At 37.9% G+C, this 72,089-nt stretch overlaps 2 protein-coding genes across 2 annotated transcripts; one reads left to right on the top strand and one right to left on the bottom strand.

Moving 5' to 3' along the window:
• Positions 1-58,252: 58,252 nt before the first annotated feature.
• On the top strand, positions 58,253-62,219 carry LOC111921671 (type I inositol polyphosphate 5-phosphatase 4). Its single transcript, XM_023917253.3, has 11 exons — positions 58,253-58,746; positions 58,835-58,919; positions 59,170-59,238; positions 59,548-59,740; positions 59,825-60,428; positions 60,508-60,701; positions 60,900-61,008; positions 61,111-61,259; positions 61,352-61,639; positions 61,741-61,808; positions 61,935-62,219. The coding sequence occupies exons 1-9, from the start codon at positions 58,717-58,719 to the stop codon at positions 61,578-61,580; spliced, it is 1,662 nt and encodes a 553-aa protein (XP_023773021.1). The 5' UTR covers positions 58,253-58,716; the 3' UTR covers positions 61,581-61,639; positions 61,741-61,808; positions 61,935-62,219.
• A 682-nt stretch (positions 62,220-62,901) lies between these two features.
• Positions 62,902-65,185, bottom strand: LOC111921670 (vicilin Cor a 11.0101). The gene is made up of 6 exons (XM_023917252.2): positions 64,800-65,185; positions 64,334-64,703; positions 64,066-64,244; positions 63,894-63,977; positions 63,550-63,819; positions 62,902-63,469 (listed from the first exon to the last, which is right to left on the bottom strand). The coding sequence occupies exons 1-6, from the start codon at positions 65,148-65,150 to the stop codon at positions 63,035-63,037; spliced, it is 1,689 nt and encodes a 562-aa protein (XP_023773020.1). The 5' UTR covers positions 65,151-65,185; the 3' UTR covers positions 62,902-63,034.
• Between the last annotated feature and the right edge of the window lie 6,904 nt (positions 65,186-72,089).

The raw sequence follows: 72,089 nt of genomic DNA, 5'->3' as shown, positions 1-72,089 counted from the left end.
TCTACCATTAGACCTCGTCACGAATATCACACTAGCATACTGTGCCTAGGGCTAACCCCCGGGTCTTCTACTCATAACTACATGGGCTGGCATTGTGGCCGTAGACCCATTCATACAAAGGGAAACTCACCTGATACTGCTGAACTGCTGCTGCTAATCCCTTTGACCGCTACCTGACCACTGACTCCGAACTGCTGCTCCACTAGCTCCCCGAGCTACCAATATCAATACAACACTGAGTCAAACTGACCCCTGACAGACAACCAAGTCAACTCTGGTCAAGTCAAAGTCTTGGTCGAAGTCAACCTTTCCAGGTCAACCCTACTCGTCGAGTCCACTTACTGACTCGCCGAGTTCACATACTTAGGGTCCTTCCATTCGCGACATGACTCGCCGAGTCCAACGATTTCCGAGTCCTGACCTGACCAACTTGTTGGGTCTCCACCCGACTCACTGATTCGAATCTCAACTCGAAGGGTTTGGGGCTACGCGACCTTACTCGCCAAGTCCAAGAACAGACTCGCCGAGTGCTACGCAATCTTCATCCAACTCGCCGAGTTGTTCCTCCAACTCGCCGAGTTCATGCACATCATCAACCGACTCGACGAGCCGTTCATCCCACTCGTCGAGTTCCTCCTCATCTTCATGCTACTCGCCGAGTCCACTCGAAGGACTCGCCGAGTTCATTCAGATCTACATACATGCAGAGGACTTTTGAGTCATGCATGGACTCCAAACTGTAGATCTACCCTTCCCAAGCATATTCCCCACGTAAAGTTGCAAACTTTATGTGTAAAGATGGAGATCTAGGCAAAAAGCACCATAAACTAGGGTTTAAGGCCAAGGGGCTTCAAAATCGACTCAAGGGCTAATACTTTATGCTTCTCCAGTCCATAACACACTTGGATCTGAAGTAGCAGCTCCAGATCCGGCTTCTAACTCAAAATAATATCATTATGGCTAAAGAGCCCCAACAACCACACATAGATCTAGGTGCAAAAAGGGTCCAGGAACTAGTTTATTACATCCAAGTGCTCAGAATGAACTCACAATCCCAGATCTATAGCCCCTTCTTGCTCCTCCAAGTTCCTTCTTCCTTTTTCCAAGCTTTAATGCACCTTCCCAGGCTCAAATAGGGGATATGGCGGCTAGGGTTTGGTATCCAGGGCTAAAGAGGCAGTAAGGAACCCTAGGAAGGAGATTAAGATGTTTATATAGGCTCCAAGTCCCGAATTTAGGGTTTTCCACGCACAGACCAGACTCGCCGAGTCACCTTGGCCAACTCGCCGAGTCGGTTACTTACTCCTCGACTCGAATCCCGCTCTGACTCGCCGAGTTCCTCCTTGGACTCGCCGAGTCACCCCTTAACATTAAGGTTTTCTTTCCTTTCTTGGCCTTCAAAACTTTGGGTGCTACATTTATACTCATAATAGTCCATAAATGTAGTGCCTTTGATGGATCCAAACTCGAAACATCATTCCTTGCAACCAAAAGAACCTTCTTGATCTTTAAGCTTCATCAAAATATCATAAAAAGCATTCAAAAAATGAGAGAGGAGAGGGGTGAGGGGAGGAGCTTAAATCTTGAAGATGGATGCTAGGGTTTCTCCCAAGGGGTTCTAGATATGATGGAGGCTAAGAAAATACCCTAAAACATGAATCCTTACCTTTAAATACCTTGAAAACCCTAAAAATTCGTGGGCTTGGGCTGCACAGTTTGCACCTCGTGACAACCTGCTTGTCACCTCGTGACGGCTCTTACATCCTGACAACATTCTTGTCACCTCGTGACAACGGGTTTTCACCCAATTTCACTCCAACTTCAAACAGTCACAACTTCTTCGTTTCAATTTTGTTTTCAGCGATCTTTATATGCATGGAGATGTATTGACAAGCCCCAAAACCCTATCTAATTGCTTTTAACTTAAAACATACCGAACTAAAATCATTAATTCGTGCAAGAAGTTTGAAGCATTACTTTTCCCATTTTACCCTTGGCTCCAAAACACAAATCATGGGTTTAGATCACTTAACCAACATTATCAACATTTGGTAGGGTCTAAACTCTATTTCCTTGAAGCCCAAGGCCTTCACATGATCAAATTACGGTTCACAATCCCGAAATAAGAAACATCCAGAAACTAGATGTTACACTTACTCTCAAAGTCTGAAAATCACAACCTTTCTCCTAGGGTTGGTGATTTTCGAATATACCCTAATTTATGGGTTCTTCCTTTTGCTATTTGGTATTTGGGTCTGATTCCATTAGAGGGGTTCTCCTTTGGATCCTTCATCTTGTAACAAAATGGCACACACATAATCATAAACAAGAGAATATGAGGTTAGTAATCTTTTCTCTGTTGTTTTTCAAAGTTCGATGCTATAATAGTAAAACATAGATTCTTGGTTGCATGTGTAGTTAGGTATATCAAGTTTTGATTTTTCCGTTACCTATGATTTGTGTACTTGATGCTAATAATCCCCAACATAAGGTGCCACACTTGCTATCTTGTAGATAATTTTAATGTAATAGTAAATAAAAAGAACGTTCACTCCAAATTTGTTCTTCCTAGAGCTCTAGCTTCGAGGATAGTGACTCACGCAATAAACTAAAATAGAACTTTAGTTTTCCTAACCTACACATTGTATCTCTTCACAAAACCAAGTTAATTAACCTCATAAATAATGATCATTTCATTTCTAAGTGTTAACCAGATTATCCATATATAATTATAATATATCATAGTAAATCAAGAGATACTTATGTCTCACATGTTTTATAATACTGAACCAGATTCACCAACCAAAACACTATATGTATGCACCTTTGCCTTAATCATGGCTCTTTTGTCTACTAGCATTTTTATTATATATGCATATATACCCGTGTTTGTTTGAATATTTAAACCATTTGTAGTTAGTCTAAGAAAAGTTAAAGACAATGATAGCTTATGTTGAGTTTGTTATATGGACGAAAATTGGATTAAATAAAAGTTAAAGACAATGATAACTTATGTTGGGTTTGTTATATGGACAAAAATTGGATAAAATTGAGTGACTGTTTTGAACACTCTGATAGTGTAACTTTTTAAGTAAAATGGAGCAAGACTCTTCTGAACTCGCTGCTAGTGCAACTTTTTAGGACTAATTTTGATAATGAAAATGATGATGACATTTGTTTTTTGCACATACAATAGATTATCTAATAGTGATTTATTGTTTCATCTTCTTCGCCATGACAAATTTTTAACTACCATTCTATTGACATTAGTCTTAACCATTCAATGCAAGCCAACAATACAAAACCGACATGTTAATTATGTTATATCGTCTTATGCATTTGATAATTTTATTAAAATGTGCTCTTTTCTTTATTATATGAAATATATATGTATAGAATATGACACGTCTTAACTGTCACGCATATAAATATTTGCATTATGGTAACACCATTTATTCTATATAATAAAAAACTCATAAATTCGTGACAAAATGCCAAATAACACGAATAACTATGATTTATTATTATTATTATTATTATTATAGTCACTTTTTAATCTTGGGACAACTAAGATAGAATGGAACATGTCTTAAACAACACATAATAGCTTTTTTGTAATGCTAGTGGAAGCTTCAGTCGGGAAGTAGTAGAGGAGTAGTGGGCTACATGGGAGGGTTTGTTGGAGGATTTCCATTTATTTTAGAAAATCATAGTTGAGTTTAATTTTTAAACAAAATAAAAATAATGTTTGAAACTACGGGTTATAAGGTTTTTTTTTTTCGGAACGGCATGTGTATAAAAGATGAAAACATATGCATGTAAACATTGATTCTAAAAGTATATTTTTTAAAATTAGAAACTTATTAAAAATATATTATTTTAAACATATATCATTTTAAAGTTTTAACACTTATCACGTTAAAAGAAAATTAGGAAGCTACATTCAAAGAATCAATAATCTATATTAAAATATTAAGTATGAAGTTTAGACAGTTTTTTTTTCTATAATTATTTACTTTAGAAGATATACTTAAATATGTTTAGAGGGGACATAACACAATCTCTCACGTGCACAATAAGCTGAAACATTCCATTAGCTTAATCCCAAATTCAGCTTTGGTCTAACCTAGTAAGCTTAGGTAAAACAAAAAGAGGTAAAGAGCATAAACAAATATCAATGACACGAAACCCTAGGATGGGTCATTTGTTGCATATCAAGCATAATGAATAATTTGTTAAACGTTTATCGAGTACTTATACATATGAGTTATATGCGCACCCACAACAAAAACTCATACATGATACAGAATAAAAATTACATTTATTTATTTATTATTATGTTTTTTAAACAGCCGAGTAATTGTTTAGAAGTTAATATCATAAAATCGTCAACGTTTATATTAGAACTCAAGACCTTAAATCTAAGAAGCAAAACCTCTACTAAGTGGCTAGTCCCACAAGCAGGGTTAGGGTCAGGGAAGTTACATTATTTTGATTTTTTTAAAATAATTACACTAACAATAGACAATTTATGGGTTACCCGTGCTTACCCTATGCATTATAATAAGTCAATCTTTGCATAACTTGCGATTAACTTACGAAAATGACTAGACTGCCAATATATATTATCTTCGGTTTCAAAATATTTCGATTTTCATAAATTATTGTTTTCATTGTAATTATATTTTAGGTCGGATTTTTTTCATTATTTTATGATTAATGTTAAAGCTTTGATTGGATTTGTCACAATAACACTCTTTTGTAATGTTAACGGATATTATGACCATGGTTACGATGTTGGTTGGGACCAAACATTGGTTTTGGTACTTTGAAGACAAAATTCTTGAACAAATGGTAAGTGGTAAGCAAGATGCATGAATTCTTGCATTCTTTAATTAGAAAGTGATGGCTTTGAAGAAAATCCTTTAATAATACCAAATCTTTCTAAACCCCAAAACTATACTCAATTTTCATGCATGAACTTTATAAAGAAATATGAGTTTCCATAAAATTGGACCCTTTAAGAAGGGCATGCAATGTAATGCTCACAACCCGATATATTAACACACTTAACTTCCCAATAACCATTCCAAGTCCAAATGCATCCATCTCAAAAGTATAATCTTGAACTTGTCAACTCGTTCAATCTTTTTTTCCAAAGAAAATTGTTGTGTAATTTGAAAAGAATGTGATCTCCACAATCAAAATTTAGTAATTAAAAGGAGTTTATTGATAATTAAAAATGATAATATAAGATTTTTTTAATTATATTTTGTGTTAAAAGGTTTGTATTGTATTTGTCGCTAGTAATTCACTATTAAAATTCATATATAACTATGAAATTCTAATTCCAATATGTCACCTTTGTGGTGAAATAGGACATTACAAGAGGGACTGTCCAACAGAGAAGAACGACGGGGGAGCAGGAGGAGTTTGACCCCAATGCATGGGAAGGTATCAAAGAACCCTGCTATATTTTTGGTACGCTCCCAAACCTCAATAATTATCTATAATTATGATTACTCTCCCGTTCAAATTAAATCACAGCATTCATATAAAATTTGAAACCCTAACAGGTAAGCTATGATGACTTAGTGTATACATAAGGGTCATTTATAATTAAGTTTTGTAGACTTAGAGTGAGTAATCCAGCCTCATTTCCTGTCCTTGTTCGGTTGTGGATTTAAAGCAGGGTTGCTCAATCAAAGGTCTTACCAATCTTAAATATACATGATTTGTATACACCAAGCGATTATAGAAAGACCTAGTAAGGATCATTCATGAAAGTTCATAATTTCAAATTATCAGAATCCTCGTATTGGTAGTACCCGCCAATTTTGAATCAAAAAGGGGATTCGTAACAGTAATAACAAAATAAAATCGGAAACGTTGAAAATTTAGGTGCATATGATGGTTCATCATCCTAGTAATCATTCCTCTCATAACGACTTAATATCTATTTCGTCGAGAAAATTCCGACATTCTCATTCGACATGGTTTGGTCTGGCCCTTACCATGTGAAAATTCTTATGTTGTGTAAGAGAACTTTTTCCTTAATCAACCATAAGATGAAAATTTTCCAATCCATAACGCAAACTCTTAGGTTGTCTTTCATTCCAAAACTTCAGAAGTACCCATGCGAAGGGTACCACACCCTTCTAGCCTACTCAGTAGACAGGAAATTTCAAACGAAAAGCACCGAAGTAGTCTTAGAAGTCAGTAACCACCGAAGTACCCCCAATAGATCTCATAGGAAAATCATTCTACCGTAGGTCAAGTTCAAGAATAAAGACCAAGAACTCATTAGGTTAATCTATCGCTGCTAAGTGTATACACGAGAGTGGTGTATAATTTAGACTTAACAAGATTTAGGATGTGTAATTCCGCCCTATCTCCTGTTTCTTGTTTGGTTGTGGACCTAGGGTAGAGTCACCCATCCGAACATTTTGTGAAATCTAAATTATATACGACTTGTATACACGAGGTGATGGTGGATGAGCCAAGTATGAGTCTTATCATGAACTACGAAGCAAAAGCCGCAGGCTTATTACAACAACCGGCGATACCTAAGTGGAAGTGGTAGCAGATTACAATGGGATTTATAATCAAGTTACCAAGATAACAGGTGGACTTGATGCCATTTTGGGTGATCGTCGACGGATTAGCCAGGTCCACGCGCTTACTACAATTTTGAGGAAACATGCAAATAGAGAAGATAACTAAAACGAGTGTTAGAGAGATTAGTCAGAGTGCACGGTGTTCCAATATCTGTTATCTCCATCGAGATAACAGAATCATCTCCCAGTTCAGGCAGTCACTGTAGAAATCTATGGGAACTAGAGTAGTCCTGAGCATATGTGATTGACTATGGTAAAGTATGGGATACCCATTTACCAATTAGTTGAGTCCTTTACCATGCTAGCATTAAAGTTGCTCGATTCGAAACCTTCTATGGTCACAAGTGCAGATCCTATCTGCACTGGACTACAGTTGGTGACACGCAACTAGATAGAGGTTAAATTTCCACACAACACCTTCGCTCGACCAGAATTATTCCAAGAGACTACCAAAAAGAGAAAACCCTTGGAATTCTAGGCTGATGACCTTGTCATATGAAAGTCTCACCCTGGAAGAGCAAGATATGCTTGAGAAAGCGTGGAATACTAACTCCAAGGTACATAGCACCATTCGATATTCTTACCAGAACCGGTCTTATAGCTTATAAACTTAAACTACCACAAAAACTTAATAACATTCATCCCACCTTTCACATATCGAATCTAAAGAGGTGTCTACCCGATGAAACACTTGTTATTTCACTCGATGAAATCAAGTTAAATAAAAGTATACATTTGTAGAAGAACCAATGAAAATCATGGATAGGGAAATCAAAAGAACCAAGCAAAGTCTTATCCCGTTAGTGAAGGTTCGCTGGATTGCAAACCGGGGACCTGAATTCACTTGGGAAACGGAAGATTAGATGAAACGAAAATATCCACATCTTTTCCCTAGTCCATGAGTATCACTTTAGACTTAATTTCGGGACGAAATTCCCTCTAACGGGGGGATAATGTAACACCAGTCAAATTTAGGTCAAAAATAAATTGATCAACAATCGTAATTGGGATGAACAAAGTGGTAGAGATTGTAACAAGGTTTCCAAAAATATAAAGAACACTGGAATCCGAGTTATAACGAAGAAGTTATGACCAATCGAAGATCTGCGACAAAACCGGTAAAACGATGTTTAGTGTAAAAACTGAATTTTCAATAAAAGGCTTTTTAGCCTTAACAATCTAAATGAAAGTTGTAGTTTATGTTAAACCGTGAACTTTCATAAAAAGAACGCCAAAATTTGACTTTGTATGAAGAAGTTATGATTTTTCTAAGTTTCAGTATAGCAGTGTACAACTAAAAACTCGAAATAAAGATCGAGTGGTTTTTAGCCGACACAACCTAAACGAGAATTGAAGGTCTCGTCAATAGTAGTACAACGGTAAAAAGACAGACAAAAACGAACGTCGGATGAAGAAGTTATGAATTTTTAATGGATTTTCCTGTCCCGATCTGTTAAAAATAACAATATTAACAATAAATTCAAAATTAGCCGACAAAGTCTAAACAAAAATCGTAGAGTATAATTTTACCTACGCGTGAATATAAATAACGTCAAAAACGGAGTTCATATGCGAAAGTTATGAATTTCGCAAGTTTTGGCACAAAAATCGAAAAATGTTGAAAACCGGGAAAAATTGCATGGTCACCCTTCTGCCACGTCACCTCGCATGCGAGGCCTCCCCGTGTCAGACACGTGTTTGCTGCTGATTGGACCGAAGCTGCGCGTGGCGCCTCCTGATTGGACCAAAGTTCGGCCCACTCCTGATCCGACATGCGCCTTGCACCGTGGCTTCTGACTCCTCCTCCCCGTTGCATGCGAAGCTGCCACCTGCCTTCTCCCTCGCCATCTGTCCGAACACGCGTCACACCCTCCTTGCTGCGGACTACATATAGGGTGCGAGACTCTCCGGTTCTTAACTCATTTTTACCCCAAATTTCACCCTTTTCACATTTTTCACCCCTTTAAACTTCCTAACAACCCCCCGAAGCCCCAATATCATATTTAACACTCGAAGCAAGCCCTGAAGCCCCAAAATTCTCGAGAATCTAACCTCTTTTCAATTGAAGAGTTGCCTGCATAAAGCCCATTTTTTACTAAAAAACTCGCGGTTTCTTCGAGAAAGATCGTCTATAGAAACGAAACGCTGCCCAAATCACCACTTATCAAGTGAGTTCATACCCCTATAATTTACCTTTTTAATGGTTTTTAAATTCTTTTTAGGGGGGAATACAAGTTTAACACAATATAAATCGTGTTAATAATTGTATGTGATAATAATCACACAAAGGGTTTCCTTATGTTTTTAGGTATTACCAAATACTTCCAAAATGACTTAAAGTCATGTTAAATCTTTATAGTCATGTAAACTCCGTTAAATTATTTGAAAAAGTTTTTATAAACTATTCAAATTATAATTGCCAAAATCATGTTTATATATGTATAAATATATAAATAAGATTTGAGGGGCTTAGGACTAATGAATTATCTTATTTCCTTTTCCTTGTTTGGATGTGGAATTAAGGCGGTGGTATTTGTCCGAAGGTCGTTTCCTTCTTAATTATATGTATATATATATATATATATATATATATATATATATATATATATATATATATATATATATATATATATATATATATATATTATACATATATGAATATAAAAGGTTACTTCATTCGGTATCATTACCTTTGTATCATGCTGAGCAAAGGTGTTCATCCATGAGAAATCATGTTAATTAGATAGAACATATAAATTATAATAGGTATAATTTATGATTCAAAACTAAATATACAAGTATGATTCACGATTCTATACTTTTCAAGGAAATTATCAAAATTCATTTATCTATACTAGGATATGTATAATACTTTTAATATATGGATAACATATTAAAGAGGTAATAATACATCATACCGGGTTTGCATTAACAAAGGTACAATATAACGTACCAGGGTTAGAAATCATGGGATAATAATACATCATAACGGGTTTGCATTAACAAAGGTACAATACAACATACTAGGGTTTGCAATCAGGGGGTAATAATACATCATACCGGGTTTGCATCAACAGGGGTACAAATACAACGTACCAGGGTTAGCAATCACGGGGTAATAATACATCATATCGGGTTTGCATTAACAAAGGTACAATACAATGTACCAGGGTTAGCAATCACGAGGTAATAATACATCATACCGGGTTTGCATTAACAGGGGTACAAATACAACATACCAGGGTTAGCAATCACGGGGTAATAATACATCAAAAGTCTCGTTGAAATAATAAATTTGTGAGACTCTTCATGGTGTACTTATCTAAGTACGACCTTAAGTCCTGACTTATTAATCAGAATCTCCTATAGGGAGGGCGTGAATTTGTGTATAGATCTATATGGGATTGACAATCCCACAGTAGCAATGGCAAGGAGACTAATCCCGATATTCTTTCCCGGAGGATTCTATTGATCCAAGACTTGTATGTAGACCTGGGCCTCCCCCGCTTTCAGTTAAGGCCAGAAAGAATTATCTTACCTTTATCTTCTGTCAGTCTTTGAAGTTTCCTTTCTTTGAAAACCAAGGATGAAGCTAGAATGTGGAGTACGGACTTATCATGCTTCCCAATTCCACTAGCATAAAAGAGTTTATTCAACTCCTGAGAGATTCTAGAGTTCCTGAGCTACCCCAATTTGATGAGAATGAGGGAAGAAGTCCTTAGCTATTCCTTTGGCCTATAATAAGAAAGGTCCATCAAGACTCAGAAATTACCCTCGATCTTTTCAATCCCCAGGACTGCTATAACTATAGGGGGAGAAGTGAGAACTAGCTAGACCATATTGACTTTTATATAGGCTCGACCTTCAAAGAGGGAGTAAAAACTGACTTATAGGGGTTGCCAGTCATAGCTATAGGAAGAGGGAATCCAACTATCGCAATTCAATCATAGGGCTAAACTGTGCTTGATTAGTACCGGCTTTCGTTGAACTGAACAAGCGAAATGAGAATGTCAGTCTAGTGCTAAAAAGGGCGAATAGCAATCGGGCTAAATGCATGGCTTCTACTCCTAATTCTACCTTGAAAGGGCTTCGTTTCGGCCTATGGAATCTCAGTTCTGTAAAAGCCGGTCTTTGAGAGCATAAAGAGGGCCTTATAATTCATAAAGAGGGTCTTAGAATTCAAACTAGATATCGGATGAAAGTGGTATGACAACCTCAAACCCCGGTCCCATGGGGAGAGTTTTCTATTTGAGTTTCGGAAAAGAAAGGAGAAAGGACTTTTGAAGCTTGCTGACTAGGGTTGGAAGCTAAATTCAGTCTTATAATAACATAAGAAAGTCGTGGAGTGCATAAGCCCCTTTAGAGATAGGGGCTACTTTCTTGTGGTAGTCATTGCGAATGAGCAAGTAGGGGGCGGCAACTAAAGAGGTAGCGAGATTGACCGCAATTGCATGAATAGGTTGACTTTCTTTCATTTTGGTTATGGAAAGTGAAAGTTCTTTCGTTTAGTACGAGATCGCTTCACACCTCGCGGTGCTTACACCTCTCGCCTATCGAAGTTCTGTTCAAAAACCTCGTCCGAGAACTTGTATAGAGAAGGATTTCCCGCGGCGCAGCAGTTCTTCCATACCAACTTAGCTGCCCGGCGCTGCTATTGGCATAACAACCGGTACACCATAGGTTGGCCCAACCCAGTCCTCTCGTACTAGGGTTGGCTCCTCGCAGTTCTCCCTTTAACATCAATCAGATAGATTCGTTTTTTGAAAGAACTGTTCAAGGAAAAAGCAACCCCCTCGCCCACTACCGGTTGATCCTCAGGCCTGCCCCCCCCCCCCCCCCCCTCTTCTTCCATCAACTAAATGGATTCTTAGATCTTGTTCATGAGATTAAGAAAAAGAACTCTCTTTCTAAATTCTTCTAATTTTTATGTTATGTATAGTAAATTACTAATCTTTTTCTATTTCTTTTTCTCTGTTAGAAAAGAGAGAGTTTCCAATTTTTTACTTCACTTCAATACTCAATACAATAACAATATTCAATAAAATAAATAGGAAACTGGGAATGAGAGTCTTTTTCTCGCATCCATTCTTCATACGATTGTCAGAACAAAAATCTTGGATGCAACGAAATGGAAATTTTTATCAAGCCGCGATCTCATAGCTATAAATCTAAATATAGAAATATTATATAGATATAAATTAATCTTGATCCTGTAATCAAAGAAAGATAGTGAAAATTTTTCTTATCTTTTGACTTAGAATAAAAGGTTCTCCATGAAGGAACCAAATGACAATTTATTCCTATAGAACATCTAGGAACAAGACGATTGAATTGGAAATATCGACAAATTCTTGCGGAGTCCAAAGAAATGAAAATAAATAAAAGGTCAACTTGTTCCAATTTCATCTCTATTGAATTTGAATATCAGAATAGCGGATATAGTAATGATTTAATGGGTCAGGTCCACTTATTTTTCTTTGATTGATCTATAATCTTTACAATGGATTTCATTGGCCTAATTGAAAATAGGAAGATTTGATGATTCAACAGATGACTTATCATTATTCGTGATAACTATAACTAATATACTCTAACAACTAATATACTATAACTCATTAGACGATAATATTATACAGTTGGTTACTTTTTTATTACTATTTTTTTTATTACTATTAATAATATCGCTATTCTTCTTTCAAATATGAATACTATGACTGAAAAAAATACAAAGCCCCTTATCGGATTTGTACCGAGGGCTTACGCCTTACCATGTCATTACTCTACCACTGAGTTAAAAGAAAAGGGCTTGGTTCATGGAATTCCTAAACGGGTCATTTTACTATCTAGGTAAAATATATCTATATAACAAGATATATACCTACTTCTTATATAAGTATAAGAAGTCCATCTACACATAGACAGAAGCGCCTCGACAAAAGGTCCATTTATATATAATAATTTGCACTGTAGCGGGTATAGTTTAGTGGTAAAAGTGTGATTCGTTCTATTAACCCCCTTAATAGTTAAAGGGTCTTTCGGTTTGATTCATATTCCGATCAAAAACTTTATTTCATTAAAAGGATTCAATCCTTTACCTTTCAATGACACTGTTCGCTACAGTTTGGCCGGCAGGCCTAGGGTGTCAAATGTCATATCGTTTCCAGCGCCTGAAGAACGTCGCATCAGGCACATCATTCATATTAGTATGGTTAATAGAACTCACATGGATAAAACAACAAGTAAATTACTTAGTAATATACTTCTCTTAAAACAGTAAGAAATGATAATTACATCCTGACCAAATATACCTTTTGTTAGTTTTTACTTACAGTAAAAACTACATATCATGAAATCAAGTATGGCAAATATACTTGTACTTCTGGTTTTGGAACATTTAAAACCACAAAGCAGTATTATGGATAATATAATATTTTCCAGGATTAATACTAATGTTTTACTGTAGAACAGATATAACTAAGAATACTTTTACAAATGAAATGGTTTATGGGATTAAACTACTTTTACAAATGAAACGGTTTATGGGATTAAACTACTTTTACAAATGAAATGGTTTATGGGATTAAACTACTTTTACAAATGAAACGGTTGATGGGATTAAACTACTTTTACAAATGAAATGATTTATGGGATTAAACTACTTTTACAAATGAAACGATTTATGGGATTAAACTACTTTTACAATTGAAAATTAGTCATTCACTCTCTGTAAACTACTATAACATAAAGGACATTTAGTGGTTAATTCTATAGTTCCTTAGTTTTTACATCAGAGTTATACATAAGTAATATCCGATTGACAGTGAAATGTGTGACTTTCGCCTTACTTCTTGTTCCTTGTTTGGTTGTGAGCTTAGGGCAGATACACCCATTTAACTGTCCATTCGATATTAGGTTATATATAATTAATATAAACTAAGTAATTGCATAGGGAACTATTGAGGTTATCAGTTTATCACCTCAAGAAATATAGGATTTTCTGGAGGAACCAACGAACTTTTCCAAGAACTTAGAGTATACTTTATAGAACTAAAATACTTATGAACTCACCAGCTTAAATGCTGATTTACTCTTTCAAAATAACTTGTATTCTCAGGAATCCGGTAGACAGGTACACTCCCGAAGCTTTTGAGAAGATTACCTAATACCGTACTGCGACTCTTGTCTTGTACTGTACCTACTTTGGTGTTTGAATATGTAATGTTTAAAAACTTATGTAAAACATATACTTATTAACGCAATGGTTGTTTGTACTTTGATTACCATATTGCATGTGTTGTGATACTTACATGAAGTCCTCCGCCCCCGAACGTCTCCGACATTCTGGTTTGGGGTGTGACAGGGGTTGTGGAACTTTCATTAGATGAGAGACTCAATGACAAGTTAGAAGTCATATGTAAGAGATGTATTTTTCATTGGCTAACCACAAAAGGCTTTTGGATATTTGTTCTACATGCCTAGTGAAAACGTTGTCTTTGTAGAACGAAGAGGAGTCTTTCACGAGAGAGAGCTCATATGCAAAGAGGACAGTGGGAGCACAATTGAACTTGAAGAGATTCAAGAGTCAAACAATAAATGAACCTTTGAAGACACTACCACTCAACCAAAGGAAGAAATTCCAATTGTTCTAGTCGACAATTCATTACCTCTTCGTCGTTCCAGTAGAGTTAGCATGCTACCTGAGTTCTATGGTTTCCATCTAACTTTATATGGTGATACTTTCATAAGTGATCAAACACAAATAAATTTGTATGAGCCAGCTAACTACAAGGAAGCAATGGCAGACCCTGAGGCTACTAAATGGAAAAAAGGAAATGTACAACAAGATCAAGTCCATGTATGACAAATAGGTTTGGAACTTGTTGTGTTGAATCATGAGAAATAAACCTCTAGAAATCACAAGCAATCAAGTTTCGATGTCAGCAGAGTCTGAAACATGGTGAAGTTTCGAGACCGAAGACCTAGTCCGAGATCAAGACATTCCTAGATCCGAAGTCTGTTCATGCATCTAATGCATTTTGTCTTATTGTTGATGTAACAGTTCATAGGACTTACTTTTGGGTATCTTTTAGATACCAATAGGTCAAATACTGATTATTTTCTAGTCATAAGAATGTTCCTCGGTTTGTATTATGTTCCTCCTCCACTATATAAGGAGTTAACATCCTAGTACATAAACACATAAGTCATATACTGCCTATCTTATCAGGGTGCTCGCATACCTATTCTGTCCTTTCGACCGGTACCGGGGCCTATCCTACCCCTCCTACAACTATCACATAATATCATAGCATACTAGAACATAAAGCATAACAGATAGTGGCCTTCCAAATAATTATCACAAAGAAAAGCATCTGTACTATAACTCTTACTAGTGTGTTGGCATTGGTGCCTTCGACCAACTTCAACTGGAAGGTAACTCACCTCAAATTGTGTGTAGTAGATGACCTGCCCTCGGCTCTGGAATCAAATCCTCTCGAACTCCTACACATAAAAGTCTCCTTTAATTACTCTTTCATACCCATAACCTTATTAAGGGTCAACTCTGGTCAAAGTCAACATCTTGGTTGACTCAACTTGCTGAGTTGGTCCATCAACTCATCGAGTTCCATGATCCATAACACCTTGGAATTCTTGATCCAACTCATTGAGTTCTTTTATAAAATCGTTGAGTTCCACCTCATAACAGAGTCGGGACATTTCACTTACAACTCGCTGAGTTCCTCCTTGAACTCATCGATCTCTTCAATCTCCAAAACCCAAAACCCATGGCCAACTCGCCGAGTCATCTCCTAGACTCGAAGAGTTTGCCAATAACAAAAAAGGTTGGGGGACCACGACCCAACTCGCCGAGTTGGATGAACAACTCGTCGAGTCCCCCTTAGTCTAAATCCATTCAGTCACTTCCAATCAAGTTCAATGCTTCCAAACCATAGATCTGGTCCCCTAGGACTAAGCTACCATGTAAAGTTGCTAACTTTACGTTCATGCATGGTGTCATGAAGCTAGAAACACCAAAAATAAGTTATATAAGAAGTCTAGGGAATGGGGAAGGGGAAGGGCCAAGGCTGGATAAAGCTGGCAAATTTAAGCCTCATAAGTTCATGAGTGCCTAGATCTGAAGTCACAACTTCATGATGCACTCAAATCCCGAAAATGACTTCAATATGGCCCAAAAGTGACAACATACTACCCTAAATGAAGATCTAAGTAATAGAAAGCCAAGGTATCAACTTTAAACCTCAAATGAGTTGGAAAAACAGCTCAAACTACGGATCTACTATCTTCCTCTTGAATCCCCAAGCTTCTCCTTCCTTCTCAATCTTCAAAATCACAAAGAACACACAACAATGGCTCAAAAACACTCAAAAGTGGATTAGGTTTTCGTGGATAGGGTTTAGGGAGATGGAGAATACAAATGAGGCCAACCTGTTGAGTCGAAGATTCGTTTGAAGATTGCGTCATTGGGCTCGGCTGTTAGTCAACTTATTTTGTGCTCCGGTTTTGGGCCTGTCCAACCGTGAGCTTGCTAGGTTTATTATATAAAGATATGCTTGCATGCATATTAGGTAAACGTTTTAGAAAATAACGATAGTATTTACAGATTTCTTTATCGTTCTTGTAAACCTCTAACCCTCTACAGTTGACGTTCTTGATCGAGCTCTTCTGAGGGTTTATTTTATAATCATTCGACTTGTTTGATTCATCCTTGAGTTGTTCTTTATTTTGCGTTCATTCTTGTTGTTTAATATTTATTTACCTGTTTAAGATCTAATCGATCTTCCAGATTAAGTTTTAATCTCATCAATTGGTATCAGAGCAGGAGGCTGTGTAATTGATACACTTTTTTTCTGTGAAAAGGTTTCAATTAGGGTTTTTCCGCAATTACTGATATTTATTGAGTCGTCATCTCATTATTGACGTATCTTGATATTTATTGTTTTGCCCTAATCTGATTTATTACAAGTCTGATCTTTAAACAGGTTATTTGATCATTATGGACGAGACACAATCAAATCCCATCAATATTTCCAACAGCATCGGTTCAACCACGAAGATTCCCATCCTATATACTCATGATTATGAAGTCTGGGCGCATCACTTCGAAGACTACGTTATAGGATCTGAGGATAATGGATACCTCATATGGGAAGCAATCATTAATGGACCTTTTTCTCACTCTACAACGTCAAGGATTATTAAAACTCAAAAGGAGTATAATGATCTGCTGAAGGATGTCAAAGATATTGCGCAAGATGAAAAGGATAAATTCCAGTGCAATATCAAGGCGTTGAGGTTGATCAGATTCGCCCTTCAGTCCGACACCTTTAGGTTGGTAAGCTCATGCACGACGGCAAAGGAAGTTTGGGATAGACTTCGTGAACTGTACTCTATAGACGAGGATCTTGAACATTCTATCCAAACCTTGCTCTTATCTGAGTTTGGAGAATTCAGGCAAGGAGCCGAAGAAACTGTGACCCAGACGTTCGATCGCTTCAATCATCTTCTCAGCAAGATGATCAAACATGATATCGAAAGGAAGCTTATCGAGCAGAAGGTTACGTTCTTAAATGGTCTTAGGTCAGAGTGGAGAGCAGTGGTGTCAACTGTTAAAGCCCATGAGCAGTTTAAATCATATTCTTTGGCGAAACTGGTGGGTATTCTCAAGTCCCAGGAGAAGATTGTGCTGCAGGAAAAGAATGTTGTCTCAAGCCTAGGTTCGCTGGCCCTCCTGTCAAAAAGTAAAGCTGTGATGGAGGATGAAGACCTCAACCTGGAGGAGTATGACCTCACGTCTGAGGATTATGCTATGATGGTGTCTAACCCCAAGAGGTTCATTAAGAAGAGATTCCCCAACAACAAAAATCGAAACTGGCAGGGGAGTTATAGTTCTGAAAAGATTAACAATGAACCGAAGGTTGAAGAGCCCAAGAAGGAACCGAAGGCAGATGGTGATTCTGGAGTAAGCTGTTACTACTGTGGTGGGAAAAACCACTATGCTAAGGATTGTGTCCTCAAAAAGATGGCTGAAAAAGATGAGGAAAAGGATGAGGAAGCTGTGTTGCAGAAAAAGCTTGATGAGATGAGGAAGAAGAAATCTACCGCTAACCCTTCCATGAATGCTCTAATTGTGCAGGGTTCGGTTGCCGATGACGAGTTTGGTGGAGTGGAAGTGTGGTCAACCGACTCAGAAGACGATGAAGTGAGGAAGCCTTCCCATGGAAAGGCTTATGTGGAAAAAGAGGAGAGCAGTGGAGGACGGTGCTTCATGGTGTCCGATGTATCTCAGATGAGAGGATACAACACTGATGGTGGAAGCAATGAACCGAAGGAGCAGCAGGATATGTGCTTTACGGCCAAACCGCTCAGCGTGCAGTTCAATGAGCTCGATGAACTGATCAAGAAGGTACAATCGGTTTTTGTTTCATTTAAAGTACCACAATCCTCATATGAGAAAGAACTAAAAAATGTTAATTCACGAATTTCTCATCTAGATAGTAGTTTAACTCAAACTCAAGTCACCAATTCTAACCTAACTGATCAATTAAGCAGGGCGTCTTCGAAGAGTGAGGAGCGGCGCATGTGGATCGAGTTGAAGGAGTCTGAATTAGTTAAAATAAAAGACGAAAACATTTATTTACAGAGAGACAATTTAAAGTTGTTAAAACAGCGTAATGTTTTTTGTTTGATTGCAAAACGTCTTTACACTAATATTACTCAGCTTTACTTGGATTGTGAAATAGGACAAAAGATCCATCGCATGATTTTGCCCTTCCTTGAGTTTAAGGAGGATGAAATCGATGCTGAAGCTTATAATTGTGAGAGTGTGATATCATCTGATGACGTCAATCCGACCTATATGTATGGACTGGACAAAATAGAATCTTTCATTAAATCCAAGGACCATAAGGACATGCTTAAAAACCTTTTGGATGAAAATGATAGACTTAAACTGAGAACCGAAACCATACAAAAATTTGACTCTTTAAACGCCAACTTGAGCTCAGAAAACAAAATTGATGTTGAAAATGCATCTGAGCATAATGAGGATGACAACATGAGTGAAATTTCTGTAGAGGACATGGTTGACTGCTCAAAATTTGTAAAAAGCAAACCTGAAAATCACAAGAATCTAATTTCTGAAAATTCAGTGGAGTTCGCTCGATTGTCCCAACAAAAGTCCCCGATCTTAGCAGAGAAAGCAGTTGTATATCAAAAGGTCAGGACCACTCCAAATCAAGTATACAAGGTCACTGGAGTAACCGAACATCAGACCGCTGAACTCACAGCTATTGTAAACGAAGACAATGTTGATGGCTGCGATGAGTACTTCTGGTCAGCTCCAATCGATAACGCAAATGAAACGGTAGGCTTATCAGAAAGAACCTCATGGATGAGTAAAGGTAGATACATACCAGAACCCTTGAACAAGCCAGATAATTTCGATGAGCCAAGCACCAGTGGTACGAAAGATATTCCTCAAGAAAATGGAAGTTCGGCAAAAGAAGATACTCCCTCTAGTTCCTCAGTTCAAAGTGAAACTCCCACAATTCAAAATGAACCAGCTAAGGAGAAACCGAAAACGAAAGCCAATATCCATCATCAACCAAAGCAGATGAGGAATCTGAAACGTGAAAGGAACCAGAGATACAGGAAGAATTTCTCTGAAAGGAAACAATTCTGGCAATCCCAGAATGCATATTTCTCACATCAAAACAAAAATCTGAAGTTTGAGAACAATCCTGTCAAAAAGGATGAGAGCCACAACAACCGAAAGCCAAGGTTCGGTTCGAAAGAGAATACCAACCGAAAGCAAAGATTCGGTTCTGAGGATGACTCTAACCGAAGGCATAGGTTCGGTTTAGAGAACTACTCCAACCGAAAGCAAAGGTTCGGTTCTGAAGTCAAAAGAGATCAGAACTCTAAGGTCAGTCCCACCCATGATCAGAAGCAAAAGGGTCACCTAGAGTCTCCAGCCAAGAAGTCATCTCAATCTAAGCCTACTCCTTCTCGTTCATCTAATTCATCTAATTCTTCCAATTCATCTCCATCTTGCTCTAAAGCTCATTCTGTTCGTTCTCAAAAATCTCATTCGTCAGCTGAACAAAAGGGCAAACAGAAGGTTTCTGCATCCAATCCAGAGTCTAAACCGAATGCACCTAATAATAATAAAATCAAAGTCTTTACCATCAAAAAGAAAGATGAAACAACACTTATAAAACGAACATATCTTGTTGACATCTCTCTTACTATTCTTGTTCCTATGAAAGGCTCACGTGGACCCAAGAAACTTTGGGTTCCTAAATCTGCTTAATTTTTGCAGGTTATAAGTGACGAGCAGTTCGACGAAGAATGGTACATCGATAGTGGCTGCTCGCGTCACATGACAGGAAGGAAAGAAGAGCTCAGGGAATACAGGTCTCTTTCAAATGGTGGCAACGTCAAGTTTGGAAACAACTCTTTCGGCACCATAAAGGGATACAGAATGATAACTAATGGGGATTTTTCTATAAGGAAGGTGGCATATGTGGAAGGACTCCAACACAACCTCATCAGTGTATCTCAGCTTGTTGGAGGTACAGGTCTCAAAGTCTCATTCGACGATGAAGGTTCTGAAAGTTATTCTCAAATCTGAACGTAAGGGTGAAATGTTTCCTCTGAACCTCAAACCCATCGAAGGAAACCCAGCTATATGCTTGTTATCAAAAGCACAATCTGACGAAAGCTGGTTGTGGCACCGAAGACTCTCTCATCTCAACTTTAAAGATATCAACAAACTTGTCACTGGAGGTCATGTTCAAGGCCTTCCATTGCTCAAGTACGACAGAGATCATTTGTGTGCTGCATGCGAAATGGGGAAGCAGAGTCGTCAAAGTCATCCATCTATAATTAACACAAAAGTTATTGAACCACTCGAATTACTTCATATTGATTTGTGTGGTCCATCATCTATCGAAAGCATCGGTGGTAGCAAGTATATTCTTGTTATTGTTGATGACTTTTCACGATTTACATGGGTGTTCTTTCTAAAGCTCAAATCTGAAGCGACTCATAAGCTGAAAGTGTTCATCAAGCAGATTGCAGTACAACTCAAGAAGGTCGTTCGCAACATCAGGAGCGACAATGGTTTAGAATTCAAGAACAGGTAATTTGAAGAATTTCTAGCAGAAAAGGGAATAAGTCACAACTTCTCAGCTCCCTACACACCTCAACAGAACGGGATTGTCGAAAGACGAAACCGATCTTTGTGTGAAGCTGCCCGAACAATGCTAAGTTTTGCTTCCTTACCTCTTTATTTTTGGGCTGATGCAATTTCTGTTGCTTGTTTTACACAGAACAGGTCCTATCTCAACAAGCGATTCACACTCACACCTTATGAGATTCTCAACAACAGGAAGCCCAATGTGGAATTTTTCCACGTGTTCGGCTTACGGTGTTTCATCTTTAACTCTAAAGAACACCGCAACAAGTTCGATGTCAAAGCCGACGAGGGAATCTTTCTGGGCTACTCTCTCACTTCCAAAGCATACAGAATCCTAAACAAGCGTTCGAGAAAAATCGAAGAGACCTATTACGTGACATTTGATGATAGCTATGTCAAAAAGCTACAGGCCAAAGAAGACACCGCTGGGGAAATCTTTCCTCAAACTGGCCAGGTCACAGTCTCGATCGCTAATCTATTCGAGAAGTTTATGGAACTATTTGACGAACCAGAGAAAGCTACTCTCTCAGAAGCAGGCGTAGCAGACAACAAGGTAGACCATATGAACCAAATTGTAGAAGAAGCTGCCAGGAGAATGAACAAAGGAGGATTGAATTCTGATGAATCTCCATCCAATGATGCTTCAGTCGAGGGGGAGCCAAGCTCAAATGTTGAGGGGGAGCCAAGCTCTACAACTGCTACCGAAAGTCCAACTCCAACCGAAAGTACTTCTCCAACCGAAGGTGCATCAACGCCTGAATACCAAGCACCACAAGAAACCTCTGGACCTCAAGTTTCTCCAAACATTCCAGAAAGCTCATCTATCGAGGGGGAGCAAGCTGATATGACGCTCAACTACGAAAGCCAATCCGAGCCAGAAGAAATGATCAACGCTGAATTGGACCCCACCTTTGATCCAAACTACCCTCCTCTCACCAAATGGACCAGAGATCATCCTATCTCTCAAGTGGTTGGTGATATCTCTGAAAAGGTTCTGACTCGATCACAACTGAAGGCAAAACAGACATCCTTATTTTCCAAAGTTGAGTTTTGTATGTTTAACTCATTCGTATCAAAAGTTGAACCAAAGACAGTTAACACTGCTCTCGATCACTCTGATTGGGTTCAAGCAATGCAAGACGAACTGAACGAATTTGAAAGGAATAAAGTCTGGCGCCTCATTCCAACTCCTCCAGATGCCTCGGTTGTTGGTCTCAAATGGGTCTTTAGGAATAAAATGGACAAGGAAGGGAATGTTATAAGGAACAAAGCTCGTCTGGTAGTAAAGGGATATTGTCAGGAGGAAGGGATTGATTATGAAGAGACTTTCGCTCCTGTAGCTAGGCTAGAATCTGTAAGAATATTTCTTGCTTACGCTGCCCACAAAAACTTTGAAGTTTTCCAAATGGACGTCAAGTGTGCATTTCTTAATGGAGAACTCGAAGAAACCGTGTATGTGGAGCAACCTCCGGGGTTCGTGAATGAAAGATATCCAAATCATTGCTACATTCTGGATAAAGCTGTGTATGGCCTTAAACAAGCTCCGATAGCCTGGTATGAAACGCTAACTAAATTCTTAAAGATGTCTAAATTCAAACAAGGTTCGGTTGACCCAACCTTCTTTCGCAAAAAGGAAGGTAACCACCTTATGATAGTTCAAATTTATGTCGATGACATTATCTTTGGCTCAACGAATCCCAGCCTAACAGCTGAATTCAGAATGTTAATGGAGACTAAATTTGAAATGAGCTCAATGGGTCCTATTAACTTTTTCCTTGGTTTAAATATTAGACAGGGACCCGAAGGCATCTTTATCAATCAGGAAGCTTACACGAAGACTCTCCTAGCGAAGTTTGGGATGATGGGAGACTCCAAATTCAAAGTCCCAATGGCATTCGGCACCAAGCTAACTCCATCCATAGACAAACCGGCTGTTGATATCATGCTCTATCGTCAAATGATAGGCTCACTAATGTATCTTACTGCTAGCAGGCCTGGCATCATGTTTTCTGTGTGTTATTGTGCTCGATTTCAGGCAAACCCACGCGAACCTCACATGCTTGCAGTGAAGAACATTTTACGCTATCTCAAGCGAACCACCTCCTTAGGTCTATGGTATCCTTCCAACTCAGGCTTCTTCGTTCAAGCCTATTCAGATGCTGACCTTGGAGGATGTGGACTCGACAGAAAAAGCACCACTGGTGGCTGTCAATTCCTTGACGGGAAGTTGGTTAGCTGGCAATCCAAGAAACAAACGTGCGTGTCGTTGTCTACTGCCGAAGCGGAATACATAGCCGCTGCATCCTGCACCTCTCAAGTGATTTGGATCCAAAGTCAACTTCGAGACTATGGACTCAATATGAAGAAGATTCCACTATATTGTGACTCTGAAAGTGCAATTAGGATCTGTCATAACCCAGTGCAACACTCTAAAACTAAACACATAGCACTGAGGTATCACTTTATCAAAGATCACGTGGAAGATGGAAACGTCGAAGTACACTTTGTAAGAACCACTGATCAACTGGCTGACGTCTTTACCAAAGCTCTTCCTGAAGCATCATTCAACAGAATATTGCAAGGGCTAGGTATGATGGAATCAGAGTCAGTACCTCACACTACCTCTCAACCTCAAACGTAAGAAGCGAAATTGACCGAACGTTCAGGTTCAGTTAAATCATCTGACTCGCTCATCACCACAAAGGTAGTTTTCTTGGTTGTATATTTCTTGTACAAAGTTGTTTATCTTATTGTTAATAGTATTTTCTGATTCCATGTCTAAATTCCTTGGTTTTCTAAAATTTTCTTGAACCGAAACCAACCGAACGCTCGGGTTCGGTTTTTCAAAATTTTCTTGAACCGAAACCAACCGAACGCTCGGGTTCGGTTTTTCAAAATTTTCTTGAACCGAAACCAACCGAATGCTCGGGTTCGGTTTTTCAAAATTTTTCTTGAACCGAAACCAACCGAACGCTCGGGTTCGGTTTTTCAAAATTTTCTTCAACCAAAACCAACCGAACGCTCCCGTTCGGTTACCAAATTTTTCCAAAGTTTTTTTTACTCTTTCTAAGTCAATTTTTTTCTTGCTTATTTTTTTAATTTTATTTTTTCTCTATTTCAAAAACTCCAAAAATATTTTTCTCTTTTAATTATGTTTGTGTGTGTTCGTTTATGGGGATATAATTGTTGGATTATTTAAGTGTCCCTAGAAGCATGCTGCTGTATGTGTCTCAAGCCTCATAAGATTCTGAATAAAAGCCTTAATGACTTGGTAAATACAAACCTTGTCTTCCCAATGAGGCTGTCATATTTATTCTAATCAAGAGCTACCTCACTCTCTTCTCACATGAGATAAGAGTTTTCTGATTGGTCCTTATTTTCGCAGCAGAGGTACTTTACTTTCTTACACCATCTCCATTACATTTCTCCATTACATTCGTTTCATCAAGGTAACCCTTGAGACTCTCAGAAATTACCACTGAGGTTTATGGTTACACAACATCTGTGTTTATGATCTTAGTTTCGTGCCACTACGAGCTGAGTGAAACCCACAATTCAACACCTAAAGAATTGACGGTGAACAATTAATTTGCTCAAGTTTTCACCAAATGAATTGACGGATGTACCTAGCTGAAATCTCAAATTTTTATTTTTGTGATTCCTATGAAATTGTTAAACACCATAACATTTCTTCCCTTGGGATCCAGTTTTTAATTTTTTCTGAGATTTTATATTTTCCAAGCCAATTTAAAATTAATTTCTACCTACTTGTTCAACAGACTACACCGGTCTCACAAATACTTTGTTCACTTTATTTCTTATTTCAAGATTAGAATTGTTGAATCAAAGCGAAAGCCAACCTTACGTAGCCTTATTAAAAGAAACCTTTCAACATTTATCAATAAATGTTTGATCGTCATTCAACGGGAATCCACATAAACACTTTAAGGTCTCTCTTGATCTTGAAGGAAGAGATTCGTGCCCGGGATCATTTGTTTCATGTCATTATTGACATCACATTTATTCCTAAAAATAGTTGCTTTATTTCTTATTTTTTTTACACTCTTCGCACGAAAATCTTTGATTTTCCAAAATTCCGTTACTAATAATTACAGGCTGTATTATTGCTTCGGTGGTTAATTATGAAGTTGTGGTCACAAATCATCCACATGGGCAATTAATTCAAAAGATGCCATTTCGAAGATAAGACGAAGGGTTGCTGACTCAGGCGGGAGTTAAAAGGATTGAATTTCAAACGACGGTAAAAAGGGAATGCGTGTGCATTTGGAACGTCCATACTTTTACTGACATCATGGACGCGTGTGCGAATTTCAAGCGACACCCCTCTGGCACTTAAAGGCGTGTGAGGATTTGAAACGGTATGTTCTGAAACGGCGCTTATTGGGCGGCGTGATCCTAGGAATCTGACACTCTCTCTCCTACGTGATCATCGCATGCCTTAACTGTCACGCATCTGTCATTCCGGAAACCTTTTCGTATTTCCATAGAAGATTTGAAACGATTTTTCTCTCTCCTTTCACCCACTATAAAAGGCAGTCAATACTTCCATTTACCTCTTTACTGCATCAGAATTTACAAGAGAGCAAAAACTCCCAAAAGCTTTACCGTTCATCTTCTTCCTACTTTCAACAATGGCGGAATCATCCCCAGTCCATGCTACCTCACACATACTACCCATACGTCCTCACCAATGCTTGGTGATCGACCTCAACCCTCTAGCGTACGACTCTTATATGTCGCCGATCATCGAGTGCCTGAAGTACTCACAAATCGCTCCAGCTCTCTCTAGGGTTGAGTCTGTGCCCATGGAGATTCTATCGCAAGTGTATGCGACTGCACATTACGACAAAGCAGTCGAGCGGGTATTCTTCGAGGTTGCTTATCACAAGACCTCCATTTCTCGACAACGTTTCTGCACACTGCTAGGGTTGGCTGCTGATCCTACAAGAATCAATCCGGAGACTATTCCGATTGGGTATCTTTACAACATGTTTTATAACATGGGGTACACGGAGGCGCTCACCTCCGTCACGAAGTTCAAGAAATCCTGCTTGCCGCCACAGTGGAACGGCATGTTTACGGTCCTCTTCAAGGGCTTATCTGAACGAAGCTCAGGATCCGACGGTTCTAGTCGACTGTTCTTGTCGATTATGTATGCTATCTACCACGGAGTCAATCTTGACTTTGGGTTGGTCCTCTAGCAAGAGCTCATCCAGAGCCTTTCTTCTTCATCCCGACATTCTGAGGTGTCGTATGCCCGATTCTGGATTCTTATCACAAAATGGGCAATGGATAAGCTTGATGTCCCAACTGCTGCTGGTGCATCGATGTCTTCGATCGGTACTTTTCATACCACGAAGATCATCGTCTCTGATGCATCTAAGTTTTTGTTCATTGGCTCTATTCCGGAGACGATGTATGGCGCTGTTCCTTCTGACAACAGGCTCATCCGGACGATTAAGGAGTTCAGGGCAACTGGACCTAGGGAACTTACACCGGAAATGCTAAAGTCCATCCACGATGCTGACAAACCGGTGAACAGGGGCAAAAAGGCGGAAAAAGGGAAGCAAGTGACCAAAGCTCCTAAAGGTCCTTCTCCCAGGAAGAGGAAACAAACGAAACCTGCCCAGTCACCGGAACCGAAGAGAAGGAAAACTCAACCGAAGCGAAAGCTTCTTATCGCTTCCTCTTCGAGTGACTCAGAAGGCGAGCGTTCGGGTTCGGACGGCTCTCAACGAGGCGAAACCCCTCAAAGAGGCAACACCCCACCCCGATCACCTACCCCAGACATGGACATTCATGTTTCACCAGTTCCTTCACCTCCTCAAACCATCCCTACTTCCATTCCCACCATAACCCCCACTACCACCATTCCACCAACCTCTTTCTCTATACCACCACCCATTTTCACAGATACAACCACAACCACTACAAAGGTTACAACCAACGTATCTGATACGGGGGTTTTTACTAGTACAACCGAAACACCACCCGTAACCGAACCACCTCAAACCGAAACCCAGCATACAACCGAACCTACCCACACTCAACCACCACCCGAAACTACCCCAACCAACACTCAACCTGAACCTACAAAAACCACCACACCCCAGCTTCACCACCCCCACCATCTCCAGATCATGCCTCTGATGGAGATAACTCGTTTCTTGGCGGTGAAAACTTGACCTTCGATTCGGTCTACTTTAGTCCATTTCAGGTTCAAAGCGATGAAGACGACGATGCTCCAGTGACAAAGAAGCATCTTAAGGAGCTAAACGAGAAGGTTGACTTACTTCTTGCTTCATCTTCCAACAACCAGTCCTCTCTCTCTGAAGCCGCTCTTCAGAAGATTGTTGATGCCTTCTCCAGGGCTCAGCATGATTCTGTAGCTTCAGCCATAGCCGCCATAGACGCCTCTACCAAAGCCTGTGAGGCTGCGACCGCAAAAGTCGATAAACTATTCTCAGATGCCTCTTCCCTGTTGAAGTCCTTACAGGAGAGCGCTGATGCCACCAAGACAACTTTGGAACCAATCGTTCAACAATTGGCCAAGTTCGTCTCAACGGAGTTACAGTCATTCGCTACATTTCGCCAATCAATCAGCGATGACAACTCGGCCCTTCGTGCCTCCATTGACGAGCGCCTCGCTAAGCTACAAGAGGATATCGCAGCTGAAAATTCGTTAATGGACGTTCTGGCAAGCAAAACCACCGCCCTTAAGGTCAAGAGCACTCAGCTTTCAAACTCTCAACAACAGCTTGAAGCTGTTCGATCCGAACGGGAGGTGATCAAAACTTGTGTTTCGGATGTACACGCTGCCCTATCCAACATCCTAGAAGCACATGATCCGATTCTCAATCATTCGGTGAGGCGAACCCTTGCTGAAAAACTTGCTCCTGCCCTGGACCTTCTCAGCAAAATTGAGGGCTTACCTAGTTTCGTGTCCGATCCAAAACAAGGGGGAGAAGTGAAGTCCGGATCGAAACCACCTCCTTCCTCAACCGCTACTCACACAACCGAACCACCTCCGACTGGTCAAGCTTTGGGTTCGGGTGTGAAGGATAAAGGGAAAAACATAGCTGAGGAAGAAGATGAAGATGAAGATAAAGAAACCATTGCGGACATGTTGAAACGCAAAAACAGTCGCAATGTTGATGATGATATCAATCGTGTGGCGCGAGAGGCTGAAGAAGCCGAACGCAAGAAGAAAGAAGCCCACGATCTCCTTGAGAGCAGGAAGACTCTCTTCCCTTCCTGGACTCGGGAGCGAATGATTAAGGAGGCCATAGATACTCCTAGCATCCTATTGCTCGAGCCGGTGATTTCCTTCGACTGCTATAATTCTGTCGATTCGCAGTTCGACATGCCGTTGACTCGAAAGGCGTTTATCTTCCACACCTTCTCCAATATTTTTGAAGTCCCTCATCCTAATCCAGAGGTTGATAGGGAGCTGATCGAATTCTATCTGAAGGCTGCTCGTCCTCAATATCAAACATGGAGCGCCCAGAAGATAGTGAACGTTCGGGTCTTAAAGCCTTATACCGAAGGAAGATTCATCAACGTTCGGTTCAAGGTGATTCGAGGGTCTGCAAGAACTGAACATCTTATATCCCTGGCAGATCTACCGAATCTAAATCCTCATGATTGGATTCTCTTGCATAACATCCTTTTGACAGATGAAGCCGAATATGGTCCAATCATAAACCATCTCAAAAGAATGTTAGTCTGTTACATCATGGAGGTTGCCATAATGGATCAGGAGGTAGCCACAGTCTTCAAGAAGAAACCGAAGATTGCTCCTGTGGGATCGGCCAGTGATCTCAATCAAATGAAGATGGGCAAGATCGACCCGAGACGCAATTCGGTCATGTTCACTAGAGCAGAAGGACAGAAATGTCTCTTTGCTTTAGCTGACAAACATCTTTACACCACTGTTTGCCTAGAGCACGTGCTGTCGATCATCCGAAGGTGTAAAGAGAATGCAGCAGACGATGTCAAGTACTTCAACGACATGATCCAATGGTACATCAGATTCAGGCAGACGATACTTGCTCTGATCTCTCGTCTGTTTCAGACCGTGAAGAAGAAGGTACCTGCTGCTGCTGCTGGCCCAAGTAACAAGTGAAGATCTCGCTCCAATTGACGCAAAGGGGGAGATTGTTGAGTCGAAGATTCGTTTGAAGATTGCGTCATTGGGCTCGGCTGTTAGTCAATTTATTTTGTGCTCCGGTTTTGGGCCTGTCCAACCGTGAGCTTGCTAGGTTTATTATATAAAGATATGCTTGCATGCATATTAGGTAAACGTTTTAGAAAATAACGATAGTATTTACAGATTTCTTTATCGTTCTTGTAAACCTCTAACCCTCTACAGTTGACGTTCTTGATCGAGCTCTTCTGAGGGTTTATTTTATAATCATTCGACTTGTTTGATTCATCCTTGAGTTGTTCTTTATTTTTCGTTCATTCTTGCTGTTTAATATTTATTTACCTGTTTAAGATCTAATCGATCTTCCAGATTAAGTTTTAATCTCATCAAAACCTTTGGAGGTTAAGGTGTTTAAATAGGGTGCAAAACCCATAAAATTAGGGTTTCTGTAACGACCAAAAAATCAAGGGTAAAAATTTCATTTTTAATATAGCTAAAATATTGATACCATTTAGTTCAAACATCTCAAATCATCATTAAGTAAAGCATTTATCAGAGTTCATCCCAAAATCATTCATTGCGGAAATCATAGGTGTGTGCACTGTGATCAATCCGAGCCCTTCTTTTCCAAATCGATGATACCTGAAACCAAAACTGTAAATCGTAAGCATAAAGCTTAGTGAGTCCCCTAGAGCATACCCCACACACAGCCCACATAACACATACCATATTAGCAATAAAAGGTACATATATCACATAATCCATGCATACTAACATATAAGGATGTCGTGGGTTCCCCCCAGGGTCTTATACCTTCATGCCATGGGCTCCCCCCATGGTCTTTACCTAGGAATGCCATGGGCTCCCCCACATGGTCTTATATCCAACTGCCATGGGCTCCCCCGAGGTCTTCCATGCAATGACCACATAATCAACTAGCATATCATATATCACAGAAGTATCTATCATACTACATAACACATACATAAACATATAAGGATATCGTGGACTCCCCCCAGGGTCTTATACCATCATGCCATGGGCTCCCCCCACATGGTCTTTACCTATGAATGCCATGGGCTCCCCCACATGGTTTTATATTAAACTACCACGGGCTCCCCCGGGGTCTTCCATGCAAATATCATATAATCACTATCATACCACTTAACATAAAGCAAACTATCATACCACATATCTCTACTACAGCTAGTGTACCACATAACATAAAATGGTCCAACCTTGGTGCCTTAGACCCATTGGTATGGTGAGAAGAATCACCTCGAAAGTAGAAGCTTCCCGAATGTTAACCTTAGTTGCTACCCTGCCGACTTCCCGAGCTATCAATACCAATCATACACTTAATTAGCAAATTGGGTTCCATACTATAATCCTTAATCCATGCATGGGGTAAAATGACCATTCTACCCCAAGCCTAGTATGATCCAAAACTACGGCCCAATACAAAATCCCGGCACTATAATGTCCATAAGTCCTTTAATGGCCCAATTTCCAAATTGGGCCCAAACCCAATAGTCCACAAGGCCTAATTACCAAAAATTCCCTAAGACCCAATCCATGGCCCAATTTTGCAATTTGGGATCAAAACCATAATGGGCCTCCATCAATAAATATCAACCCCAAAACTTGATGACCCAACAGGACCCAAAACACAAAGTCCAAAACCATAAGATCCATAAAGGCACATGAATGGCCCAATTTTCCAAATTGGGCCCACGCTCCTTATTGGACCATCCTGGTCAGTACGCCCAACATACTCCAAGGTACGCCCCGCGTACTGCCTTCACTAGTACGCCCTGCATACTCTTTGTGTACGCCCCATGTACTCGACTAAGCCTGAAAACCATGAAACTTTCGAAGACCATAACGTCTTCGTTCTAATCCCGATTATGTCGATCCTTATATCCACGAAAAGGTAACGAGAAGCGCTACACTTCTATTAACTCATACCTTTCTTAAAACCTTACGAACAAAAATTCATTTTCCACAAAGGCCCAAACTACCACTTCATCGAAATACCCCTAGGCTCCAAAACACGAACCGAACACCCGGATCACTTCTAAGACATCACCCGCACCAAATGGTCCTAGATATTACCTTCTCAAAAGACATAATCCTTATAATGACCGAACTTCAAGCCACAGCCTCAGACTATGAATAGATTCTGAACAAGGTATTACAGCTCTCCCCCACTTAAATTAGATTTCGTCCTCGAAATCATTCCTTACCACTCCTAACAAGCCAAATAACTTAAGCAACACGACTACAACTACAAGCATACCCAACCTTTCCAAGGCAACTAAGACCAACCCTGCAGGGTTCTAAAACCTGAAAATGAAACGAATTCCTTGCAACATAACTCTGTTTACTCAATCTGAGACCTGAAGTCTTGAGATGGTCTGTCTCCCTGACAGACGCCCATACTGAACCAAAGCTGAATCCATCCCATAAATGTCCCAACTGACTACTCGGCTTCTGATATTATGGATTCCCTACATATCACTACACTTGTCAGTAGGCTCAGATAATCCTTCGAGTAGGAGACCTACCCCTATAACGGTTAGACTCAGACGAGAGCTATGCAACAAGTTCAGATCAACCACTCTGAGATTATTTAATCTAACTGCAAACAACTTAGTGTATGCCCCGAATGACATGCAAATCCACACCCGAACCTGAATGACAGGCAACTCTCAGATCAACCATTAGCGAATGCTATGGTTCCCCTGTAGTCTTACAACACTTTCACTCCTACTGAATATTAGTGAATACTACGGCTCCCCCGTAGTCTTACAACACTTTCATCCTAACTGACCATTAGTGAATGCTACGAATCCCCCATAGTCTTACAACACTTTTTCCCTAACACAACTGCAGCCGAATACCTTACCCCTAATCTATCGATTCGAATTGCATACGGAGTCGAGCACGCACTCGATCGAACACCCGGACTGAACTCAATTCAAGACTGGAGCCCCAACCTGTTTCCTTAAATTTTGATATCATGCACCAAGAAAACGTGATTCACATGTAGGGAAAATTTTACAAAACTCTAAACTCACACAACCCTCAAACGAATCAACCAATTGAGCCACCATTTTCCTTGATGGGGATGAGAAACTCATCCTGGTCTCATACATGCTCCCAAATACCTGCGCGATTCTTTCCACTTAGGTTCGACTAAATCCGATTGGCACATGAAAATTGAAGGATTCTCAATCCTCCTTACGTTCCAATGATCAATTTGCTAACGATCGGTGCTTACCAAACCAGTGCACCATAAGTAACCCTCCCCAAAACAACATAACTTCTGAAAACCATCTAGCATTTCTTGAATCCCAACCACATCAATGGCTTCAGATGCTTAAAAAAATGATATCACACTCAGATCTTGCATTCCAAAGGACGGATGGTCTAACTAAAACCTCAGCACCAATTCTCTCTTCCCTCGATAATCCAGATTGTTCTTCTTAGCATAAATACTAAGGCTACTGAAAACTAGACATAACTCCCTCGTACAAGCCTTCGAACCAACCCCGAGATAACTAGAGCAGGTGCACTCGCTGGTCCTCCCTGATCGTCAGGCAGCTGACCTCCTTCTCACCCACCTGATCACAACGATAATATGACGGACTTGCCCCCTATGGGCAGTCCCTGTTGATGTGGCCAAACCTGCTACACATGTAGCAACCCAGATCACTGAACATATTCCGACAACGACTCAGATCAATCACGACACATGCGGAACTAGCTCCACGAGATACGTCTGTCTGAAGATTCCTCGACATGCTGACTGGCATCTGATACTCTTGCTAACTTGGACTATAGCAGAGAACCAACCTGAGATCCAACTTATCACAACTCCAAAATGATGCAAATTCCTTATATCCACCTGAGGGAATACCGACCACCTCCTCCCGTATTACCTCGTCCGCCCTGAGGACATGGTGTAACTCTTCTTTCTGATCCCAATGACAATCCAAACCCTTGGAACAAACCTCCATCGTGCAGTTCCCGCAAGCGTCGCACTGGATCCGTCCTGATGGCCTCTTAAAAGCTAATCCCAACTCTTGGGTATCTGCCCGAGACCCCCACTAAATTCACCTAACCTGAACTTCTCTCATCGATGTACTCCTACTCAATCTTCTGCTCTCAGGCTATGGGACCCATATCATTCAAGGTCTTGCATCCTGACCCATTCACCAGGTTAATCGTCAACGGCTGAAATGCAATAGCTGGAGCAACCTCAACTCTAAACCGAGCTACTAATTACCCCTAATACATAGTCTCCAATCCCGAAAGTGAAATAGATCGCACAATCAATCCTTGTCGCCCGATACAAGAGATCTAAGGCGAACATAAAAGCCTGGCAGTCCTTCCACTAACTGGCTCACCACCGGAGCCGGGACCAAACCCTGGTCCTTCCTTGTGTGTACTCATCCTTATCTGGCAAGGCAGCTATCCCCACGATCCAAACATAACTAAGAATTATCCTTCCAATAGGCTTCTTAGATTCTCCAAGACTCTCACCGATTTGAGTATGGATCCTGTGCTTTTAGTAGTACGGTCCCACACTACCTTCCACACCTATCCATACTTTCCTCGACAATCCTCCCGAATCCTCTAAGTCACCTAATCCACTGGTGCACCAAATATCTACTAAACAGCAACACAACACCCACCAAAGTAACCCATAGGCCCCCTAGGTTCCCAACCTCACCGAACCGTCCCACCAACTCACTGGAGCATACCTTAGGCTTTCCTAGGTTCCCAACCTCGCCCTGCCATCAGCTGCTAAAGAACTCCCCATGATGCCAGCCATCCACCTACTGGATATCGTCATATCCACCTAGTAGTTGACTCCCATCACTCAAGAGTTCCACAAAGCACAAAGCAAGCAGCATTCGTGTAGTAGCACTCCAATCCAAAAAACTATCATAGAACATTCAACCCACATACCACAACTCTTGCTATCCACATCCATCCATCCTCACTGCCGGCTTCCTTATGCATGCAAATTATGCACAGAACTGGATCTAATAGACTGTCGAATAATAGGCTCTACCCTAGGACCACAACCATACAAGGAACAGGAAATAAGGCCAAATCAGTTATTCTAAGGCTATAAGATCCTAACCGTATACAATTTTCAAAGCATACACTTAGCAGTACAATTACCAATAATCATTCTCATTATAGCATGGCATCCAATATTCCCAAGGCTACAAACACCACATATTAGGCCAATCTATCGCTGACTACTCAGCCTTAGCATGCAAGTCTACCAGCTTATACAACATATAAATTCATCTCCCCTAGCCCTATCTAGCATGCGATTCTCAGATGCATAAACCAAATCATAACATATAACATATATGGGTATTCTGGGGAAACTTACTTGATCTCGACCGATTGCATGCACCACACCCTTTCTTATCTTTAGAAAACTTTTTCCTTGAAAAAAGATTTCTTTTTGAAAACTTTATAGATCCTAAGTTTGAGTTCAGATACACTTGAAAGTATGTCTGAATCCCTCAAACCAAGGCTTTGATACCAACTTGTAACGACCCAAAAATCAAGGGTAAAAATTTCATTTTTAATATAGCTAAAACATTGATACCATTTAGTTCAAACATCTCAAATCATCATTAAGTAAAGCATTTATCAGAGTTCATCCCAAAATCATTCATTGCGGAAATCATAGGTGTGTTCTGAGCCCTTCTTTTCCAAACCGATGATACCTGAAACCAAAACTATAAATCATAAGCACAAAGCTTAGTGAGTCCCCCAGAGCATACCTCACACACAATCCACATAACACATACCATACTAGAAATAAAAGCTACATATATCACATAAGCCATGCATACTAACATATAAGGATGTCATGGGTTCCCCCCAGGGTCTTATACCTTCATGACATGGGCTCCCCGCATGGTCTTTACCTAGGAATGCCATGGTCTCCCCCACATGGTCTTATATCCAACTGCCACGGGCTCCCTCGGGCTCTTCCATGCAATGACCACATAATCAACTAGCATATCATATATCACAGAAGTATCTATCATACTACATAACACATACATAATCATATAAAGATGTCGTGGATTCCCCTAGGGTCTTATACCATCATGTCATGGGCTCCCCCACATGCTCTTATATTAAACTGCCACGGGCTCCCCCCGGGGTCTTCCATGAAAATATCATATAATTACTAGCATACCACTTAACACAAAGCTAACTATCATACCATATATCTATACTACAACTAGTGTACCACATAACATAAAATGGGCCGACCTTGGTGCCTTAGACCCATTGGTATGGTGAGAATACTCACCTCGAAAGCAGAAGCTTCCCGAATGTCATCCTTAGCTGCTGCCTTACCGACTTCCCGAGCTATCAATACCAATTCGTACACTCAATTAGCAAATTGGGTTCCATACTATAATCCTTAATCCATGCATGGGGTAAAATGACCATTCTACCCCTAGACTAATATGATCCAAAACTACTATCCAATCCTAAAACAAAAGCTTGACACTATAATGTCCATAAGTCCTTTAATGGCCAATTTCCAAATTGGACCCAAACCCAATAGTCCATAAGGCCCAATTACCAAAAATTCCCTAAGACCCAATCCATGGCCCAATTTTCCAATTTGGGCTCAAAACCATAATGTGCCTCCTTCAATAAATATCAACCCCAAAACCAAATGGCCCAACAGGACCCAAAACACAAAGTCCAAAACCATAAGATCCATAAAGGCCCATGAATGGCCCAATTTCCAAATTAGGCTCACACTCCTTGTTGGTCCTTAACCTAAGATCCAATCCTTTATTTAGTCTAGAACACAATAACTCTAATGGGCCATTAGGGTCCAAGAATCTAGGACCCACACAGATGGCCCGAACCCGAAGCCCAAAGTCCGAAACCCAATCTGGCTGAGTACGCAGGGCGTACTCAGCAGTACGATGTGCGTACTCGCTTAATGGCTTGTACCCCCAACATGCTACCCTCTAGCCTCACTTTTTTCCATTAATCAATTAATGCTTTAATTTATAAGTCCAAACCACGGATCTGAGTTCCACATAATGTCTAAACCCATAAAGTCACTGACTTAGTGACTTTGCATGCCCCTAGTAAGACCAAATAGCATTCTACTGTCATGGAAATGGATCAAACTCCAACATAGATGATCTTAAATTCTAAAGGTGCCACCTTTATGGACCTTGAACTTCAGAAACACTAAGAGGGGCAACTTAAAGCTCCTGGAATGAAATCAAGACCACTAGATCTCATACTTGGGACCAAAATGAACAAAAACTCACAAATGGTAGATCTAAGAGATGAATGATCAAGTTCAAAGATTTATACCTTAATCAAGCTGAGAATGAGTCCCAAAAACCAAATCTATAAGCTCCTCCTTGATTCTCATCCTTGCAACAAGCTCCATCTTCTTGAAAATGGGCCAAACATCCCAAAAATGGACTCCATAAGCTCAAAATGTCACCCTGAATGATATATGATGATATCTAGGGTTTTAAAGGGTGGAGGCTAAAGATATTAGGGTTAGGTTATGAGATAAGGAGATTAAATAGGGTCCAAGACCCTAAAAATAGGGTTCTGATCTGACTGGCGTACGCCCAACGTAATTTTGGTATGCCCAGCGTACTCCGAAGAACATCCGCGACCATCTGGTTAGTACGCCCAACGTAATCCAAGGTACGCCTCGTGTACTACCTTCTTCACTAGTACGCCCTGCGTACTCTTTGTGTACACCCCGTGCACTCGGCTAAGCATGAAAACCACAAAACTTCCGAAGACCATAACTTCTTTGTTCTAAGCCCGATTCTGGCGATCCTTATATCCAAGGAAAGGTAACGAGAAGCCCTACACTTCTATTAACTCATACCTTTCTTAAAACCTTCCGAACAAAAATTCATTTTCCACAAAGGCCCGAACTGCTACTTTACCGAAATACTCCTAGGCTCCAAAACACAAACCGAACACCTGGATCACTTCTAATACATCACCCGTACCAAATGGGCCTAGATCTTACCTTCTCAAAAGCCATAATCCTTATAATGACCGACCTTTAAGCCACAGCCTCAGACTATGAATTGATTCCGAATAGGGCGTTACAGTTTCACTCTGGTAGCCCTACTCGTCGAGTTGAGGCTCTCAACTCATCAAGTAGACTTAGAGTCCCACATCCAAATTCTATTCCTAGTCTACGAGTTTGAGGCCTCTAACTCGTCGAGTCCCTTTGCAAAAATGAATAATTTGATTTAAAATACATACCAAGATCCGCGCGTTACATCCCGTGTATTTAATGATATATGATTATATGTATTTAATCACATATGATTTATGCTAACAATATTTGTTTTCGCATCCTTGATTCAGTAGTTGTTCTCGTGTATATAATCACGTGTAATTATATGTATCTAATCACATATGATTTATATAGATAGGATTCATTTTTCCAAACAAAATCATATGTTATTAGATACATATAATTGCATATGATTAAAATGGACAAAGAACAATTATTAAATCGAGAACGCAAAAATGAATATTGTTTACATAAATCATATGTGATTGGATACATATAATCATATTTGATTATATGATTTATATATATAATATTTATTTTTACATTTTTTATTCAAGAATTGGTCTCGTGTATTTAATCAGATGTGATTATATGTATTTAATCAAATATGATTTATGTGCACAAGACTCGTATTGTGTTCTTGATTCAATAATTGTTCTCGTGTATTTAATCAATGTGATTGTATGTATTTAATCACATATAATTTATGTGAAAAATATTCATTTGGCATAGATTCAAAAATTGTTCTCATGTATTTAATCGAATGTGATTATATCTATTTAATATGATTAATGATGACAAATAACAACTACTAAATTTAGAATGTGTAAATGAATCTTGTTCATCTAAATTATATATGATTAATTATATATAATCACATATGATTAAATATGCAACATACGGTTTTGGATTTGCTTCATTATTCGGGGTTGCGGCCCAATCATCAGTTGTCATCAGGCTTAGGGTCTTGGGGAAGAAAGGATTTGGCCCTTTTCGGATGTGGATGTTATGTTTTAAGTGATCCAAGTGTTCGATGGTGTTTTCGGAGCCTAAGGGTATAATCGTAATTTGATAACTCGGTCCTTTATGATTTTTGGATTTTTGTTCAGGAAGTTTTAAGGCTATGGTGAGTTTCTAGAAGCGTAGGGCTTCATGTTACCTTTCCGTGTATATAAGGTTCGTTGGAAATGGACCTAAGATGAGGAAGTTAGGAAAATTTGAAATATTGGCAGAAATGGCCCTTAATGGAAACGAATTGCAAATCAGTCCCATGTGTGCATGGTAAGTGACGCGTGCCTGGGTGGGTACGCCCAAGGTAATGAGCAGAGTGCCAAGCCCTAATTTTTAAGGTTTGGGCACTATTTAATCATCCTTATAAGCTCAAGGCTCTCTCATTTCTCAACCTCCACTGACCTCTTGCCTCATTTCAGAAATCCTAACCTCTCATGGAGTGTTTGTGAGACCTAAGTGTGCATTATGGTGCGCTTTTGCTCATTTTCAAGGAAATGTGTTTGATGCTAGCTTGTGGTTCAAAGGAAGACTTATAGATCCACACTATTGGCTTTATTTCCAACTAATTTAAGGTGTCAAGTTCATACCTTGGCTTCTTGTTATGCTTCATGGGTTTAGGGCTATTTGTGCTTATTTTGGGGTTTTGAGTCCTCCTTGTGAGTTTGAGCCACTCCAGGAGCTAAGATTGCTAGATCTTGCCCTTTATGATTTTATAAGTTCGTAAAAATGGTATCTTGATCCTTTTTTGCTCCATGCATGTTCTAGTTGGATGAGAATGAGTATTAATGGATTAAGATAGTTGTTGGGTCACATTAAGTCATGAAAATGCATAAAGGTGCGGACTTTATGCATTCAGATCTTTATTTTAAGGTTCTCTGAAGTTTGGGTGAAAAGTGCTTAAATGGTTAAGCCATAAAATCTGTTTTGGAATAAGCTAGGTTACGCCCCACGTAACTGATCGTACGCCTAGCTTACCAAGTTAAGGTCACAATCAGGATTTTTCGAGTACGCCCAGCGTACTGAGCGTATGCCTCGCGTACAACGTTTAGCTGGCATTTGGGCTTGATGTGTTTTTGGGCTTCACATCTTTGGTCCACTTTATTGGACTTGTTTCTTTGGACCTTTTGGGCAATACGAAATTAACTTTTTGGACTAAGGAAATTATTGGGCTTAGGATAAGGCCCATATGGGGTTGGGCCCAATTTGAAAAATTGGGCCATTAGTGGGACTTTGTGGATCTTTTGGTTTTAGGCCTCAGTTTTGGTTGAAGTTGGGCCAGGGGTAAAATGACCATTTTACCCCAAGTATGGTCTATGGACCATAGATTGGAACCCAAGTGTGAATTGGGAGTTATTTTGTACTAATAACTCGGAGAGTCGTTAGGGCAACAACTAGGGATTTCTTTAAGTAAGCTTCAGCATTCGAGGTGAGTCTCCTCACTGTACTATGGGTCGAAGGCACTAATGCCGACCCATGTGGTTTATGTTTTATAGGAAGACCCGGGGCGGCCCTTGGGAATTATTTGAAAGACCGGGAGGTGGTTCCTGGCAATTTGTATGAAAGACCAGAGTCTGAACTATGGCAGTTAATTAGTTAATTAGTCGTAGATCGTATACTAGTTGTCTTTGTGATACTTGCATGAAAGACCAGGAGGTGGCTCCTGGCACTTGTCTGTAACACCCAGGGTTTTGGCCCCCGGCCTGACAAGGAAGACCATGATACGGCTCGTGACATAATGACAAGACTATGGTTGGCACATAGCATGTTTTATTGATTACTAGATATGTATGGCTTGTTTGATATGTATGGTATGTGGTATTTGGGGAACTTACCAAATTTTATGCTTATAGTTTGTGGTTTATGATTTCAGGTACTTCTGGTTCGAAAGGGAATGGCTCGGCTTGATCGCAACGCATACACCCGTGTTTTTCCGCAATTTGTGATTTTGGGATTTTACTCTGATAATTGTTTTACTCTGGGACACTTTAAATGTTTGAATAAAGATAAATGAATGTTTGAATATATATATATATATATATATATATATATATATATATATATATATATATTAAAAATGAAATTTTTATCCTATGATTTTTGGGGTGTTACAAAATACATGAGAACAACTAGTGAATTGAGAATGCGAAAGTAATTTTTTCCATATAAATCATATGTGATTATGTACATATAATCACTTGTGGTTAAATCATATATGATTAAATACATGCAATCATTTGTGATTTAATACACGAGACAGACTATTGATTCATTTACACGTTCACCACCACTACTACCCACTACCACTACCACCAACCAAGATTAACACCGCCGACCACCACCACCTCCATCGACCATCCACCAAAACCACCACCCACCATCATTACCACATCGATCCCACCCACCATCCAACATCAACCATTACCCATCACTACCACCCATCACCATTACCACCTCGACCCACCCACCATCTAAGGCCAATCATCTCCACCAGCACCACCACCCACCATGCACAACCACAAAATCATCATCATTAAAAAATTGATGCTTATAAAAAAAACACTCCCATAATTTTAAGAACAAAAGTAGAGACAAGAAAAAGTGTTTGTTGCCAAAAAAAAGAATCAAGGCAAATAAATTGTCATTTTAGTATGAAAAGATTGTTCTTCTATATATTTTCTAAATTACCATCAACAAAAGAAACCAAAAATGGAGCATGGTATTGTAGTTCACATTACCTAGGTACCCTAACAATGTAGCCAATCTTAGACACACTATTGTATTACACTGTTTCAAGCTGCTTCTAAGCCATCCATTGCTACTAAGGGTTTTTAAATTTTGTTTTGGGTGTTGAATCTTGATGCTGTTTGTGATGGGTTTTGAGCAAATCATACAATCATATGTGTACATGCAACCCACACTGAATTGGATCTAGGTTTTCTCTAATTGAACATGTCACTTCAACACAAAAGAAAAAACCATAGGTTCTATGTATTATAATCAAATTCACACAATAGGGATTAAAATAGATACCTTCATTGTTATAGTGTAATAACAATCTAAAAACCTTGCGTGAAAGACCTTTGGTAGCAAGAGCCACAAGTGTCGCGCCTCTAATGGCTCACAAAAAAACCTAAAAACCAAGGATTACTATGTAGAGAGATAAGGGAAATGGAAAATTCGGCTCTAAGCCTTTATTGGAATGCATGGGACGGAATCCAACCCTATAGGGGTTTATATAGGTGATAAGGAAGGTTTAGGATAGGGCACGTGTATCTTAGATAACCTTAATCCCTTAACTTCCTCCCTAAGGCTTCCAAGGCATCCTCAGAGCCTAAGGAAACCCTAGGAGCATCTAGATTTTGTCCCCCCCCTCTAAGGAAGTTCTAGAATGCTCAATACTCAACTATTTAACATTGTCACATTTAGTCCATACAGTTTCAATTAATTCCTTTAATCCCAAAATTAACTCCAAGTTAACTTCTGATTGCATATTAATTATGTTGGAATAGTGTCTAAAACTGCAAACTATATTAGGCAAGTATTTGACCCGGTTGTGCATGGTCTTTTTGGGTTGTCTTCACCATAGCAACTTGACAGGATGATTTATTATGAGAGAAGAAATATTATTAATATATTATGAGAATAATATAAGGAATAATAATATTATTATTTGATTAATATAAGTCATAAATTAATTAGGAATTAATTTGGTGACTTAAAGAGATTAATTAAATAAAGGGGTATAAACTGTCAATTGTATGATAGTTAGACTTTGGGCTATAAATCCCTTAAGGATAATAGTGGACGATTTCTAGGGCTTAGGATAAGCTTAGAATTCGTCCAAGGGGTTATCTATTAGGGTATTGGATTGCTTAGGGCCTAAGTTATCCAATTAGGGTTTAAGGGTGAAACCCTAGGAGCCTTACAAGTATAAATAGACCCCAAGGGTCAAGGGAAATTGGCACTTGTCTTAGAGAAGAAACCCTGGCCGATTTGATCCCCTCTCCTCTCTCTCAAATCATCCTCTTGCTAGTTGGTGTTTGTAAGCCATTAGAGGAGTGATAATTGTGACTCTAAAGCTCCAAGAACAAGAAGATAAAGCAAGTGATTCAAGGTAAACTTATAATATCTGATTTCATATTGTTATTATACTCTATTAGCCATTAGAAGTCTTGGATTCAATGTATGTTCAATTAGAGAAACCTAGATCCAAGCATTAGGGTTGCATGTGCACATAGGAATGTTCATATGGCTAAAACCCATCAGTGGTATCAGAGCCTAGATTGGTTTCTATTGAATTGATGCATTGATTGCTTGTTTGTTGCTTAAAAAATTGTTTTTTTTGTCCTCTGCCTGATGAACTCGGCGAGTCCCATGGTGGTACTCGGCGAGTAGGCTCAACTCGGCGAGTCCATCTGGGTACTCGGCGAGTTCGAGCGTCAGCAAAATGAAACTTCGGGATGTCTTGTTGTTTATCTTTGAGATACTTGCCTTAATCAAATTAGATCAATATAAATCCGATTTTAATATATATATATATATATATATATATATATATATATATATATATATATATATATATATATATATATGAGTATATTCTTGACCTAATTGAAGATATTTATCAATTAATAAAATATTTATTTCCTTATGTGATAATTGATTAATTATTTTAATTAAATTGGTAAATTGTTTTGCAAGAAATCATTAAATAAATCAAATATGGATAATTATGTGATTAATTGTTAATTTAGATTATTTGTTATTTGATCCCCGATGTTTTAAAAAAGGTTTAAAACTTGCCCTCAAGTTTTGAAATTTATGTTTTGTCATTAAAAGTTTAATTTAGACAATTTAAATTTCAAACCCTAGAATTTTTACAAGTTTAAAATTCAACCCTATACTAATATAATATTACAAGATTAATATATATATATATATATATATATATATATATATATATATATATATATATATGTATGTATGTATAATTAAAATGCTAGTCTTACCGTTAGTAGGCCTCATTCACGAAGCCGGTCTATAAGGTGGGTATAAGGTTGCTGCCTATAAAATGGCGCTTAATGGGTGTACACTTACACCCACCGCTTGCTTGATCGGTGGAGGGTCGTTAGCCGAACGGGTAGGATAGGGCAACCTCATCTCTTCGTTAAAAGTATAATATGAAATACAAAGTAAGTACATGTTTTTTAAAATTTCCCAATCTGAGTTACTTTAGGAAAAGTGAATTGATACAATCCCATGAAATTACAATTTGCACCCTTGCTAAGAAGTTAGTGGAGCATGTGTGGTTTACCGGCACACTAATTAGTTCTAAGAAAAAGTGGCAAAGGGTGATTCATTGTTTATCATAGTTCGATGGAGCGTGTATGGTTTACCGACACATCGAATAGGTGATTGTTACAATGAAGGCACCATGTGAATTTGCATGGTAATTCACACCCACTTTGTGATCCTCGGTATCCCAGTCACAAACGAGAGGGGCATATCGAGATTTAAACATGCCATTGAAAAGTTTCAATGAATCTCATCCAAACCTAGGAATTCTCAATACATTTAGAACTTAAAGTTATGTTTTCGTGATGGAGAATTAGTGAATCGTCATTCACTTACCTTCAAATTGTTTGCATGTTAGATTACGGTATCCCTTTTCTAATATGTAAATATTGTTGTTGGATCCTAGCCCTAATTTTTCTTATTGGGTGATAATTAGGGATTCATATTCTAATCTATCTTTGTCCTTTCTATTTGTAGATGTCGAACGCAAACAACGCTGCTGCTAGTTCATTCACATTGATGAGCCTTTGTCAAAAGGTGACTTTTGATGGGACGAACTTTAGCGAATGGATAAGATACATTCGCATAATTGCTCGCTATGAGGACAAGGAGTATGTCCTAGATGAGAAGCTCGAGAAAATCAACCCAGAAATCGCTACTCCGGCTGAAATGACTGCTTTTGAGACTCATGAACGTGATGCGACAAAGGTACATTGCATCATGATAGCCACCATGAATGCCAAATTCCAAAAGTCCTATGAGGACATGTATCCGTACAAAATGCACCAAGACTTGTTGGAGAGATACCACCAAAACGCGAGGCAAGAGCGTTACGAGATTTTCACTAACATGATCTCCGCCAAAATGGTTCATGGAGAATCTCTTACTGTGCACCTGCAAAAGATGAAAAGGTATGTCGACCGTCTTCGCAAGTTGAATGTTGACTTTAGGGAAGACTTGGCGATCGACATGGTGCTTCACTCTTTGCCTCCGTGTTACAATCAATTTAGGATGACCTACCACATGAAGAAAGAAGAGGTCACCCTAAGTAAGCTCCAAGGTCTCCTTAGGGTTGCTGAAAGCAACCTCAAGGACAAGTCTATTGCACCCGCTCCCAATCCACCCGCTGCTCCTGTTTTGGCCATAGGGCAAGGAAGAGGCAAGAAGAGGAAGGCTCCGTCTAAGAGCCACCGCAAGGGAAAGTCCCGAGATGGTTCCTCTTCTAGTGGGACCAAAGTTGATCCTGCTAAACCCTGTCCTAACCCTAAGGAGGCAGAGTGCCATCATTGCCATAAAATAAGGCATTGGAAGAGAAGCTGCCCAGACTACCTGCAAGCCATAAGGGAAGGAAAGATCAAGCCGTCTTTCGCAGGTATATACACAATTAAATATAACGATTCATCTCATGCTATTTCTTGGGTCCTTGATACCGGTTGTGGTTACCACATTTGTTCTGAATTGCAGGGACTAAGAAGAAATAGGGATGTGGAGCATGGAAGAATAAATCTAATCATGGGGAACAGAAGATCGTCGCCTGTGACCAAGATTGGAGTGTATTCTTTAGTGCTTAGGAATGGTTTATGTTTAGATTTGAACAATTGTTGCTATTTTCCAGAAATGGAAAGAAACATCATTTCATTTCATGGTTTGTTTAGACAAGGTTTTAGATTTTCTTTTAATAATGAGAGTGGTTCTATTCTTGCTTATCTAAATGGTGTCTTATATTTTGAAGCAATACCGTGTAATGGAATTTATGAAACTGTTATGATTGTAGATAACTTAGGAAATGATGTTTTATGCATGGATTCTTCCAATGGTATGTATTCTTTAGTGCTTAGGAATGGTTTATGTTTAGATTTGAACAATTGTTGCTATTTTCCAGAAATGGAAAGAAACATCATTTCATTTCATGGTTTGTTTAGACAAGGTTTTAGATTTTCTTTTAATAATGAGAGTGGTTCTATTCTTGCTTATCTAAATGGTGTCTTATATTTTGAAGCAATACCGTGTAATGGAATTTATGAAACTGTTATGATTGTAGATAACTTAGGAAATGATGTTTTATGCATGGATTCTTCCAATGGTATGGATAGAGCATCCTTGTGGCATTGTCGTCTTGGACATGTCAACAAGAAGCGCATAGCCCAACTCCAAAAGGATGGAGTGTTGGAATCATTCGACCTTAGGGAAGATGACACATGCGAGTCTTGTTTGCTTGGAAAGATGACTAAGTCACCCTTCACTAGTACATGTGAAAGGGGTGAGGGTCTATTGGACCTAATACATACCGATGTATGTGGACCATTTAGATCAACCACGAAGGATGGGAACCGCTTCTATGTGACTTTTACCGATGACTATAGTAGATATGGGTATATCTACTTTATCAAGCAAAAGTCAGAAACGTTTGAAAAGTTCAAAGATTTCAAGAATGAAGTGGAGAATCAATTGGGCAGGAAAATCAAGATGCTTCGATCCGATCGAGGAGGAGAGTACCTAAGTGTTGAATTCCACGACTATCTCAAGGAGTGTGGAATAGTTTCACAATTGACGCCACCTAGGACACCGCAGTTGAATGGTGTGGCAGAAAGGCGTAATCGAACCTTGTTATACATGGTTCGCTCTATGATGAGCTGTGCTTCACTACCTATCTCTTTTTGGGGGTATGCCTTAGAGACTGCCGCCCATATCCTTAATCGAGTCCCTACTAAGAAGGTTGCCAAAACACCTCACGAGATGTGGACAGGGAAAGCTCCCTCGTTAGCACATATCAAGGTTTGGGGTTGCGAGGCTTTCGTAAGACGAGATACTCACGACAAGCTCGAACCTCGTAGTGAGCGATGTATTTTCATCGGCTACCCGCAGAAATCCTTTGGATATCTCTTCTATAGACCGAAGGACAATGTTGTCTTTGTTGCGAGGAGAGGAGTTTTCTAAGAGAGAGAACTCATAAACCAAGGAGACAGTGGGAGGCAAATCGAGCTTGAAGAGATTAAATAGTCGATAGATGAAGGAACCTCTACCGCTGGAACTCAACCTGAGGTGGAAACTCCGGTTGAACCAATTGACGAGTCATTACCTCTTAGACATTTCGAAAGAGTTAGAGTTTTGAAAGAGGCAATGGACAACGAGATTCAGTCTATGTATGACAACCAAGTTTTGAATTTGGTTGACAATGTGCCCGGACGTAAGACGGTTGGGTGCAAATGGATCTTCAAGAAGAAGACCGACATGGATGGACATGTGCACACATATAAGGCGCGATTGGTTGCGAAGGGCTTTACTCAATCTCCCATAGTTGACTATGATGAGACATTCTCACCAGTTGCAAAGATAAAGTCTATTAGAGTGATGCTAGCTATTGCCGCATTTCACGATTATGAGATTTGGCAAATGGATGTCAAAACCTCTTTCCTTAATGGGAAGTTGGCTGAGGATGTTTACATGGCTCAGCCATAGGGTTTTGTCGATCTGAAGCATCCAAATAGAGTGTGTAAGCTTGAGAAGTCCATTTATGGACTTAAGCAAGCGTCTCGCAGATGGAATATTTGCTTCGATGAGAAAGTCAAAGAGTTTGGATTTGTACAAAGCGAAGATGAATCTTGTGTATATGTCAAAGCCAGTGGGAGTATTGTAAGCTTCCTCGTTTTGTATGTCGATGACATACTACCCATAGGAAACGACGTCACGACTCTACAGGAAGTTAAGTCCTGGCTCGGGAAGTTCTTCGCTATGAAGGACTTCGGAGAGGCTTCCTATATTCTGGGAATAAGGATAGTGAGAAAATGAAGTAAGAGACTAATAGGACTTAGTCAGAACACATACTTAGACAAGGTACTAAAACGTTTTAGTATGGAAAACTCGAAGAAGGGAGAATTACCGATACAAAGTAATGCCACATTGAGTAAGACTCAAAGTCCGAGTACCGAAGCTAAAATAGCAGAAATGAGCCGAGTACCATACGCTTCCGCAGTTGGCTCAATCATGTATGCTATGACTTGTACTCGCCCTGATGTAGCCTTTGCTTTGAGCATGGTTAGCAGATATCAAGGGAATCCTGGCAGAGCCCATTGGATTGCGGTTAAGAATATCCTTAAGTACCTTCGGAGGACGAAGGAATGGTTCTTAGTCCTCGGAGGGAGTGATGACTTGAAGGTGCGAGGGTATAGTGATGCCAGCTTTCAGACCAACAGGGACAACTACTGTTCGCAGTCGGGCTAGGTCTTTACCCTGAATGGAGGAGCAGTGACTTGGAAAAGTTCCAAGCAGGAAACCGTAGCTGATTCAACGTGCGAATCAGAGTACATTGCAGCGAGCGAAGTGTCTAAGGAGGCAATATGGTTGAAGAACTTCATCGGTGATCTTGGAATTGTACCTGCCATAAAGGAGCCCATGGAGATTTTCTGTGATAATGAAGGAGCGGTTGCCTTGACCAAGGAACCGAGGGATCATGGTAGATCTCGACATATCGACAGAAAATATCACTTTATTAGACATCGTGTAGAAGAAGGACAACTCGTGGTGAAGAGGATATCATCAGAAGATAACCCAGTAGATCCGCTTACGAAGGGACTGAGTAGGGTTAAGCACTTGCAGCATGCTAGGAGTATTGGGCTGAAGGATGATATTAGTATAGATTAGATAGTATTAGAAACGTGTAATAGATAAATGTAATATTTGATGATTAAATAAAGGAGTATTATTTATGAGTAATGTTACTGTCTTGTGTTAATTGTTTAACTATTGTTTCATTTTTGCATGTTTTGACTTCCAGAATAATTGAGTTTATTAAGAATAATCGAATTATTCAAATTGTCCACAATCGTTCATATGTTGGAAGTAGGTATGAATGAAGATTGTCATGAATTGGTGTGTAGACTGTCTAAATGGTATTAGACATAGCAAAAGGTTGCTGCAACGTTCATGAGTGCTTATGAACTAGTTTTGAGCATTGGAACAAACCCGCGCTTGCTGGAATCACCTTATGGAATGTGATAAAAGGGTGATCGCAAGACGATAATATCATATGGTATTAAAACCAAGATATATGGTTTGTTATTTGTTAGTTGGTTGTACATTGATAATGCGAAACCGCATCAGTAACTTGATGTTATAAAACGCATTGTTGTGTATAGTTGATTAATGAATAAGTAAATGCATATAAGTCGAAGTTTGTCTGTTACTTTTATCCTAAGAGGGTAAAAGCGATATCTCGGCCGCTCGATGATTTGATTTGACTTATGTGCCGGGCCCGGTCAGAACTGAATTGATGTGTTCGATTAAGTTCTATGTCAAATAAATCGGAGATCGAGAAACCAAATGCTAGACAAATTAGTTCCATAGAATTTTCAGCATGATATCTAAACAGAGGACTGTAAGATCCCTTATCTGAAGGACAAGATTGATTAGATCAGAGTTTGACAGCGACTATGAGAGCTACGATTGCTAATCGGAATATACTTGTATATAGTTACTAGACTTATCCAAGTGGGAGACTGTTGGAATAGTGTCTAAGACTGCAACTATATTAGGCAAGTATTTGACCCGGTTGTGCATGGTCCTTTTGGGTTGCCTTCACCATAGCAACTTGACAGGATGATTTATTATGAGAGAAGAAATATTATTAATATATTATGAGAATAATATAAGGAATAATAATATTATTATTTCATTAATATAAGTCATAAATTAATTAGGAATTAATTTGGTGACTTAAAGAGATTAATTAAATAAAGGGGTATAAACTGTCTGTGACATCCCCAAAATCTCTGCCAGAAAAGACCGATTTCCATTTATGCTTTTAAATAATTTCAGAGTAAATCCTTTTGATTTGAAAGAGTTGCGGAATTTGTTCCCAAAACAAAACATGATAAAATAATATTTATCAAAGCATTTCATCAAGAGATGCATTTTCATTATATAATCAAAACTCGGGATGTCATGTTCCGATACAGACCATAAAGCATAAACGATAACATTACAAGTCTTGCAACAAATATATACATATACAGACTTGTAAACAAAACAACTTGATGATTCAACCATCTTATGCCCTCGCGCCACTACCTGTAATACAAATAAAACTGAGTGGGTCAGGCTTGGGAGCCTGGTGAGCATATAGGGTTTTCAACCCACAATAAATAAATTATATTTAATTTCGCCAACCACTTACTATCCCGATTACCCATTCCCGTTATCCTTGCTTTACGTCCCTAAAATAACATCTATCTTAAGGGACCTAATCTAGAATTTTCATCGGGACGGACATCACTGCTAAGGGGTTTCCTCAACAATAGATATCCTAAAGGCAACCATGAAGGGGATAGAGTACACCGGTGAACACATCGTTCACAACACCTACAGGTTATGAACCTACTAGCGTTCCACTGGACTGTCTAGAAAGAGTCCGTGGTCGTTATCCATACTCCGCTGAATAACTAGATCAACAACAACAACAACATCGAGGCCTCTCATCTGTTTATTACACACCAACTATCTACCCATGTTCTACCCAACATATTAGTAGATAAAATATATATTTTCATACATAGTTTAAAACCTGTATATCATTTTCATTTAATATATATTCCACATAACAGATGAGGCATACCCACATAACACGTATTTCACAGAAATCAATTCAGATCTATGAGATGGAAGAGGGTGAACATACATTCACACACATAACAACGAATTCTACACATAACACGTATTTCGTATAAAATACTCCATAATCATGCGTTAGAAGAAAGTAACTACACATTCACACATATAAACAACAATATACTTAATACACTCGAACCATACTTGTATTATTATCGTGTTTATGAAAGGTAGTATACACTCACTTGATCAGAAGATGATCAGACAGCACTACGACTTGTAGAAGTAGTAATCCTTAGCAGATCTGGAAGATCTCTACAAAAATCGAACTTCTCGCGGGCAGAGCTTCGGCTCGGGAACCGCACTTCTCGGGATCTTCGGGATCTCGGGACTTGCCTCGGGGCTCGAGAATAATACCGGGGCGTCGGGGTATTTCTGGCACGCAAAACGATGCAAAACGGGAGAGAGAAGAGAAGAAATTGGCAAAAGACTCAGCTGCCTTCGGATGCTATTTATAGGAGGCTGGAGCCTCGGACTACGCGGGGCGTACTGGCCTCCGAAGTCGTCACTGCATGCGTCATCCGAAGTGTCGACACTCTTCGGATAATACCGGATTTTCCAATTAAAAATAAATACAATTTATTTAATAAACTTCGGAAATTCATTTCTTCTTCATACGAACTCCGTTTTCGACGTTCTTTATATCCACGCGAAGGTGAGACTACGCTCTACAACTTTCGTTTAGACTTCGTCGGCTAATTTTAACTTTATTTTTATTATTTATTTTTAATAGGCCGCGACAGAAAAACTTCGTTATAAATTCATAACTTCTTCGTTTGACGTCCGTTCTCGCCTAACTTTTTATCGCTTCGATACCAACAACGAGACCTTCGATCCTCGTTTAGAATGCTTCGGCTAAAAACCGCTCGATCTCAAATCGAGTATTTCAGGCTGCATACCGCTAAGTCGAAACTTCGATAAATCATAACTTCCTCATACAAAGTCAGATTTGGGCGTTCTATATATATTCGGAAACCTCGTTTCATCTACTACGACATTAACCAAAGATATTAAGTTTATTTTACACTTAAATTTTGACGCTTATTTTTATTCTTAATTAATCAGATCACATAATTAAGCAATTAAGCACAAAACACATAATACTCAAATAATACATTCTTATTATTTCAAAACGGGTTACAAAGGTTAACCTAGACTATTACATTGCTAAAAAATGGCAAGCCCGGAAACACAGGCGTTACACTGTCAATTGTATGATAGTTAGACTTTGGGCTATAAATCCCTTAAGGATAATAGTGGACGATTTCTAGGGCTTAGGATAAGCTTAGAATTCGTCCAAGGGGTTATCTATTAGGGTATTGGATTGCTTAGGGCCTAAGTTATCCAATTAGGGTTTAAGGATGAAACCCTAGGAGCCTTACAAGTATAAATAGACCCCAAGGGTCAAGGGAAATCGGCACTTGTCTTAGAGAAGAAACCCTGGCCGATTTGATCCCCTCTCCTCTCTCTCAAATCATCCTCTTGCTAGTTGGTGTTTGTAAGCCATTAGAGGAGTGACAATTGTGACTCTAAAGCTCCAAGAACAAGAAGATCAAGCAAGTGATTCAAGGTAAACTTCTAATATCTGATTTCATATTGTTATTATACTCTATTAGCCATTAGAAGTCTTGGATTCAATGTATGTTCAATTAGAGAAACCTAGATCCAAGCATTAAGGTTGCATGTGCACATAGGAATGTTCATATGGCTAAAACCCATCAAATTAAACTATATGATTAATAATTAATATATTATTCACATAATACATTAATTAAATAATGATTTTGATTTCAAATTAATTTATCAACCAAGTAATAAAGTAATAAATCATTATTCTCTCTCTAACAACCATCCTATTCCATTGCCAGGTTTGAAGGCAACCCAAAAGGACATTGCTACTATCAATTCAATTTTATACCAAGAATAGTTATGGGATTAGACACCTAATCCAACAGTCTCCCACTTGGATAAGTCTAATAACTATAGTGGCAAGTATAATTACCAAATTGATTAGCAAATTGTAGCTACCAAAAGCCGTTGTCAAACTCTGATCTTATCAGTGACGCGTCCTTTAGATAAGGGATCAAATATTCCTCCGTTCTACAAGATATCGTATGGACATGAGACATAGATTATAATCATTCTCTCTGTCCATGTGTTGTTTCCCGATTTCCGATTTATGACGACTGACTACGGACTATAATTGAACACATCAACTTAGTCCAGGCTTGGCCAAGTGCTCAGGGTGTCATCACTAATTCATCGAGGGGCCCACATATATCGCTTTTATCCCATTTAGGGTAAAAGGAACAGATAAACTTCGACTCATATGTTTGCACAATTTACTCATTAAATCACACACAACAATACGTTTTATAAAATCAAGTTACTGATGCGTTTACGCACTATCAATGCATAACCGACTTGTAAATAACAACTATATGTCTCCATTTCAAGAATATAAGATATTTTCGTCTCACAATCACTCGTGATTAAACCTGGCAATGGAGCGGGTTTGACGCAAATCAATCTTGATCCAAACCTTTTTAACAAATTTCAAAATCTGATCCAAACCCGCTCCGTAACCCGGAGGGTATTGAATAATCAAATCCATACCCTTATCCACTGAATCAACGGATATCCAAACCCACCCCGTAACCCATAGGCTTTTTAAATTATCAAACACATTTTACTTAATTCATAAAATAATATTTCTTAAATAATACAAATGTTGATTTAGAAAACACATTATGTACTCGAGGACTTCCGATTGGAATTAAAAATCACTCTTGTAGTAACTTCTGATTTATTTTTTACTGTCAGTTGTAGTGATAGAGAATAGCAATGACAAACTTTCTTTCAGTTGATGAATGAATTTATTGATTTATGAATGAAATATGATGATTTCTTGATGAAATATAAATGAAATGACATCATAATTCTAAGTAGAAGACTGGAAGTCTAGAAGTCGGCTCCTCGATTCTTATGTATAAACAGTTTGGACTTTGGCATTTTCCCTTTGGACTTTCGATTGGAATTAAAATTAAACTTTAATAAATATAAAATATAAACCAATAATTCAAAATATTTACGGGGCGGGTTATAAACGGAGCGGATCAGTGATGATCCATACCCGACCCTTTTAATAAAAAGGTTAGCGGTGTGGGTCCTTAACAGGTAAACAAATCAAAAACTATGCTCCAAACCCATATAATTCTTAAGGGTTTGGATCGGATCGGGGTCAAAACCCGCTCCATTGTCAGGCGTACTCGTGATAAAATCCATAAAGTGATTCAAATGAGTGTGGGTTTAATATAATACTCAAATTCCTATTTCAGGAGTACTCATGAACACTGCAACAAACTTTTGCTATGTCTAAGCCTTTAGACAATCTACAGATGGATTCATGACAATCTTAATTCATTACTTATTTCCAAAGTATGACTGACTGTGGATGTTTGAATAACCTAGTTATTCGGGAAGTAAAACATGCGAAGTGAAACACAAGAATAACCTAATCCAATATGGTCTTAATCTTTTGAATATAAATAAAACACTTATTATTTAATCACCATATTGATTGGACCTTACTCATTGTAAAATGTTTCGATCAATCAACTAAATACTTGAATTAAAACAATAGTCATCCCATGCTCTAAGCATGCACACTATGTTTATCTATGGTCCTTCCTTTGTGAAATAGATCAATTGAACACATTTCCAATGATGCTCATTACACAATTCCCTAATCCTTATTATAAGTGTAAGAATACAAAATTCATGCCACTACCAGAATTTGTTAGAGTCTAAACTTACATGCAATGTTCCCTTTTGTAATGTCAAGGTACCAAAGTCACAGAGACATTGCCAATGATATTACAAAACATTCCACTGGAGATTTATTACAGAACAATTCCATGGATATGAAGTCTCACATTCAAGTTACATTCCTTGAACATCCTTCTTGCATAAAAGTTTCTAACTTACACATAGAATCTTCATATCCAACTCCTATTATGGAAATATTTCCATACTTGCCATATGACTATCCATTCTAAATAAAATCCTATCTATTCCGAATTATATCAATAGGGTCCATCCATTACTATACTTCCAACTGTCCTAAGCAACCAATCTTTGGTAAACCTTAAATTGTCCTTGACAGTTGTTTAATAATTTTAGTCATATTCGGTTCTAGTCCTTTTTCCTTCTCAATTCCATAGGCATTTGAAAAATAAGAGCGAATGAATATTATAACATATGTGATCAATCCTATATCCAAAGCATATGGAATTTGATACATAATGTCTTACATAAAGACATGATACTTGATCAGTCTTTTGCTATAATATTTCCATATATATAATTTCTTATGCTGAAGCATTTCAACATGACATCCATATACTTTGATGACTAAGTTCTATTAAAATTTCAATCTAAACTTTTAGATTCAAAATGAAGTATTGATGCACTCTCACTTAAGTCTTACTATAGCGAAACAATTTCCAAATTCTGCGACTTTGTAAATTTAGAACTTTGTTTCCTATAAATAGCATTGCTAACTTGCAACACTTAACATAATAATCATGCTCCCACTATCATAACAATTATGTTCTTACCAACATAACGATTATGCTCCCACTAGTTTTACATGTACTCCGAAATCAACTGGACTTCTAGAAATCAATACCTATTGAATTTCTTACCAAAGTTCAGATTTCTGATACGTGGTGCTTTGATAAGTCTTTTCCTAGACTTCTCAAGCTCATACACCCTTCAATAGATAGCTTACGTGTGTGTCAAAACCCTTTCAGAACTTATAGCGGTAAGTCCCAAATGTTCAAACTATTTTCCATTTATCACAATTCGAACTATGAAAAGGGATGTAATTATACTCGAATTTGAGAACACAATTACCACAACTGCTTACTCCAATCCTTTAAAATCTACTTGTGAAAGTGTTTCCTCACAATCATATTCATGAAGTAGAGAGAAACCTCTTACATATTAGATTTTATGGTATATGTATTTCTATCCATGTGAATTCGTCACTTCTAAACACTATCATAAAGACAAGGTTTATGACAAATTCAAAATTTTATGGACTGAACTTGCTTAATCTCAATTTCTTGCCATCCGACAGCACAAGGGCCTACCATTGCTTCCAAGTTATTTAGCAGCTCACCTACACTGATCAATGTACTTTCATTGATCAAGGTGCTTTGTCTTATGTAATCAAATGAGAACTCATTGAACTCATATGCATAGTCAACTTAAATGGAATGACACAGAAACAAGAATATGTCAACACGATAGGTTACAAACCTCAAGTCGTGTGCTAGTGATAAATAATAGGTTTATTCTTGATTAGCTCTTGAAACTATTCAAGATCATTAATACTCCCACTAAACTCTTGACCTATAAGATTCTCTGTCAAGGAACATTTCTCGACAAACAAACATTAAATAGTTAATGCAGATTCTTATCAAGAAAAACACTTCATACAATTGGTCTTAGTTGGTTTTTGTATTATCCAAAACATCACAACTTACCAATTTCAAATGTGCAAGAGTAAGGGACTTTTCTACTCCACATTTCATGAGGTGTTATAAACATACTTAGAATATGTTACTCAAGGTACAACTTGGAGTAACTAGAGTATAACTCTAAAACTCGATTTTGGAACAAAGTATGACTTATCCTTTTGATTTAACCATTTCAACAATTCCCGACACCTCTTCTTAGTTATGTGAATATGGTTCCATAATCATTAGGATGATCATAAAACACGATACTAAAGTACGTCTCATTTCCTTTCAGTCTGGAGAAACTTTTATCTTTCTGCCTAATTGATTCTTCTTATTCGTTCTGCTATACATTGAAACTTTTCCAAAGTGTCATAATTATACTTAATCATATAAGCATAACCATATTGACTAAACTTTTAGTAAATTATGACGAACAATCTTATCGTTCTTTGTGGTGGACCTGACTAGTGCACATCAATGTGTACCAAATCCTCCATTCCTTCACTTGACTCACATCTACATGTGAACAAGGAATTAATCTTAATTTCCCAAAGATGAAATTTCTCATTCATCACACAATACAAGTCGCATGATTCCAAGTTTCTTGTCCGATTGAAACTTGGTGATGAGAATCTTTCCTTATATGTTAATTTTTTTTTGACACTATCACAAACGATATAACTAAGAATCAAATCCATTTACAACATTGCTAACAATATATAAACACCAATTTCAATAAATGTCATTGTAAGGAAACAAAATAATAAAATAATAAAACAAAATTTGTTCAAACATCTTTTTGAGAATAATAAAATAATAAAAGTTATTAGCAAACTAAATTATTTCATTATAAATATTTTAAAGAAACACTAGTATTACTATGTATAAGTATAGTTTTTTTTATATATTAAAATTTATATTTTATAGTACGATATAATGATTGTATCATTAATCTTGAATTAAAACACATTGTTGATGTTTTAATATTTACACTTTATTATTTAACTTTTATTTTAATTAAAACATATTTCAATGATGTATTTGTATTAGAGTTGTCAAAAATCGATCCAACCCGTCAACCCAACCCGAACCCAACCCAAAATTGGCGGGTTGGGTTGAGATTTTCAACCCATTTAACTTAAATGGGTCAACCCAATTAATTAAATAGGTTGGGTTTGGTAAAAATTTTCAACCCGTTTTTAAACCGTCAACTCATTTAACTTTAATATATATATATATATATATATATATATATATATATATATATATATATATATATATATATATATATATATATATATATATATATATATATATATATCCCTATCTAATAAAAGAGTAGCACATTTGCCGCATGTCAATCAATTAGAGATTCACATTAATTAGTTGCCACTTGTCATTCTAAGGTTTTTCCTCATTAATTAAATTTCCACTAATTCACTCATCCATTTTACACATATCAAACACGTCAACAAAAACTTTATTTGTAATATTTATTGCCTAATTTATTAAATTATTAATTTTTTTTTATCATTGCTCAATAATTACCTTATAATTTAATTAAAATTATTTTTACCTTTCTAATCCGTGATGCCCACGGGTTATAAACTAATATATATATATATATATATATATATATATATATATATATATATATATATATATATATATACCCTAATAAATGAAAATGTTATTGCAACATGTCACATTCTCATTCATTTTGCCACATGTAATTTTATGGTAATTTTAAATTAATTTTTAATCCACATGTCATTTTATTGTTTTTCCATTTTATTAAATTCCACATAATATTAAATGTAATAATAAATGCATATCAATTTCATTTATGAATTTTCCTTCTAATTTCAAAATTACCAAGTTAAAGTTTTATTAATTTCTTTTAATTATTTATCTAGATTATTTCTATAAATTTAAAAGAGAAAAAAAAACACTTGAATTTTTATAATTCAATTTTTTTTTCATTTTTCTTATAAATTCAAACTTCTTAAATGTTTAGAATTTTATATTTAAATTTTATTTTAAATAAACCCATGTAATACATGGGTGTCACACCTAGTGTATATATATATATATATATATATATATATATATATATATATATATATATATATATATATATATATATATATATATATATATACATATAATATTGTTTAAATATTATCATGTATTAATCAAAATATTAATTTCTATGTTGCATTATTATTATCTATGTTTAATAAAATTCAATCCTAACTTCTATCATTTTTTAGCGCCGATAATACTGGTCACTCTCCAAAATCAATGTGAAACAAAACATTTTTAATGTTATTTGAACAATTTATTTCTATTTATGAATTAAAATTGTGTTTTTATCATTGACGTTTGATTTACGTTTTATAATTTAAGTGATATAATATTTAATTATATAATTTATTTAATTGATTTTAAATTAGTTAACTCAAGTTTAACTCATTTATTTAATAGGTTAGACTAGTTAATCTGTAACTCATTTATTTAAAAGATTGGGTTGAAAATATAAATTCATTTAAATAAATAAATTTTCAATCTAATTATTAAATGGCTGAACAGAACCCAACCCAAACTCTAATTTCTATATGACATTCACTTGAAGTGTTCCCTTTAGTTTCTTTTCCCATTTCCATCGTTTCCCCTCTATTCCTGCAAAGACAACTATTGGTGAAAGAAAGAAAGATGTATAATATAGGCTGCAACATTCAAGAAACCCCAACTTGGATTTCTCGTTGATTTGACTCTTTGTTAGCATTTTACGAAACCATAATGCGTAGAAACTGCTACTTTCTTCCCCTATTTATAACTTGAGATTCAACACATGACTCTGCTTCATTCTTCTATTTCTGGGCATTCATAAACATCCTACCTTTTCTTCTTTTTCATCTTTCTTTTATTCAGTTGGGATATATTACGCCCCTTAGTCAAAGCCTCAAAGAAGAAAGATCGATTTTTTGGGAACCTTTTCCTTTGAATCAAACATACCCATTGTTTCTTTTGTAACTAAATTAGTGGGTTTTTTATATTTATGAGTTTTGGGAACAATGAGAGACGAAATCTTCAAGAAGAACAAGGTTTTTTTTTTCTTCCTTTCAACATTGTATTTATGTCATTGAATATTCTCAATTAGATGAATTTGACATTATATTCTTGACTTTGAAGGTTTCATGGCCTAAAACACTCAAGAAATGGTTCAATGTCAAAAACAAAGCTCAAGACTTTGATGCGGATGATTTCAATCATGGAGGTAGTTTTCTTATTTGCTATTTCCTTTAGTTCTGCATCAAATCATTGTACGTTTTTCCTGTAAAAGTAGCATTTGGGAATTGGAATCCCAATGACATTGGGAACTTTTCCTGTTTGTTGCTGAGAATATGTTCTTTGATTTCTTGTTTGTTTCTCAAGATCTGCCATTTGAGCTCTTAATTTGAACCCTTTCTTAACAGTGGCAATTACCACGACTTTAATAACTTTTGTTAAATGGGTTTCCTTTTCAGGTAGATATGAAGGGTGGAGGAACAAATTTTCTGCAAAAGAAATATGCACCATCAAGAAAAGCAGAACAGGTGCAGTTTCAGGCTATTTTTATATTTAGTGCTTTTGGACCACTGAACAAGTTCAAATCCTTTAATGTTACAACTTACACGATCATAACTCATAAAGGATGTTCATCAAGTAAATTGACGAAGGTCGAAAACACACGAAAGTGAAAAACCACGTTTCAGAGGAAAACTTTTATCTTTCGGAATGTTTTTCCATCCGTTGTCGCTGCCAAAAGTTTAAATTTTCGAAATTCTGCATAGAATTGTGAACTTCAGTACCTAAGATTACAGGATTTAAGTAGATTTTTTTTATCTCTCATATGCATTGGACAGAAAGATCAAGCAAGAGGACTGCTGATTGTCTTGGAGCAAACAAGCTTGATCTTGATCGTGCACAAGTGACGGATGTTAATAACTACAGGGTCTTTGTCGCCACGTGGAACGTCGCCGGAAAACCTCCAACGAGTTCTTTGAATCTTGAAGATTGGTTACACACTTCGCCTCCTGCTGATATTTACGTTCTTGGGTAACTTTTAGTTTTACAAACGATTCAAACTCCAGATTTTGATTGTGACAAAACTAACACGGTCCCTTTGAATTGGTGAATTAGGTTTCAAGAAATCGTCCCTTTAAACGCTGGTAATGTACTCGGAGCAGAAGACAATGGTCCGGCTAAAAAATGGCAATCCCTAATCCGAAAAACGTTAAATAGTCTTCCGGGAACGACCGATGGATACCATTTCCCTTCACCAGTTCCCGATCCAGTCGTAGAGTTAGATTCAGATTTCGAAGGATGCGTCTCACAAAAGCCCTCGTCTTTCCTCCACCGGCGTTCTTTTCAATCACAGAGTCGTAGCATGAGGGAAATCCCACATCCCGGACTCGACAATAGATACAGCGTCTCTGATCGAGCCATTTTCGGGAACCGATGCAACGATTTTGACCTGGGTTTCGGGTCCGGGTCATCCGATGAAGATAACGGGCCTGACGATTCACCCGATGGCCCAAATTACACCCAATTACCATACAGCAGTTCTTTCTCGATGGAGGAGAAAGATAAACCGCTGGAGCAGTCTAAATACTCATTGGTTGCGAGTAAGCAAATGGTCGGGATTTATCTTACTGTATGGGTAAAGAGCGATCTTAGAGACGATGTTCATAATATGAAAGTGTCGTGTGTGGGTAGAGGATTGATGGGTTATCTTGGAAACAAGGTAATTAAATTTCCATTTTTTTTTTTAAAATAAACTTCAATGATTTTGATTGTTTTATTCTTGAATTGATTTGTTTCAGGGTTCTATATCTATTAGCATGTCGTTGCACCAAACGAGCTTTTGCTTCATATGTAGTCACTTGACATCTGGACAAAAGGAAGGCGACGAGCTCAGAAGAAACTCGGATGTTATGGAAATCTTACGGAAAACTCGGTTTCCACGTGTTCAAGATACAGGAGACAAGAATTCTCCTCAAACGATTCTCGACCATGAGTAAGACCAAATGTTCTTATAATTTCACTACCCAGACAGTGTTTGTTATATGAAAAGGATATTCGCATAATATTCATATCTCACATTTTTTTATGGACAAAAGAATTGCTAAAGCGATCATATGTCATGTCCGATGTAACAAACAGGCCAAATGTTGGTAAACTTACAATTCTTAACCTTCCTTTTACATGACTCTAGCCGGATCATATGGCTTGGTGACTTAAATTACCGAATTGCCCTGTCTTACCGGTCCGCCAAGACCTTGGTAGAGATGCGAAACTGGAGGGCATTGTTGGAAAACGATCAGGCAAGTCTCGATGTTGAAAACGTTTCAAACTTTTAAGCGAATGATTTGTGAGTTTTTTTTTTTTTTTTTTTTTTTTTTTTTTTTTTTTTTTCATGATTACAGCTCCGAATAGAGCACAGAAGGGGACGCGTATTCGAGGGATGGAAAGAAGGGAGGATATATTTCCCTCCAACTTATAAATATTCAAATAATTCCGATCATTATGCAGGATACGATATGCATCCCAGAGAAAAACGAAGAACTCCTGCATGGTAAACCATATATATAACCTTATCTTAGGATCGATCATTGTGCTTTCATGATCTTGATACTAGCTAGTATTAATTAATTTGTTATAAATTAGGTGTGATCGAATCTTGTGGTATGGAAACGGACTCCATCAAATGTCATACGTTCGAGGGGAATCTAGATTTTCGGATCATAGACCCGTGTACAGCATATTTTTAGCAGAAGTTGAGTCTATTAATACCCGAAACCGGTTCAAGAAAAACATTAGTAGTTATTCAGCTAGGATCCAAGTTGAAGAACTGTTACCCTATTCACGTAGATATGGAGATCTAAGTCTCTACTGATCACTATTGACACATCCATGGGGACAACAGTAATCGATTCGTCAACATCCCCCAAAAAGGTCAATTCTTTTAACTTTTCTGTTTTTGTGGTTTCGTGTTCCATGATCTTACTATCTAAAAATCTTGATTTGAAGGTCTGATTAGTTTCTTGATCATACAGAATTTGTGGATTTTGCTTTCCATTTTTCGAATTCTTAGGCAACCACACGGAAACTGCTGGCGATTCGGGTACGTATGTTAGATTTTATCATTTAATTTTGTGGGCCGCGTCTTTTGTCTAACGTTGAATCAAACCAATGAATACTATAAAATAAAAACTGTTGATGATTGTTTTCTTCGTTGTTTTGCATGCAGAAAGAGATCATTCTTACGTAGAGGCATCAGACTGCTGATTAGCTTGGTCATATGACTTACCATGATTCTTTCTTTCTTTTGTTTGATTTTATACACCAAAAGATAAAACACTGTATTAAAAAAGATGAAACTGTTAGTATGTATTTTTATTTATGGCCTCATAGAACAGTTAGCTTGGCAGCCCATATACCTCTCGGCCCTTTGTATAGTCTGGCGGATGAGATGTATATATGTGTTGTATGATCGCATAATGGACGTTTATAGAATTATCTTCACCAACATAAACGGTATTATTGTATCATTGATAACTCATTAGATCCTATATAAATTGTAATTTGTAAAACAAAAAAACAAAAAAAAAAAAAAAAAAGCGCGTATCATTCAACCTGAATCTATCCAACCATGTACCAATATATACGATGTTAATAATTAGAACAAGAAAAACAAAGAGAATCTCAAAGGTCCCGGATCGAATTGCAGGCTTTATTGAATAAAGAAGGCTTGTTTGGATAGCCTTAATTCACGCTTACAACAGAAATGAGAAAAACTAGCAACAAAAAGCAACAAATCAGTATTGTAATTTGTAAAACTAGGACTTAAATATGACCAGAAAACTAATAGAAAAATACTAATGGGTACTTATGACTGTTATTTTCATACGATGCCACATGTTAAGTAATTTCTATATAGTGTTTTCTATGGAATCTTTTCTTTCTTAAATCTACCACATATCATGAGACATACTGGAGTTCATATGTTGATACTGGCAATGTTTGTGTTAACTATTGTCATTTCATATCTTATTGGGGATCATTTCTTTCCTTAATTTTAATATATACACTATCAAAACTTTTTGATAGAAAAGTTTTTACTTTTTACGAATATGGATTATATATTTTCCTTAACCGATTGAAGAATTAACCAATAGAAAACGAGTCGAACAAAAAGGAAACAAGTTGGAACTCAGTTAAGAAAAATGTGTTGCCAACTTTGATAGTTGATACAACACACGAAAGGAAAGGCCGTTTTATTTATATAAACATTGTTAGCACATTAATTACCATTGATTACAACGTCAAAACTCAACAACCACATAAAGTTTAGGCAAAAGCACGACCGCGTCTCACCGGACCCTTGAAGAAGAGCTTCTTCTTCTGCTTCTCTATCACCTTTTGCACCTCATTCGCCGGAATGCCGAATGTAAGCTCCATCGCCTCATCCTCCCATTGGCTCATCACATTGTCCCTTCCGGCAAGTGGGAACCACTCGTTTCGATCTGAGTTCAGCCCGAATCCTATCACTTCCAGGTTCTGCTCGCCGGAAGCTTCAAGTACAACAGGGTGACCAGCCGGAATCACCACCACGGTTCCCCGTCGAATCTGAGAGTTCACTTTCTCGTAACCAGGCGAAGTTTCAATGTTCCTACCAGCTTGCTCGGATAAGTGAGGGCATGCCATCTCAAATAGACCGACACCGTCGGCCACCACCAACACCGTCGTCGTCTTTGTGTTGTAAAACGGCCCCGCCATTGATCCCTACCAAATCAAAACCATTATTACTCCATTTTTATTGATTTTGTTCGAGAAACTGAGCCAGAGTTTAGAGAAACACACACCTGTGTTATGTTGAACAACGAAAAGGCGACATTCATGTCTCGAAGATCCGAAAAATCTTTGGAATCGACCTCATGGAGGTTTCCATACTCGTTTTGGACCGACGGCTTCTCCTTGTAGATATTGTAAGGACCCTTTCTTTCTCCAAACGGCCATGTTCGAGTTTCATCTTTGCCACTCAACGCTCTGATTTGTTCCTCCGTAGCTTTCTTGAATATCCCTTGTTGTTGTTTCTGTTGCCCAAACAGTTTCTCCAGCGAACCTCGATCCATCTATACAAGAATTCGCAAACATCAACACTCGATATCCATCATTTCATCGTAGAATCCAAAGAAACGAGACTTACATCGAATGCAGCTTGAAGAACTTCGTTGCTGAATGCATTGAAAAACGATGATTCGGGGTTGTCACCTCCTACGCCGACGAATGTCTGAAATCATAAATGTAATCAACACCATTAATTTCTTCGATCTGAATGTAGTAATCCCAACTAATTATGAGATGAATTCGAATCTCACCTGCAACTCACCGGGGACGGAGATGGAATGTAGAATCTTCGCCAACACAAGTTTTTCGTTGTTGTGTCGGTTAATCAGATACGCGTTGATTCCGGCGGGTACTCGGAAAATATCGCCACGTTTTATGTTGTGATTTTCTAATGAATTTTCTGTGTTGGTCAAACTGATAGTCCCCTCTCCTGTGAAATTGATCAAAACCCGTTAAAAGATTTGAAATATAATTTGAATCAACTTAATTGGTTAATGGCGATCCAAGAAGTTTTGATACCATTTGCAACGAAGAACAGAGCGTCTGCATCCCAATGGTTTGGAATTATGAAGGTCTGAGGTTGAGCTTCGAGAATTGCCACCCGGTATTTCCCGATACCTTGGAAAAGTTCCGATCGATCAGTGAACTTCTGAAGAACCCTAACACTCCCTTGTTCGCTTTCTATCCTTGTTGTGAAGTGATGATCTTCAAAGACGTAAGGGTTATTTAATTGTTGTCCTTTCCCATACTCCCTTTCGCCTTTTCGGCTCTTTTGACTCATGCTGGTGTCATCACCACCTCTGCCGCGACGCTTCCCTTGCTCCGGCCGGCCGTATTGCTCCATGCATGTCCGGAAGCATTCCGGATCTTCTTGCTCTCCTTTGCTCCCCTAGTGATCATACCGGAATTAAAGGAATTTGAGAATATGCAAATCGTTGTTCACAAATCCCTCGATCGGAAAGTATTTATAGTTCACATTAATTACCTGGCAACTCTGGTGGCATTTCCCCACCATCTCACGGAGTTCACGTTCTATGTCAGCAAAAACGATGTCGTATTGACCACCACCCTCGCCGGATCTGCCACCGGATTGTCCTCTTTCTCTTCTCTGGCCACCTTCTCTTTCCCTCTTCTGCTTCTCTTGATGGTACTTTTCGCAACTCTGCTTGCACGTAAGCTTCTCATCTTGCTCCGCCCCCCGAAGCTCCTCGCACTTGAGCTTGCAAACACCAAGTTCTCGATCTCTTTCACTCCGAGCTAGACTCACGGTGGCAGAAACAAGGCACACAGCTACAAACAACGACAAAACCAAACAAATTCTTCCTTTAACTTCCATATTTTCCGGTTTGACTTGCTGATTGTCTTCCAATCATCTACATCTATATATAGTGAAACTCGTGTAATGGATCATCATATGAGGTGTCCGAAGCGAGGATGAAGTGGAAGCATGCATGGCGGCAAGTGGCGAAATGGCTTCATACGTGTCAGCAGAAATGCCAGCTGAGACAAGAGGACAAAAGGGTGGTACTTTATGGATTAGGATTTATAGTTTTATGAAACAGTGGTGGCCACGTGAGGAGAAGTGGGTGATCACGTGGCTGTACGTCTGTACGGCGAACTTGAACAAGACGACAGAATATGTATGCAGCAAACAGTGTAAATGAGTGTTGGGAGCTGGATTTTGTCGTTATCATCCTTTAGATAATTAGATTACGATAAGTTCGGCTACATTGTTTTGTCTTTTTTTATGGGTGTTATGAAAAAAAAAAAAATTCTATTATTTATTAGCTTATTAGTTTATAAGTAAATATATGAGATAATTTATGAAAAAATAATTTATTAAAGGTTTTTAGTTGAAATAAACTATTTTTCATCTAAACATTTTTTTAATTTATATCGGTGTAAAACCTCTAATAGGCTAATAAATTTTTTTTTCTAAATACTTCATAGCATCTGAAAACAAACAAACTTATATTTTATTGTGGAAGTCTTTTTATTAATAATTTTCTTTTTCAAAGTGAGTGTCTAGTTTGATAAATGATAGTGATATTGAACTAGTATTTTGTCATAACGTGGCGTAAATATATTTTATAAATTGAATTCTAACGATTATATTGATAAATTTTAAGAACTATTGTATGTTTTAGTAGATAAATATAAAATATCGGTACCAGTGACAAAACTATCAGTGGATAAGATATACGCAAACGTTTAGAAAGCTGAGAATGTTTAAAGTCAAGGGAGATAAAAGTGACATTTGACAAAGATGACGGGTGGTAATCGTAGGAAAATCATAAACGTTTGTTGTGGTGGCAACAATACATTAGTACAGTTACATTTATTGGTAGATAAATATAAAATGTCGATATCATTGACAAAACTGTTGGTGGATGAATAAACACAAAAGTTTAAAAAGTCAAAGGGGGTGAAAGTGACATTTTACAAAGATCAAATTCGATGAGGTGAAAGTGACATCTGATAAAGTTGACGGATGGTAACCATATGAAAATCATATTATACATACTATGTGGGTTAAACACAAAACATTAAAAAATAGAGGGGTGAAAATGACATTTCAGAAAGTTGAAAGTCGAGGGACTAAAAATGACAATTTACAAAGTAAAAGGTTGAAAAATGTACGAAAATAATATATATATATATATATATATATATATATATATATATATATATATATATATATATATATATATATATATATATATATATATATATATATATATATATATATATATACAAAACTTTAAATAATAAAAAGGGTGAAAGTGATATTTTAGAAACTTCTAAGTCAAGGGACTGAAATGATATATTTTGCAAAGTAAAGGGAGGAAGGATGTAACATTCCTAAATACGAGGGTAAAAAATTCATTTTTAAAACAATCAAAACACCCATTTATCATTTAAACAAATCCTTAAAGATATTTTATAATAAAAACAGTTATCGGAGTACAATTCCAAAATCTTAAAGGTGCGAAAAATATAAGTGTATGCGCTGCGATCAAGCCGGGGCTTTCCCTTTCGAACCGAAAGTACCTGAAACCACATACAACAACTATAATCACAAAGCTTAGTGAGTTCCCCGAATATCACATATCATACATAACATACAAGTTATACATATCAAACATGCAATAGGAGGTGCTATGTGCCAATTATAGTCTTGTCATTATGCCACGAGCCGTATCATGGTTTTTCTTTGCCAAGCCAGGGACCAAAACCCTGGGTCTTACAGACAAGTGCCAGGAGCCACCTCCTGGTCTTCCATGCAAGTATCATGACAACTAGCATATAATCTACAACTACTTATCTACTTAACTGCCAGAGTCCAAACTCTGGTCTTGCATATAGATCTGTCAGGAGCCACCTCTTGGTCTTTCATACAAATGCCAAGGACCACCCTTGGTCTTCCTATATTACATAAACCGATTGGGCCGGCATTGGTGCCTTCGACCCATAGTATAGTGAGGAGACTCACCACGCACTGCTGAATCACATTGCTAATCCCTGGCTGCTGGTCCGACAATTCCCCGAGCTATCAATATCAAATAACAGCAAATTAACATTTGGATTCCAACGTAAATCCAACAATCCAAACATGGGTAAAAAGACCATTTTACCCCTCTGTAACGCCCGTAGATCCGGACTAGTAAATTAAGAGACAATAAGTGTCGAAAACGACTTTTTGATATAAGATTATTTAGAATGAATAATCTTAACTAATTTGTAGTGGTCGTGACAAGGTTTCCGAATATATAAAGAATGTCAAAATCCGAGTTATAACCAAGAAGTTATGATATGTCGAAGTTTCGTGACAGAACCAGCACGACACCGCGCGACGTAAATAGTGAATTTATGTTAGAGCGATATTTGGCCTTAGCGATCTAAATGAAGGTTGTAGAATACGTTAAACCGAGAGCGTGCATAAAAAGAACGCCCAAATCTAACTTCGCATGAAGAAGTTATGATTTTTCGAAGTTAGCGGTATGCAACCCGAATACTCGATTTGAGATCGATTAATTTCTAGCCGAAACAATCTAAACGAGAGTCGAAGATCTCATTAATAGTAGTGCAACGGTAAAAAGACAGACGAAAACGGAGTTTAGATGAAGGAGTTATGAATTTCTAGCGGAGTTTTCCTGTCTCGGCCTACTAAAAATAATATAATAAAAATAAAGTCAAAATTAGCCGACAAAGTCTAAATGAAAGTTGTAGATCTTGTTTTTACCTAGGCGTCGATATAAATAATGTCGAAAACGGAGTTCGTATGCGAAAGTTATGATTTTCTGAAGTTCGGGGCACGAAACCCTAAGACTGTCAGAGACCACGACGTGAAATAAGTGGTCACGACGTGGCATGTCTTCTGACGCCTCCTGGAGTCTGCCAGGCCCAACTTGCGATGACGAATGCAGTGATGATCAATCCCACGACGTGAAAGTACTGGTCACGACGTGGAAAATGAGAATTTTGTCCTATAAATAGAAATCAAGGGCCAACCGATTATGGTTGCTCCATCTCTTATCTCCCAATCTCAATACACTCACTAAGCCCTATTTTAACCCCCCGAAGCCCCGGTATCATCTCGAGACCTGAAGCAAGTCCCAAAGCCCGAAGATCCCAAGAAGAAAAGAGTTTCCGAGCTGAAGCTCTGTCCACTAGAAACCCGGTGTGTGAAGATATCCCGGTTTCACCAAAGAATTACTACTTGGAGGGCCGTAGTGTCGTCCGATCATCTTCTGATCAAGTGAGTGTATAGTCACTTTCATCTTACACATAGATATGGATTATTTTATAAAATACATGTTATGTGTATATATATTGTTGTTTATATGTGTGAGTGTATAGTCCCTTTCATAAACACGATTTTAATACAAGTATCGGTTGAATGTATTACATCTATGTTATGTGTAAGTGTATAGTTACTTTCTTCTAACACATAAATATGATGTATTTTCTATGAAATACGTGCTATGTGTTTATATATTGTTGTTTATTTGAGATGAGTGTGGTATGGATGTTTTATATAGTGTTTAAATGAGTTAAACTGTATATGTATTTATATATACAAATATGTTGAGTAGAACATGGGTAGATGATATAGTTGGTGTGTGATGAAAGATGGTATGAGTAAACCTTGGCAGCTATTGTCTTAGTGCCTAACAAAGAACCCTGGAAACTATTGTCTTAGTGCCTAATAAAGAACCTTGGCAACTATCGTCTTAGTGCCTAACAAAGAACCCTGACAGCTATTGTCTTAGTGGCTAATAAAGAATCTTGGCAGCTATCATCTTAGTGCCTAACAAAGAACTCTGGCAGCTATTGTCTTAGTGCCTAGCAAAGAACCAGGGTATCTATTGTCTTAGTGCCTAATAAAGAAGTGTGGCATCTATTGTCTTAGTGCCTAACAAAGAACCCTGGCAGCTATTGTCTTAGTGCCTAACAAAGAACCTTGGCAGCTATGGATTTATTACCGTATAAATGAACCTTGGTAGCTATGGATTTAGTACCGTATAGATAAACCTTGGTGACTATGGAGTTAGCGCCTATTGTATAATCCTTAGTGACTATGGAGTTAGCGTCTGTTAAGTGAACCTTGGTGACTATGGAGTTAGCGCCTGATAGCTATGGATTTAGTACCTAAGAGATAAGTATTGGTAACTATGGACTTAGTACCTGATAGATAAACTTTGGCAGCAATGGACTTCGTGCCAATCCCTTAGGTTAATCCTTAGGAATGAATGAATGAAGGATAGTCGATTTTTAGGATAAAACCTTAAGAGTAAAGAAGATAATGAGGATGGGTAATTGGGTTGATTGTTTGATAATTGAATATAATAATTATATTATTGTGGGTTGAAAACCCTATATGCTCACTAGGCTCCCAAGCCTGACCCACTCAGTTTTCTTTGTATCACAGGTAGTGGCACAAGAGCATAAGTTGGTTAACATGACGAGAGATTTTGGATGATAGATGAGTAGTTATAAATAACTGTTGTAAGGTCTATTTTATACTGTTTATGCTTTTGGTCTGTATTGGAACATGACATCCCGAGATTTTATTATTTTAAAAAAATTACATTCTCTTTGATAAATGTTTTGATAAAGTTGTTGGGGTGCAAAGTTATTCATTCATGACTTTGTAAATGTTTGACTTTTGTAAAACCCACTTGCATGTGGTGCTTTAGCCTTTAGACCCATTTGATTGTTAGAGTGAGAGAGAGACATGTAAACACCTCTATAAATAGTGGGTTTGTCCACTTGTAGAGGTGTGCTTGAGAGATGTAAAAAGTGAGTGTGTAAGTGTGTGTTAATTATGTAGTCTAGATCTAGTCCTTTTTTGTAACACCATATACATTCAATATATCTCTTAAACACCCAAATCACCATGTTCAATTGTGCAAGATTTAATTCCGCATGCCAAACCATGTTCTTATGTCTCTACAATTGGTATCAGAGCGGGTCTTCAAGATCAAGGTGATTTTTGAAGAACGATTCTCGGTTTGGCAATTTTTGTCACAATTTGAACAATTTTGGTGAGTCTCTCTCTATGATCTCTCGTAATATTTGAATTCGTGCTTTGCGTTCTTGATTTTTGATTGTTTTGATTCATTGGATCTAATTCATTTCAAACCTCATTGTTGATCCAATCAATTTTTGTTTAGATCAAATTCAAACCAAAAACAAAATAAAATTTACTAAATCAATGATCGATATATGATCCATAACTTTGAGCCCAAAATCTCGATCCATTACTGTTCATTCAACCAGATTGAAGCCCAAACTTGTAATCCAACTGATAGATTCGATGTATCTGATTGTATTCGCATATCCGACATCTATTTTCTTCTTCTAGCAAATCGATAATCACGATCTTGTATGTTGAATCGAAAGTCGATTGTATCAAATCAGTTTCGTTGGTGGATATTAATCATTGTTTTTCTCTCGATTTATCTAGTCTTGAATCGATCTGATTTCCTTTGATATTGATACTTTATCGATCATTCATAATCAGTTGTTCTTCAGCTCTTAATCTCGACTTCTCATTGTATTTTTCTTGATCGATGTTGAATGTATATCTGATAATGAGTTTCGATTTCTTATGATTTGGAATATGATGAACTCGATTTTATACAAGTTCCAGTGAAGAAGTCGGAAATTGATCTTTTGATTTTGATGAAATTGTTGATCAAGAACACTTGAATGTGTGAAGAACTGTTGAAGGAACACATTTTGATCTGAAATTGTTCTGAAAAGTTATCAATTTGTTGTTTGTTGACTGAAGAACTGAAAGTCAAAACAAAAAGTCCAAATTGTTGTTCTTGGTTCAACTTGTACACACGCTTCACTGAGTTGTACAATTGGATTATCATCGTGTGATTCTGGGATTTGGTTTGTTGGTTTGAAATCGAGATCTGATTGTTCGTATGGGAAGATAATTTCGATTGTTGATGAACGAAGGGCTATCGTATGGTTTAATGGATATGTGATAATCAAGTGGTTGATCTGGAAATGCGAATTTGATTTTGAAAATCGATTAATTGGTTTGAATGCCAAGAATATTCGCATCTGGGTCTCAAAAATTAATGTTCGTATTTGATGATATGGTTCGCATATGAAATCAGTTGAGTTCGCATCTGGATCTTCATTGAGTTCCCATATGAGGTTAATTGATTTTGATTTCGCAAGCTTGGAGTCGGAGATCTGGATTGTGTTCGCATCTATAGAATGCGAAGAGAATTTAAATGTGATATTCTTCGCATTTGGTGAGATAAGTATGTGGTTGATGATTTTTAGATCAAGATGCGAATGTCGATGGTTTTTGAAATCGATTGTAATTGATGTCAATATTGGGTTGATGATTAAGGGATGATTCGTGAAGGAGAATGCGAAGTCAAGAAGGACTGGGAAATCGATGTTTGCAAAAGAATGAAAACTCGATTTTGGAGTTGTTAGATGTTGATTTTGCGAAAGTATCTCAATTGAGTTCGCATCTATGGATAGATTTTAATGTTCAATTGAGTTCGCACATAAGGTGGTAATTTTGAGTTCGCATTTGGTTATAGAGATCACGTGAGTTCGCATTTTGTTCAATTTTGGAGTTAAGATGCGAAGTATTTTCTTATCCATGGTTCGCATATCTAGAAGTTGTTCATTCGCATTTGGTTCATTTGATTAATTGGGTGAAAGATGCGAAGGGTGAGTGAAAGATGCGAAGGGTGTGCGAAGCATTCCCTGTTAATCATTCAATGAAGAAGAAAAC

The sequence above is a fragment of the Lactuca sativa genome, chromosome 9 (genome assembly GCF_002870075.4).
Source record: "Lactuca sativa cultivar Salinas chromosome 9, Lsat_Salinas_v11, whole genome shotgun sequence".
Lineage (NCBI taxonomy): Eukaryota > Viridiplantae > Streptophyta > Magnoliopsida > Asterales > Asteraceae > Lactuca > Lactuca sativa.
This window is presented reverse-complemented; position numbering and strand designations above follow the sequence as displayed.

Coding starts and splice junctions, on each gene's coding strand:
- LOC111921671 (XM_023917253.3), top strand. CDS start 58,717: ATGAGAGACGAAATCTTCAAGAAGAACAAG. Junction 58,747..58,834: donor AAATCTTCAAGAAGAACAAG/GTTTTTTTTTTC, acceptor TTGACTTTGAAG/GTTTCATGGCCTAAAACACT. Junction 60,429..60,507: donor TGGGTTATCTTGGAAACAAG/GTAATTAAATTT, acceptor GATTTGTTTCAG/GGTTCTATATCTATTAGCAT.
- LOC111921670 (XM_023917252.2), bottom strand. CDS start 65,150: ATGGAAGTTAAAGGAAGAATTTGTTTGGTTTTGTCGTTGTTTGTAGCT. Junction 64,245..64,333: donor TCTGTTCTTCGTTGCAAATG/GTATCAAAACTT, acceptor TCAATTTCACAG/GAGAGGGGACTATCAGTTTG. Junction 63,820..63,893: donor TTCTTCAAGCTGCATTCGAT/GTAAGTCTCGTT, acceptor ATTCTTGTATAG/ATGGATCGAGGTTCGCTGGA.